Consider the following 72,089-nt stretch of genomic DNA (forward strand, 5'->3'; position numbering starts at 1 on the left):
TACACTGAGTTGGGAAGGGTTCAAGGATCTATTCAGTCATAAATACTATAATGTTTCCATCAGGGTAGCAAAGGTAAATGATTCGTGGGGCTGGTTCAGGGCAGCATGACAGTTACAAAATATGCCCTGAAGTTTGACAGACTTGCAAAGTTCGCACCAGATCTTTTGCCTACTGATGCAGCTAGGCAGGACAGATTTATCAAAGGGTTTAACGCTATGATAGCCCGAGATGTGAGGATTACAACAGTTCTTGGGGCGATAACTTTTGCCCAGGCTGTTGAGAAGGCTCTTACCGCTGAGGAAGCGAATAATAATATATGGAGGGAGAGTACAGTAAGGCGGGAGGGCCGCAGGGCGGTGCCTCCATATTCTGGTTCTGGTAGGGGCGGAGGCCCCAGTGATCTGAAGAGAAAGACCCCTGATGCTTCGACCGCTCCTGGTCCTGATAAGAGAGGTCGAGGTACTCAAGGTGGCCATCAGGGAGGCGATGATTCATGGAGGAGCTATCCTGAGTGCACGAGGTGCAGAAGATGCCATCCGGGCGAATGTCGGGCTAAGGCCTGTTATGTGTGCAGGGTAATGGGGCACCTCAAGAAAGACTGCCCAACAGTGAAGAAAGGAGATGCAGGGAAGGTGGACAGCTTCACTCCAGCTCGAGTGTTCACCCTAACGCAGGCGGAGGCCGAGGCTAGTCCCTCAGTAGTGACAGGTCAGCTTTCTAGCGTTGGCTCTCCTTTTACTGTATTGATTGACTCTGGCGCTACACATTCTTTTGTTTCTAGTAAGGTAATTGATAGACTGTGTAGACCTAGCGAGCATTTTACTTCGGGGTTTGGGACTATTTTTCCTACAGGAGAACTGGTAGTTTCTAGGAGGTGGATTATAGCACTGCCAGTGATGGTTGATGGTACGGAATTGTCAGTAGACTTGATTGAGTTAAGTATGGAGGACTTTGATATGATTTTAAGCATGGATTGGCTGGTTAGATATGGAGCTACTATTGACTGCAGGAAGAAGATGGTGACCTTTGAGTCGGAGGGTGAGGATCCCTTTGTTTTTGTGGGAGCGATGCATGGACCCCGTGCACCCATGATATCAGCGCTGAGAACCAAAGATCTGTTACAGGGAGGATGTATAGGTTTCCTAGCTAGTGTGGTAGATACCACTAAGGTTTTGCAAACAAGACCGGAGGAGACCAAATTGGTTTGCGAGTTCCTGGATGTGTTTCCTGAGGGCTTACCCAGATTGCCGCCACGTAGGGAGATTCATTTTGTTATTGAGTTGGCACCAGGAACAGTGCCAGTGTCGAGGGCACCATATAGAATGGCACTGGCAGAACTGAAGGAATTGAAGATACAGTTACAGGAGCTTATGGATTTGGGGTTCATTAGACCTAACTACTCGCCATGGGGTGCTCCAGTTTTGTTCGTGAAGATGAAGGACGGGACTCTGAGAATGTGTATAGACTACAAGGAATTGAACAAGTTAACTATCAAGAATAAGTATCCCCTACCAAGGATTGACGACTTGTTCGATCAGCTGCAGGGTAAGACGGTGTTCTCGAAGATTGATCTTCGATCTGGTTATCACATGCTAAGGATCAAGGACGAGTACATACCGAAGATGGCCTTTTGAACAATGTATGGGCATTATGAGTTTCTGGTCATGTCGTTTGGTTTGACCAATGCCCCAGCAACCTTTATGTATCTAATGAACAGGGTGTTCAAGGACATTCTGGATCAGTTCGTTATTTTCTTCATCGACGACATTTTAGTGTACTCCATTTCAGAGATGGAGCACGAGTTTCATCTTCGACAAGTTTTGCAGAGATTGAGGGATCATCAATTGTACACCAAGTTTAAGAAATGGGAATTTTGGAGAATAGAAGTGACATTCCTTGGACATATTGTTGGTGCGGATGGGATTAAGGTGGATCCATCTAAGGTGGAGGCAGTTAGGGATTGGTCGAGGCCAAGGAACGCCTCGGAGGTGCGGAGTTTTCTTGGTCTATCGGGTTACTACAAACGGTTTGTGGAAGGCTTCTCGAAGTTAGCGGCACCGATGACAGAATTGACACGAAAGAATTTGAAGTTTATCTGGTCAGACAAGTGTGAGGACAGTTTCCAAGAATTGAAGCGATGAATTATTACCGTTCCTGTGTTAAGTTTCCAAGGATTGTTGAGTGTATGATTACACTGTATGAATTATCTGATTATTTGATTGATGATTATGCTTTGTTATTGTGTTTTCTTGCTGGGCCTTGGCTCACGGGTGCTACTTGGTGCAGGTAAAGGCAAGGGTAAAGTGGACCAATCCTGAGTGGGAGAGCTTTGAGGTTGAATGTACATAGTCAGCTGATCGGCCGCCACGGCCGAGGAATGGTACAGGACGGGAAGAGCCTAATTGTCTGTTTTTCCCTTAGAGTGGCTAGTAACTGTACTTTTATCCTAAATTTTTGTAAACTGTCTTTTAACGTTACAACTTTTGGAATCTCATGTAAAAATGTTTGATTATAAGAAATGAAACTTTTGTGACTAAAATCTTTTAACCCTAGTTCAACTATAGTTTCAGTAACACATTTCTAACTAAATGACTTGATTAACAAGTCTTGCACATTTGTAAACCCACAGTGTAACAGTCTTGGCTATCCAGGGCGTGACATCGCTCCTCCTCCAAGCGTAAACCTAACCAGTTGTGGAGAGATTATCTCCTACACTTAATATCCAACATGCATTGGAATATCCTTCAAGTATCTTCAGGAACTTTGAATATTGGAGGCTTAGCTTCTTGGTCTTCTTAAGTTACCCTATAACTCTTTCAAATGCCTTCCCATATTCCGTACTTGGATTTCTAGTTAACCTACTTAGTTTACTAACCACATATGCAATATCTGCTCTTGTACAATGAGCGATGTACATTAGACTCCCTATGCATTTGCATACTCAAGTTTAGCCACTGCTCTAACATTATTATTTTCAAGCTTTATGCTTGAATCAAATTGTGTGTTTGCCTTTTTTATTTTGAGATGACTAAACTTGTCAATCACTTTCTCAACATAGTATTCTTGACTTAAGGCATAACCCCCACTATTTCTTCTAACTTTTATACCAAGATGGTATCAACCTCTCCAAGGTCCTTCATTTGAAAGTGGAAGATAGAAACCTCTTTGTTATATTATGCCTTTCATCTCATTACTCAAAATCAACATATCATCAACATATAGACACACCAAGATGGCATAGCCATCACAAGTCTTAGAGTATAAGCACTTGTTCGTATTATTGTTTCTAAACCCATCTAAAATTATGGATTTATCAAACTTCTCATGCCATTTTTTCAATGCTTGTTTAAAACCATACAATGATTTAACAAGCCTACACACTTTATGTTCATTTCCCATTAGAAAAAAAAAAACTTCTGGTTGTTCTATATAGATCTCCTCATCGAGATCTCCATTCAGGAATGTCGTTTTGACATCCATTTGATGAACATAAAGGTTATATATTGACGATAAGGCAAATAAACTCTTATTGTTGTTGTCCTTGCAACCAGTGCATACGTGTCAAAATAATTGATTCCTTCTTTTTTTTTTTAAACCCTTTGGCTACTAATCTAGCCTTGAGGGTTTGTAATGTGCCATCGGTGTGATATTTCCTCCATAATACCCACTTGCACTCAATTAGTTTTGAACCCTATGGAAGATATACCAATTCCCATGTGTGGTTTGACGTAATTGAATCCATCTCATCATTTATTACCTCCTTCCAAAAAGCGGAGTTTCTCGAAGATATTGCTTCTTGAAATATTTTGGGATCATCCTCAACTTGAAGAATCATAGGAAATTTCCATGCAACTTCTTCAAGGTTTCCCTCTACTGGGTAGAGTGTCTCAACTTGAGAATATTTCTCATTTGATCCCAACTCTTTATGCCTTTGACTTCTCCAAGGCAATATATGTTGCTCATCAACCTTTGGATCTTTCTCTTTGAGAGATTCTCCAACACTTGTGGGTTATTGAGAGTTTCTATCACAATATAACATATTCTCACAGAACTCCACTTCTCTTGATTCAATTATCATATTAGACTCCAAGTCTAATAGCCTATCGGCCCTGCTATTTGAGGCATAGCTTACAAATGCACACTAATGGCCCTTGGACCCAACTTGGTCCTTTTAGGCTCCGTGCTCTTGCAATAAGCAAGGCATTTTCAACTCTAATAACCCTTATTTATAGGGTAGGCACTGTCATTAAGTATAAACAATAGGATTAGAGCTTTTATACACATCATTTGAACCTAAGTCACACATCTATACGGTCCCTTACGGACAGGCCAGGTGATGCGTCGCCACATAGCAGGCGATGCATCGCCTGCTGGGGGTTTTCCTTCCTAGGAACCTTTTAGGCACCTCCCACAGGCGACACAACATTGATGCCTCTATTTTAACACCCCGAGCATGACCCCCAAACTGTTTCCAAATGCCTCCAAACTTTTTGGGAATGTTTAGATACCTCATTGTGTCACTTTAGACCTATAAAAGTCATTTTTAGATGCCCACTACACAATCTCATGTTTTCACTTCAACTTAAGTGAAAACCATTAAGTGTTTTGCACCTCATCCTGTAAACATCTTAACCATTATATTTAACCAATCTCAATACTATTGTTTCCATTCAATACTTGTTCTATTGGTTCTTCTTTCTGTTCAAAGAACCACTCTCTTCTTGGTGGCATGTGAAATGTACACCCCGAGACCATTACCCACTATCTTTAGGAATGGAAGGACTAGTTTCTTGCTTCTGATTATTATTTTTTCCTCTATGGACTAAACCTCCTGATGTGCCCTTCTTGATTACAAATCCAGTAGGTGTTTCTTGCCCTTGATTTTGATCTTGAGCGACCTTTACTCCCTCCATTCCTATTGTTAAGACTCACCTTTTGTTCAAGTAATCTGTGAAAAATAAGACCTTCATACTGAGACTTTGAAGCTTTAGAGTTTCCCTTCACATCTAATTCTTTTGAATAGGCTACACTAATAACTTCCTCCATATTTCAGACTATCTCCCAAGTTGTCATAAGCTTTCAAAAGAGAATTAAGAAAAAATCACTTGATCCTCTACTTTTATTTGAACTTCAATTGTTTCCAAATTATAAACCAGCTTAGTAAATTCATCTATGTTCTCACGATTGTCTTGGATTCATCCATCCTAAATCCATATGACCTTTTGTTGAGATATATTTGGTTGGATAGTGCATTAATGAATAATTGTTCCAGCTAGTTCCGCATTTCACATGCTAATTTTTCTTTAACCACTTTCCTCAACACCTGATTACTTATACTCAAAATGATTGTTGTTCTCTATTGTTTCTGATATCTTGGTTTCACCTTTTAGGGCTTCTTCCAGTCCTAGACTGCCCAAGTGAGCCATCATCTTTGCTCGCCTAAGGCTAAAGTCATTTTTCCCACCAAATTTTTCCACCTCGAACTTTGAAGTTGACATTTTGAAAAGAATTATTCTTTGCTAGGAAACAAATCCTCGGGTATAGATTAACTTCAAAATTCAAGAAATTTTAGTGAATAATAGAGATTGATCCAACAACTCGAACCTAACTCTGATACTAGTTGTTGAGAGTTTGAACCTGCAAAACTCAGCAATAGCAATAACAAACAAAATACTAAGAAACACTACAGAAGCAATACAAGAAACACTAAGTGATCAAAACAGAGAAAGACAAAGAAAACACCAGATTTACATGGTTCCGAATCAATCAATTATATTGATCCAACATCCAAGGTAAGGAAACAACCACTTCAGTCCAATACATTATCAAAGTATGAGGATTACACCTTCTTGAATCATACTCAAACCTAAAAAAGATCACACAATTATACTATTATCAATAAAGATTGACAAAGCTCTCACTCTAGTTCACTTTTTCAACCACATATAGAAAAGTAAATTTGGGTAACCTTAAAATGATCACATCTAAGGTTATTATATAGGAGAGGACATAAAAAAAAGAAAGTAATCTAACTAATTAATCTTGAAAGTTACACGCTCCAACAAACTATAGTCTTGATGGAGGAAGTAACACAAAATTTGTAGAAAACTAACTTAATGACATAAGCAATCCGGTTGAAGCAATATGATTGGCTAGAGGATTTAAGTCATAACATTGCACCCATATTTTGTGCCACTTCCATTTGTTAACTTCCTTTTTGAACTCAAATATAATTCATTTCTCCCCCCAATTAAATGTAAATATATCAGTAAGGACTATGTTCAACGAAATATCCCAATTTTAACTTGAGTTGGCCAAGTGATAATTTAAAAGAGCTGCTTATTGGTTAATATTGCTTGCTTTAGAAACTTCAACTAATTACATAACCAATCTATGAGTGCTATGCTAATGAAGAAAGGTGTAAGTGCTTCCACCATCAAAACATATTGCAATATATGATTATTATTCAATAAAGTTAGAAAAGCAAAAAAAAAAAAAAAGACTAAATGATATAAAATATCTCGAGATATTATTTTAAGTTTATTAATAATTTTAAAAAAATTCATTATTAGTGTAGAATTAGGATTTTTTTCAATTTCTTGTAACCTATATGTACGCTCTAATATTCAACCCGGGTCTTTTATGCAGCTCGAGTACAGCTGGCTAGCTAAGAACAGTACTAAGGGACCCACAAGTTGATATTTCCTCTACTCAGGCAGTGCAACTCCCCAGGTAATAACATGAGCTGAGGAATACGAAGCATTAAGGCACGAGTTGGAGATGGATATAAAATACAGCATCCTGGGCACGAGCTGGCGTTATATTTAGGTCGGAGTACTCTGACCACCTGCCATGTCCAAGAGTTTATTAAGTTGGATATGTTATATAACGTGTGTGATCAGACATCGCATGTCCATTTATCCTTGAATTCTCGAACACGTAATATAAACGTGCGTGATCAGACATCACGTGTCTGATTATGCCAGGCGACCCATGATCATTTTTACCTAATGATTAGACCTTACCTTAATATATATTGTAATATTCATCATTTGTACAAGACAGGTCACAAAAAGGATGTATATTCACGTGATGACCCCAACATCTATCCTGGGATGGTTCTTCTATAAATACCAAGACCTTAGATAGAAAAAAGGGTTGGGTTTTCTTTCTCTGTAATGCAAATACTCTGCCAAAATATAAAGAGATATACAGTAATAATATCGACTTGTGGACTAGGGGGATTTTAGCCTCCGAACCACGTAAAAAAGGAACGAGTGTTCTCACTATATCATTCTAAGCACCCATAAGAGTTATTATTCTTATTACGGTTTATCCTTAAGCACTAGTTTATTCTAGCTAATTACGTAATACACTGTTGGTGAAAAATCGCGTCAACACTATATATAAATGTGTGTGTGTGTATTTGTCAATATTCAATGACAAGGCAATGCCATTATTCTCTACTTTATTTCTTTCCTTTAAATTTATTATGGTATCGGAGCAAGTTTCATTCTTGTAAAACTCTTATATTTTTTTTTTCTATTATCTTCCTCTCCTACCAATTTTTTTTCTTATCATTCTTTGTTCATTTAACTAATTATGGCTATTAAAATCAATCAACTCATTATTCCTGATGTCCATTGTTGTCTGTACTTTCACCTCTGACGCGTGGCGACCCCCGATGACTGGCTCAAACGTTCATAGACATCTTCGGGGCATGTTACTGCCCAAGGCCTCTAGTCAAAGCAAGGGTCCTCCTAGGTGAGACTTTGCCTTTGACAGTGGGTCGTGGGTGCCTTAGTAGATTACTTCCCAAGGTTCATCCTCGGAGCTGGAGGTTCTCTAGGTCGGGCAATTAAGACGAAGGCTCTCGTCTTCCAGTCATCTCCCGGGTCCGAGGTTCTGGTTCTCGGACCTAAGATAGGGCGCAACATGTCAGTAAATGCGGGATTGCAGAGCCAGATGATCGTCTGGCAACCTTTATGGGCGATCTGTCAACAGTGTTTTCGAGTGTACAACTCGACAATTCGCACTCCCACTACGCCGTCTGACATGGAGGTACTTACAGCATGCCCTGGCAGTACCAGGAGGATGTTCCCCATAATGTAGGTACCTTTCTGCAGTGGGCCCCGCAAATCTCGCTTGGGTCGTGGTCTCTATTCAATGCAGCCCAATGCATTGAATAGGTATTAATCCCCCAATAATGGGACGAATGTGTATTAATTTCTGATGATTAGTATTAATTACCCCAGTCTCATTGTAAAGAGTTCGGTTTTTTAGAGAGAAAAAGACCTTGTACTCAGAGTAACCTAAACACTGCCTGAGAATACTCCATTGAAGCTTGCCCCCACAAGCTTCCGAAACTTTTAATACTAGAGACTCCTGGACTAGGGTTCTTTTATAACCTGAACCACATAAAATTCCTTATGTTCTTTTCGCTTATTTCTTTAATCTCTCTTCTTAGGGTTGATTGCAGAAAAGACAGTCAACATTTTGATGCTTTCATTGAGAGCTTGAAGAAATAATTTGAAACACTCACAGGCATGGTAACTACACAAAGAAATGTTACAGAAGATGTGCTCCCTCCTACATGAGTTGAAGGAGGAGAACTCAATCAGGAACCACCTACGGACGTGCCTGAGATGATAGAGGACTATGACGAATATGCCGAGTATGATGACGAAGATAATGGTGTCGACCAAGGGTATTATGAGGAAGAATACCCTCAGCCCATGGAAGCGAAAGAGACACCGAAGGTGGTGGTGCTCCATGAGCAAATGGCCACCCAGCAACAAAAGATCAATGCTCAAGAGGGTAATATCGCCACCCTACAGGAGATGGTACTTGCCATGAAGGCCACTTTGGCAGCCCAGGGGCTGCGAGTGGACCCTAATGGCAACGTGCCTGTTGGGCATCCTATTGGTGTGCCACCTGTGCACCCCGTTGGAGTGCCACCTATCAATGCCACTAGAGTGCCTCCCGAGCACCCAACTACGGAGGCTCGCGATCTGCCAGCTGGGGTGCCCACTGGGCACCCAGCAGGAGTTGGGACCCCAATGCCACCGCATGACCGTGGAAAGGGAAAGGTTGACAGTAATCCCATCCCAAAGTAGAAGAGGGCTCGTCAAGAACCCAAAGGCTACCAGGTTCCTCAGCAGGCTGGCAGAGGTCATGACATAGAGCCCCGAGGACACCGCCAGGCAGTCAGTGCCCGTGGAGCTCGGGGCATTCTACCCCGACGCGGCCATACGAATCGCGTGAGGCCTAGAGGTGGTGTCCCCTCAGGACCTAACCAGCCCCATAGGAGTCACAGTACGGGGATCAACCTAAAGAATGCCCCGCAAAACCGAAAATGTGGCATCTGTATCTTGGTAAATGAAAATGTTGAGTCCAATGGAGAGACCGAAGTGGCTCATCCAGAGGAGAATTGTGCGTTTCAAGGACAAGTCGACCTGCGAGACAACCTCAATGCCCAGAGATGTAATAAGGCGGGAGGACGCAAGCCTGTTGGGAGAGGCCCTTCAGATCTTTGAGATAATCTAAATGCTCGGAGAAGAGATAACCCAACTCAAAGAATCAACCAAGATCGCAACCCTCTCCGTTCAAAGTTAGAAAGTCTGAAGCGGATAATGCTCCAAATGGCTAGGCAGCAAGGCCATGAGTCTGACTCGGAGGATGAAGAGGTAGAACCATGTGCCCCTCACCTTGTTGAGGCCTTGCTACCACTAGGTTTCAAAATGCCATCCATACCACCCTATGATGGTGGTTAGGATCCCACAAACCACCTGTCTAAGTTCAACAGATTAATTTCGGTGCATCGTGTCTCTGACGATGCTAAGTGTCATGTGTTCCCGCTCACCCTGATGGGGCCAGTAGATGAATGGTTTAAAAAACTCCGACTAGAGTCCATTCAATCATGGCACCATTTATCATCCGCCTTTCGAAGAAAATTCATAGGAGTTTAGAAGGTAAGCTTTGAGGTCAATGCCTTGGCCAGCATAAAGTAAGGGCCCTTCAAGACCCTCAAGGCCTACATCAAGCGGTTTAAGGAGGAAGCGAAGAGAACCAAAAGGGTCGATGATGGCCAGTAGTTGATGACGTTACAAGCTAGCATCCGCACAGGGTCCCCGCTTTGGGATGATCTCCAACGAAGAGGATGTCGGGGTCTCAATGACTTCATTCGTCGAGCGCAAGAATACATCAGATAGGAGGATGCCCAAATTAGGGCATTCGGAGCATCTGCCATATTTCCTACATCGACTGCACCTGGACCCGTGGCCTCGAGGATCCAATATTCACTCTATGTTCCCATCCAACAGAGCTTAGGGGGAGTCCAACCCAGCCAGAGCGCCCCACCTTCTAGTTACAGCATCATGTCTGTCCCTGATTTGGTATGGCTCCAACAGGGTTTGAGGCAGTGCATACTAGATATAGCGCTTTTCAGCCTGCATTCAGTGCTAGAGTTGTTGCACCCTCCCAGCCTGTTGAATCCAGTAGAGCTCCCAATGGCACTAGGCGCGGAGGAAAGGGTAAGGGCCACAAAACCAGAGGAAGCGAAACCACACAGCCCGAGCAGGGAGTCACATCAGGCGAGAAGTACGTCTCGCAGTATTCCGAGTACACTGACTTGGTAGACTCTCGAGAGAACATCTTTGTGGCCACGACATAGCATGCTCATTACAAGAAGCCGCAGCCCATTCGAAGAGATAGGGGTAGGCGGGACCCTGGAAATTTCTGTCATTTCCACAACGACATAGGGCACCACACCAATGAGTGTCGTCAATCCAAGGACGATATTGAGAATCTCATCAAGTTGGGACATCTCCACCAATACACTAAGGGTGGAGCGCGTCCAGCACACCCTCTTGTGCCAGGAGCGATGGTACCACCTGTTACACCACAGGTCCCAGCAGCAGCTCCAGTAGGCCCCCAACATCCAGTGGCCCAAGGACCTCCTCCAATAAATAGGTGGGTAGGAACAATCTCAGGAGGGCCTCACTTTGTGGGGGGGGGGGAATTCATGAAGCTCGCAGAGAAGGTAGGCGTGTGCTTTGAATCACGAAGATGAGGTCATGGCTTTGTCCCAGCTACCTGCCCAAATGCCACGAATGACTGACCAAGTCATAACATTCTCCGAAGACGACGCTCAGAGAGTACATTTCTCACATCACCACCCATTGGTGATTGAGCGACAAATCTCCAACAAAATGGTGGCGCACGGATTCTAGTAGACAATGGGATTTTGGTGAACATCCTGTTTAAGTCAACCTTCGAGAAGATAGGGCTGACCACGACAGACTTGTCCCCGTGCACCTCAACACTCTATGGATTCCCAGGTGAAGCCATCATCCCAATGGGGCAGATAAAGCTCCATGTAATGCTTGGAGAGGCACCGCGCCAAGCATTCAAATACTACACCTTCGTGGTGGTGGACTGTTCCTCGGCATACAACATATCTTGGGACGACCTGCACCAGTGGAGTTTGGGGCCATCACCTCCATCCGTCATCTGTGCATGAAGTTCCCCACGGATGCAGGTATCGGCATAGTCTGTGGTGACCAGAAAAATGCAAGACAGTGTTACAATGTCTCCCTCAAGGCTCTAGTGATGATGGTGAGGGAGAAACATCCCGAGAAGTTTGAGGCCTCGAAGGTACAAGTTGTCCAGGAGTCGAGGCCCAACGATTTAGATCCAAGGGTTCAAGAGGAGAGGTCCATTGAACCAATAGAGGAGGTGGAGGAGGTAGTTCTTGATACCTCCACCCCCGACAAGAAAGTAAAAGTTGGGGGAAGCTTAAAAACAAAAATCTGAGAGGCATTGGTGAGCTTCCTCCGAGGAAACCAAGACATGTTCGTGTGGTCACATTCTGACATGACTGGTATTGATCCAAATATCATATGCCATGTTGTGAATGTCGATCCTAACTTTGCTCCCGTCCAGCAGAAGCAACGAACGTTTGATCAAACTCGGAAAGAGGCTCTCAAGGTCGAAGTGGACAAGCTCCTCTCCAATGGGTTTATCTGAGAAGCCTAATACCCCAAGTGGCTATCCAATCCTGTCCCCGTGCCAAAGCCGAATGGCACTTGGAGGACATGCATCGATTTCTTGGACCTTAACAAGGCATGTTTGAAGGACTGCTTTCTACTCCCTAAGATAAACCAGATGGTCGATGCCACCTCTGGTTACGAGTTGTTGTCATTCATGGATGCATACTCGGGATATAACTAGATCTCCATGCATGTCGCTGATCAGGAGCACACTAGCTTTCGAATTGACAAGGGTGTCTATTGTTACATTGTGATGCCTTTCGGGTTTAAAAATGATGGCGCCATCTACTAGAGGCTGGTTAACAAGATGTTCAAAAACCAATTAGGTTGGAACATGGAGGTCTATGCGGACGATATGTTGGTCAAGTCCATGACCGCCCCAGACCACGTGGGCAACCTGACTGAGGTCTTTCAAGTGCTCCACCGATTCGGGATGAAGCTCAACCCCCAAAAGTGCACATTTGGGGTTGCCTCCGAAAAGTTCCTAGGATTCATCGTTAGTGCTCGGGGGATTGAGGCGAACCCCGAGAAGATCAAGGCCCTAATCGAGATGTCATCTCCCCAAAACTATAAAGAAGTTAAAAGCCTAACAAGGAGGATCACAGCTTTGAGTCATTTTGTATCCAAGGACACGGACAAGTGCATCCCTTTCTTCAATGTTCTCCGAGGAAGTCAGAGGTTTGAATGGACAGAAGAGTCCAAACAGGCATTCCAACAGCTCAAGGTGCACATGGAATGTAACGCCCTGGATAGCCAAGACCGCTACAATGTGTACTTATAAAGGTTCAGGACTTGCTAATCAATTCATTTAGTTAAAAACACGTTGCTAAAGTCACTAATGTGCTAGGGTTAAAAGGTTTTGGTCTCAAAAGATACTATTCATATAACTAAACATTTTACACAAGGGATCCCAAAAGAAACAACGTTTAAAATGTTAGTTTACAAAATTTCCAGAGTTCAAACAACCACTAGCCACTCTAAGGCAAAATAGACATTTGTGGTTCTCCTGCTCCTGTCTCCCCTCAACCGTGGCGGTCGAGCAGCTGTTCATGTACATTCCGCCTTCAGAGCTCTCTGATTCAGGGCTGATCAAGTTTGCCCTTGCCTTTACCTGCACCACGTAGCACTCGTGAGCCAAGGCCCACCAAGAAAACATAACATTATAGTGCAAACAATAATAATAGTTGAATAATCATTAGAGCATGTTCATATACTTAGCGTACCACATTGGTCCTATAATCCACAGACATAACCAAAGAATCAACAAACCAACACTCAGCTAATCAACACAACAAGTTCATCAATCAAATGATAATTAAGGTCGACGCCCTTAGGTCTCATCCTCTGTTTAATCCCATTGACTTCGGTTCGCTTAAACTGAGCTCAGTGAATAATAAGCTGTCCTCCGCTACCAGTGGCTGAGCCGCACCCTGTGCGCCAATGTAAACTCTGGCACTCTTAGGTTGTTTGTTTACTATTCACATGGCATAATACCACCCTTTATAAAATCATACAAGATAGGGAACCCTTAGTCCCATTATAAATTTGCAACCGGGTGCAGTTTTCTTACATTTAATTTCCCAATGTATTGGTTACATAAGATGCCTCTTGAGCACGATCCGTTTCCCGAGCCCCTAGCTTAAACCTAGTCACAACCAAGATAAGGGATACCATTAATAATTTTAAAAGGGCTTCTAGATAAGGTTCTAGTCTCTGGAACATCGAATTCCACCAAACACGGTAGTAGATTCGACCCCGAGCACCCTAGGTTAAATTCCCATGCTTAAAATCCTGAATTCCCTTAAGGGTCGCGGTTCAAGTCTCCCATGTCGCGGCATGGCCCCCAAACAGATCCCATCCAAGCTCAGAACCAAACACGGGCCACGGCCCTACAAGCCCCATGCCGCGGCCCGCCCTCCTTCCTCAGCATTCATCAGCCTTAGAGGGCCGCGGCTCACCAAGAACTATGCCGCGACCTGACCCCTTCAAACCCAGAAAAACCTCCATTTTTAACTCTCAAACCTCACTCAAAACCATCCCAATTATATACCACAACTATCACAAACATTCATGCATGATTTCAGAAGCTTAAGCCAGCAGAAACCTAATCCAAAAACCCATCAAAACACCACTTTGGTTTCTGAAACCCACACACTCAAGAACTCTAAAATCAGTCAAGAAAACACTAGAATTCAAACATTGAATCATAAATTCAAGCTCACCTTCACTGCAAAACCTCTCCTCTAGGAAAATTCTGAGCTAATTCCCAAGCTTGTTGCCTTAACTTAACCTTGAAGTTAAGAACCTAAGAACTCTTAGAATTCAGCCCCAAAACTTCATAATCAACTTATTAAAAACTATAATTCAGTGCTTACCTTAGTTTCTAGTTAGGTTCCTTATCTTCCACTGTGTTAATCCTCCAAATCCTCAGCTCTAATCACTGGATTCCCAGCCAAATCTCCTTAGTTTTCAGTGATTTTCCTTGAGAGGGAAGAAGAGAGAATGAGAGAGAGAGAGAGAGAGAAGGGTCGGTTCTTGATGTTTCCACTGTTTTCTAAGTTTTATCCATCTATCCTTAAACAATTAAGTCAATCTCGAGGCTCGGGGTGCCGGAAACGTCCCCGAGGGCAAAATGGTAAAATTCCCCAGTATTCCCACCTAAGCTTCCTAACCTCAAATATATCTCCAATTATTTATTTCCATAACCTGATAAGCTAAATAACCATTCAATACCTGGAATACCCCTTAACTTACCCCAAGTCAAGTATTAAGCCCTGTTGTGACTTCCCCGCTAACTAGCTCCCTAGGATCGCCTCAAGTCGCATGCTGCAGATTTACCCACATAATAATGTGGTTCTCACAATAATAGCATATATTCACATTTACATTCACATAACCATACAAGCATGCTTATTATATAATCACACATTAAATTAATAAATTCACACATAAACCAATTATGCCCTCCCAGCACACTAATCAAGGCCCTTAAGCCGTATTAGTGATTTTGGGTGGTTACATGGAAAACCCTCCAATCCTATCCATCCAGTAGACGAAGAACCTCTCCTGCTCTACATGGTTGTTTCAAAAGACGCCAACAATGTCGCGTTGGTAAAGGAAGAAAGCCATGCTCAGCACCCCCTCTATTATGTCAGCCAAAGACTCCTCGGGGCAGAGTCTAGGTACCTACTGATGGAGAAGTTAATTTGTTGCTTAATGGTTGCCTCTCGAATGCTAAGACCCTACATCTAGGCTAATCTGATTAAGGTGCTCGCAAACCATCCCCTCAGACAAGTCCTTCAGAAGCCTGAGTCGTCGGGAAGGCTCTTGAAGTGGTCGGTGAAGCTGAGTTAGTTTGACATCACCTATCATCCGAGCACTGCCATAAAAGGTCAGGCACTCGTCGATTTCATTACTAAGTGCACTAGGAATCAGGAGAGGACTGAGTGCACCCCAGTGGTCGGACCAGCCTAGAAGTTTTCGTGGATGGGTCTTCGAACAAAAATGGCATCAGGGCAGGACTTATTTTTGTTTCCCCTGAGGGGCATAGGGTGCACAGTGCCCTCCACTTTGGGTTTAGCACCTCTAACAATGAAGCAGAGTACAAAGCCTTAATCGTTTTGCTTCGTGTGGCACTGGAGCTCAAGGTCGAAGGACTCGAGATCTTTAGCGATTCCCAACTCGTGGCGAACCAATATCTCAAAGAGTACCAAGCCCGTGGAACAAAAATGGCAGCATACTTGGTAAAGGTTCAAGAAATGCTGCATAACTTCCAAAGATTCACTATTCGGCAAGTACCGCAGGAGTGAAATTCCAATGCGGATGCCCTGGCTAAGCTGGCCACAACCAAAGATGCTAAGTTAATCAATGTGGTCCCCATTAACTACTTGGAGTCTCTGAGTATCTCGACTCTAAATGAGGTGGAATCAATACAACCCCAAGATGGGTGGATGGAGCCAATAGTTAAATACCTCGTCTCTAGGGAGTTTCCCCAAGATAAGAATGCAGCTCAGAAGTTGTTGTACCAAGTACCGAGGTACATAATCATGGATAGTAGGCTTTACAGGTGAGGTTATTCTTTGCCCTTGATTCGGTGCATATCCAAGCAAGAAGCTGGTTTAATACTACGAGAGGTACACGAAGGTTTCTGCGGAGATCACGCTGGGGGGCAGAGCCTCTCCAAGAAAATCTTAAGGCAAGGATATTTTTGGCCCACCATGAACGGAGACGCGATGGATTACGTCAAGAAATGCGACAAATGCTAGCGCTTCGCCAATATCCCCCGAGCACCTCCAAATGATCTTACGCAAATGACCATCCCATGGACTTTTGCCGTCTGGGGCATCGACCTTATCGGATCCCTGTAGGAAGGGAGGGGTGAAATATGCCATAGTGGTCGTCGACTACTTCACAAAGTGGGTTGAGGCCGAGCCGCTCGCTACAATCACCTCCAAAAAGGCATTGGATTTCTTCATTAAAAACATCATTTTTCAGTATGGGCTTCCGAGGAAGATAGTCTTCGGCAACGAATTGCAGTTCGGCAGTGAAGTGTTCACAGACTTTTGTCAACGGCATGGTGTCATCAAGATTTTCTCTTCCGTGGCCCATTCGCAAGCCAATGGCCAAGTGGAAGAAATTAACAAGACACTCAAGCCCACTTTGAAGAAAAGGCTAGAGCAGGCAAAAGGAGCTTGGCCCGAGGAGCTGCCCAGGGCATTGTTGAGCTACCGCACCATTGCCCGATCCTCCACCAGCCATTCACCCTTATCGATGTCCTACGGGTATGAGGCTATGCTCCCAGTTGAAGTAGCAATCTCCACACACCGAAGGGATACGTATGATCCAACCACAAACCATGCTTTACTTCGAGAGTCCCTGGACCTCATGGAGGAGCTACGCGAAGCTTCTCAGTTGTGAGTAGCGTCCTACCAGCAGAAGGTGGCCAGATATTTTAACTCCAAAATGAAAGATAGAAAATTTGGGGTCAGAGATCTGGTGTTGCGAAGAGTCTTCTTAGCCACCTGAGACCCCGGTGTAGGAGTGCTGGGACCCAACTGGGAGGGCCCATACCAAGTCGAGAGCGTTGTATGTCCGGGAACATACAAATTAGCCCGACTTAGTGGGGAGCTAATTCCTCATGCCTAGAATGGTAAACATCTTCGCCAGTATTACCAGTAATATGAGCAGCAAATATTGTCCATTTCTGTAAATCCCCCTATAGCCTTCGAGCACGTGTAATGGAAATCGTGTATACAAAACACAGTAAGAAATTTATTGTCTGCTTATGTTCTTTGGTTTCCTTTATATTCTAGTAATTCTATGTAAGAGCACCTGCTCACCTGGATAAGTGACCACAAACTAGTCTCCGATCACTTGGGGGCATGGAGTTAGGGCAGCACTACGCCTCAAAAGGAACTACCTAGGAAACTAAACTTGTCAAATGTCAAGAGTAAGCCTAGCGTTGCCATCCCGAGAGTAGAAAATCCTATGAAACTAGTTAAGTCTAGCCTAGAAGGCAGCTTATTCCAAGAGAACTAAGCTTAGCACCTAGGAGCTTGATAACCCAGTAGGTTATTGTCACCTCTCATGGACACTGAGCCCAAGGAGCTCTGACCAAGTCTCTTGGTCTCAAGATGCGAACAAAAGGCCGAGTACCCCATACTTGGCCACGGGAAATCCATGACATGGGAAGCTTGGTTAGTCAACAAGCGAACTAATGTCACTATATCCCATATCTAGAAAACCCAGTATAACGCAGACTTAAGAATTTAGGTTACCTCCCGAGGACAACGCGTGCTCGGAGAGTAATAACCAAATCCTAATCTGTGCAATACAGACGGATACCCAGGCAGCCTACGCCTGGGCACCTCGTTAACATCACCTCCCGATGAGGTGTGAGATGGTATAGAAATGATGATATATGCAATCGGAGAGCAGTGCTGAAACCCCCAGCCGACCTCCCAAGTAATGCATACTTGGGGGGGGGGGGGGGGGGCAGGTGGTTTCACATGCTAAGACCCCTGAAAGCCCGAATCTTTGGATTGCAGGGGTATAGGATGCCAAGTGAGGACCAACGGTATATTCCACATCAAATTTACTTCTAGGACTATGAGCTCTTTTTCTCGTGACATTCATGTTACGTTGAATTTACAGAACCAACTGTTCAAAACAGGTGAGTTCTTGTTCTCGTGACATTCGTGTTACATTGAATTTACAGAACCAACTCTTCAAAACAAGTGAGTTCTTGTTCTCGTGACATTCGTGTTACGTTGAATTTATAGAACCGAGTGTATAAAACGGTTTGAGTTATTGTTCTCATGACATTCGTGTTGCGTTGAATTTACAGAACCAACTGTTCAAAACAGGTGAGTTCTTGTTCTCGTGACATTCCTGTTACGTTGAATTTATAGAACCGCGTGTATAAAACAGATTGAGTTCTTGTTCTCGTGACATTCGTGTTACGTTGAATTTATAGAACCAATTGTTTAAAACGGTTAGTTCTTGTTCTCGTGACATTCGTGTTACGTTGAATTTATAGAACCAAATGTTTAAAATGGTTTGAGTTCTTGTGACATTTGTGTTACGTTGTTTGAAACGGTTTGAGTTCTTGTTCTCGTGACATTCGTGTTACGTTGAATTTATAAAACCATGTGTATAAAATGGTTTGAGTGCTTATTCTCCTGACAACTTAAGTTACAGTGAATTCATAGAACCAAACCAAATAAAAAACAAGGCAAGCTACATAATTCTTGAATGGGTAAATAATTACAACTATGCTCGGGGGCTCTAGCGATTGTTGGTCTATACCCCAATAAGTTTATGGCACGTAGGCCTAAGTGTAAAAATTATAACCAGTCTTCGGGAACCTCCACCACCAGTTCAATGATCATATCTCCACTCGAGGCACCCCCTACCCGGGCCGTTTCAGCAATTGGAGTCACCTCAATTGGTTGAGTGGCCTCGACAGATGGAGTCGCCTCGGCCGTTGGAGCCACTTGGGTCACCTCGGTAGCTTGGGTAGCTCGGAGGTGCTCAGTGAAGAGGAGTCTATACTTCTCGGGCTCCCCGGTGAAGTCCAAGCTCATGTCTTGGTTGTGATACCAGGCCACATAGAAGGCATCCTCAGCGATAGTCTCGTTTTCTCGTTCAAGCTTCTCCACCTGTAATCGAGCAGACTTGTTCAACTCCATGGCTTGGAGGGCCTTCCTCTCTGCTAGCTTAGCCTGATCGATAGCCTCCTTAGCCTGCTCATGAAGTTGGGAGTTCTCTAGGACCACTCAGGCGACCTTAGTTGTGGCCATCTTAGCCTCCTCCTAGGCTCACTGCATGCCCTCAATGGTTGCCTTCGTCTCCTCTTTGGCCTGCTGCATGTCCTCGGAGGCCTTTTGGACAACTTCCTCAAGCTCCAAAGAGCATTTTCGCTCATCCTCGAGGGCAGCCTTGGCCCGAGCAAGTTCTTCCCGAAGGCCTTTCATTTTTTCCTTAAGGGAGACAATTTTGTCCTGGGACTTCTGGAGTGTGTACAAATACTCCATCATAATGTCTCCCAGGTGCTGGCAGGCCAAGGCGGACTACAAAATGAAAAAAAATAAATGTGTTAGCCTGATAAAACCTTATTAAGTTGAATTCAAATACGAGAATGATTAGCTTACCTGGAAGAGGCGTACTGAGACGAGGCCAAAAGAGAAGCCTCGTTACTATCGCCGAGTTGGGAGAAGCTTTGGGCAGTCAACTCGCACATGGTGGAGCTGACCTCCTGGAGGAGCTCGGCGGCGAAAGGAGCAACGATCTCCCCTAGCTTGGCGGAGAACAAAGTCTCCAGCTCGGCCCGACCAATTTGAGGGATGATGGGCCTTTCTCAGGGTGGCTTAAGTTGATGAAGGACCTCGGTCATCTCGTGCAAGGCTTTGTTGCCGTCTTCCAGCCTAGCCTCAAAGTGTTGAAGCATCTTCTCGTACTGCTCCAGCAAGGCCCCCTCATACCTCTCGGGGTACACAAGGAGACGGATCTGGGGTGGCATTGCCTCCTGCTCTGAGTCTTGAATTGACCCTTGATCCGGTTTTGGGACCTCCCTCTGGCTTGGCTCTTGAACCATCTCGTCTGACCCGAGCGAGGAAGGGATCTCCACCACCGGGGGCAAGTCGACTGCAAGGATCTCCACAGGGAGAGTGGAGACTCTCTGCCTCTTGGTCGGAGGAGAGGGTTTGAGTTGCTCCTGAGGATGCGACGAACCCTCTCCTGCCGAAGAGCTGGGGGCGCTCCTAACATTAGTATGGATCAGGCAATGTCCACCAATCCCGTGTAAGCTATAGGAATAAATCAAATAGTTATCGTACATTCTACACAACTGGATAATGCAATAACATAAGCTACTCGGAGGCCCACCGTGAGTTGAGCCTCAGTGCAAACAGTGAGGGTGTATTATCCTATTCCTGACCTTACAACTAATGTTGCTACCATATTGGCAAAACTAGCTTGAGTTGAAGGATATCAATCGGTCTAGGGGTACGAAACCACGAGAAGTGGACTGCCTCCTCGAGCGGTGGAGATAAATGTCTATTAGATCTAGGTAATCCTGGAATTCTTCCCTAGTCCAACGCCAATGTGAGATTTGACCACAATGAAGGAGGGTTGGGGAAGGCAAAACATGCTCGGGACTTATCCTATCACCTACTCGGGAAGTATAACTCAGAACGAGAGGTGATTTACCTGAGTCAAGGTGGGAAGCTTCTATCTCTGCTTGAAGCTTTCCCTCGAGCTCCTGATCCTCTTGTGCCTCCTCTACAATGTGCGTGTTCACTAGCCTCTCCTCCGCCAACCATTTCTGTAACGCCCTCTTGGCCAGCCCGTCTATGTAACTGATATGACGGGACACCAACTCCTGGGAGTTTTTGGACTAGCAGTACTTGGTCAGCTCCAGGTTACCGATTCATTATTCTACACTGAGAAGCCCCGACCTAATGAGGTTTGATTCTATTACTAGGACGCTAAGGTCCAAATCCTGGTTGGGAGAGCCCTCATCGCCTGGAGATGATCCTCGAAGAGCTGGACACAGTGGGTCCGGCGGAAAGGACCTATTCAAAAGGAATTGACTAAGTATCGAATACAAAAAAGCCCTAGTAAGGTACATGATAGAACGTTCAAAAAGATACTCACCAACTCAGGTGAAGTCAAGAATCAGGGTCGGGTTGCTATGGGTCGGGAAGTCGTCCGTGAAGAAGAACGCATCCTTGTAGTCCCGAGAGTGATTCTCGTTATGATGAGGAGCCTTATAGTTGAGCAACGAGGCCGCATACTTCACCAGGGCATAATACCCATCTTGCTTTGAGCCTTTCTTCTAGGGAGTGGTTTTGAAGCTGTAAAAGTAACGGATCTCCGCTGGCGAGGGCTCGGGCCATTTCTGCTTCCAGTATAGAATGTACATCCCCATGAGCACTTTGTAGCCGTTGGGGAAAAGTTGGAAAGGGGTTATCCCCACAAACTTTAGGAAGTTCACGAAGTACTGCTTTAGGAGTAGGGTAGCCCCTGCCATCAGGTGGGCCTGGCTCCAGGCGCCCAGGCCGTTGATGCTACGATGCACCCTTTCAGACTCCCGACAGAGGCGAAGGAGGCACTTGTCTCCGACCAAGTAATATCTCATGATCACCTCGAGAGTATCGGGGTGGCGAAGCAGAGTGTGGTAATCCTCTACTTCAAACGCATCGCCTTCGTATTTTTGGGTAGGGTGTGGAAGAGGGGCCCTGTTAACCTCCTAAACAGTTAGGCCCCGATCTTCGAGCATTTCGGGCCTCAATGCCATTTGGATGTCGGGAAGAATGACTAGCTCCCCAGCCGGCTCTTAGATTCCCGTCCTTACATTGCCTTCGAAAACATCTCGTGCTTGGGCCATATCAGAGATCTACTAGTCAAAGAGATTAAACCAGTGTTCATGTAATTGTTGGAGTTCCTCGGACATATGAGACATAAAACCAAGCAGTTAGTATTCTGATTGAAGGAAAGATGGTCAAAACATGAATTACTCTAGGGATACTTCTCGGAAAGAAGAGAAAAGTTTTGGAAATGCGAGGTATCCCCGGCACTTAAGGAAAAGCTGGAGGAGATGAACCTACCGGAATCTGGGAAATCCCTATATTCCGGTCACAGGCACAGGAACACAAAGTTGACAAAGACTTCTGAGGGTCATTTCGAACAATCCTAATCTCAAAATGTGCCTAAAATGACTCGTGAAAACTAAAAACAGACTCCAAAATTCCATACCACTGGCATTCCTAAACATATATCGAAAAATCTCAAGCACCCACAAAAACAGAAAAGTGGGTCGAAGGTGCTTACCCGAGATGAAGCGAAGGTAGGTGCTGAGGCGAGTCCTAACCTTGAAGTATTGTTTTCCATCTGCCCAAAAGTACGATGATTCACGCTAGTAGTCCAAAGCTCATGGAAAGAAGGATTGAAGATGAGGTGCAAGCGAGAGAGAAGAGAGTGTTCTGGGAAGGTTTTTTATTTTCGTACGGTTATCGTGTGAGGCTGAAGATGGTTTTCTTGGGCTTTTATACCCAGTAAAACTTATGAGGTAAGCAACTTCCCCACGACCGTCAGATGGCTTGCCCTAGTAAGTTCATGAGGGTGATCCAATGGTTAGGGTTCAAAAGGCGCAGATTGCAATCATTTTTTCATTGGGAAAAGACGCCTCGGGTGCAGAGTAGACGTTTGGGATCTCGGAGTTGGCCCCTAATTAAATGCACGGACTGATGGGCCTAGCAACGGGGCGTTGACACGTGGGTTTGATTTTCAAAGTGATGTCAGAGGAAAGCCCAAACGTTTTTTCCCTCCATTTTTTCAAATCACCTTTAAGTCTCCACTGCCCAAGGGCGAGTATAGACTTGGGGGGCAAATGTTGTCTATATTTTCACCTCTGACACGTGGCAACCCCCAATGACTGGCTCGGACATTCATAGACATCATTGGGGCATGATACTGCTCGAGGCCTCTAGTCGGAGCAAGGGTCCTCCTAGGTGAGACTTTGCCTTTGACACTGGGCTGTGGGTGCCTTAGTAGATTACTTCCCGAGGTTCGTCCTCGAAGCTGGAGGTTCTCTAGCTCGAGAAATTAAGGCGAAGGCTCTCATCCCCCAGTCATCTCCTAAGCCCAAGGTTATGGTTCTCGAACCTAAGATAGGGCACAACGGGTTAGAAAATACGGGTTTGCAGAGCCAGATGATAGTCTGACAACCTTTATGGGCGATCCGTCAACAGTGTTGTCGAGTGTACGACTCGACAATTCGTACTCTCACTACGCCGCCTGCACATGGAAGTACTTACAGCATGCCCTGATAGTACCAGGGGGATGTTGCCCATAAAGTAGGTACCTTTCTACAGTGGGCCCCGCAAATCTTGCTTGGGTCGTGGTCTCTATTCAATGCATCCAAATGCATTGAATAGGTATTAATCCCCCAACAATGGTAAGAATGTGTATTAATTTTTTATGATTAATTTCCCAAAGAATCTCTAAAGTGCTTTAAGTGTGTTTTGTAGGTATATCTCTGTGCTACAAACCCTTTTGATTTGAGAGAGAGAGAGGGAGAGAGGAGAGGAGAGGGGAGAGACGGGAGTGGGTTTGGTGAGAATGAAAGATAAAGAACTTTAGAGTTTTCTAAATAGTTTTTATTATTATTATTGAGAAGTTCAATGTTCCATCAGAAACTTAGACTAAGACCAGGAGACAGAACTCGAAAGAAGAGTACTTTGAAATGTTTTGTCATGGTGTTTGAAGCTCTATAATGTCTTATCTCTTATTAGTTATTCTTGGAACTTATATATATATATACATGAATTGTTAAAAATAGAAAATGTGCTTTATTGACTCCCTAGAGGAAGAGTCCCACATTGCTTTGGAATACTTATTTGTAAGGGTATATATATAGTGGACTTGAGCTTTGGGGTTATGCCCCAAGGGGTACCCACTTTTGTGGAAGAGGGAGGAGTTACACAAAGGCTCACCTGAACACCACACACGCGCGCACGCGCCGTCACCGTCCGTCCGACCGAGCCGAGCTGAGCTGGTTGGTGTGGTGGGCACCTTATTTTTTGGAGAAAAAATTATTTACTAAATTATTATTTTATTTAATAAAAATGTGATTAATTTTTTTTATAAACAGAAGACTTTTTCTCTTCAGTTTTTCTAGGGATCCAACTTCCTCTCCCATGATTTAATTAACGTTTTTATTCATGTTATTGTCTGTCCACTTCTTCGACATAGTGTGATGGATTTCATGGGGTAAAATACATCTATGTTCACATCAGAAAAACAGCTGGTTTTATTTTTATTATCGATTCCGAGCAGTAGTTTTGAGGGTGTCTGTATTCGACGGTTCTCTACAGTGCAGTGAGGGTCTGATACAATGTTCGACTGGGCTGTTTTATCCTGGGGATGATGGGGCTTATAGTTTGCTTGCACAATTCTAGGCAGTGCCGCGAACGTCTTAAAGAGAGCGACCTAGTCCATGACTCAACCCAGATTATTAATTCGGTAATTTTGTTCCTGTTTTAAATTCTGCAGCAACTATTTCTAACAATTTTAAGACGTTTAGTTTCTTCCATGAATACCGATGATAACTCTGGTGTTGTTGGCATTAATAAACCATTTCATTTTGAGGGTAACCATTTTAAAAGATGGAAATAGAAGATGTTATTTTTCTGACAATGAAAAAGGTTAACACTACTCTGACTACTGATAAACCTACTGTTTCTGAAAATGTCGAGAACGATGAAAAAGAGAAACAAACTAAGGCATTAGAGGCTTGGGTCGAAAATGATTTTCTGTGAAAAAATTTCATTCTCAATGGTTTATCTGATGACATTTATGATTATTATAATTCTGACAAAAATGCTATGGAAATCTAGGACGCACTACAAAAGAAGTATGACACTGAGGAGGCTGGAACTAAGAAGTACGCTGTCAGTCGCTACCTCAAATTCCAGATGACCGATGACAAGTCAGTGGAAGCCAAATCTCATGAACTTCAGAAAATCGCTCCTGAAATCATTTCTGAAAGTATGTTTTTAGATGAACAATTTCAAGTTGCTGTGATTATTGACAAACTGCCCCCTGTGAGGAAAGATTTTAAAAAATTTCTCAGGCACAAAACCAAAGAATTTTCACTGGAAAGTCTGATCACTCGCCTTTGCATTGAGGAGGAAGTTCATAATCAAGACCAGAAAGAGGAAATGTTTGTTGTGTCCAGCAACAACAACGCTAACAAAAAGTCCACTGCTGTTCTAAAACCCAATGAGAAAAACTTTAAGACTCAGAATCGAAAGCAGAACTCAAACCGCAACAATCAACCTCAAAAAAAATAATCAGAATTGGAACAATCAAAGGAACCAAACTAGACAGCAGCAGCAACTCCCTAATAATAATAATGAACCTACACCATTTATGTGCTTTGTTTGCAATAGACCAGGTCATATGGCACGCAAGTGTAGAAACAGGCCAAGCTCTGCATTGCAAGCTAACCGGACAACTGAAGAGCCTTTCACGACTATGATATCTGAGATCAACCTTGTTGGTGGATCAGAAAGGTGGTGGGTAGACACTGGTCTCGCCATGTTTTCTATGATCAGACGATGTTTAAGACATATACTGCTGCTATTGAGGATAAGAAAGTGTTGTTGGGAGATTCACACACTACGATTGTTGCTGGTATTGGAGATGTGGAACTAAAGTTTACCTCTGGAAGAACTGTGATTCTTAAGGAAGTCATGCACACTCTAGAGATGAGAAAGAATTGGTCTCGGGCTACCTTCTCAACAAGGCGGGGTTTACATAGACTATAGGGGATGATTTGTTTGCTTTTACTAAGAATGGGATATTTGTAAGGAAAGGGTATGCTACTGAGGGAATGTTTAAATTGAATGCTAATGTTAATAAAGTGAATGCTTCTACTTATATGTTGTGTACTTTTAATACTTGGCATGCTAGACTCGGTCACGTTAACAAGCACATAATTAAGAATATGAGTAGTTTAGGCTTAATTCCTAAATTATCTTTAAATGACTTTGAAAAATGTGACTCTTGTAGCCAAGCTAAGATCACAAAAACACCACATAAATCTGTGACTAGAGAAACTGAGCCTCTAGATTTAATTCATTCTGATATTTGTGAACTTGATGGTACGTTGACCAGAAATGGAAAACGTTATTTTATCACTTTTATTGATGACTGTTCTGATTTTACATATGTGTACTTAATGAAAAATAAAAATGATGCTCTTGATATGTTTAAATCTTTTGTGACTGAAATTGAAAATCAATTTAATAGAAAGATAAAGAGATTTCGTAGTGATAGAGGCACTGAATATGATTCTAGCATGTTTATTGATTTTTATAACTCACATGGAATTATACATGAAAAAATTGCACCATATTCACCTGAAAGGAAGAATAGAACATTTACTGAATCTGTTGTTGCTATTATGCTTAATTCTGGTGCTGCCTCTTATTGGTGGGGAGAAATATTATTGATTGTTTGATATGTGCTTAATAGAGTTCCAAAATCTAAAAGCAAATTTTCTCCTTATAAAATCTTGAAAAATAAACAACCAAATATCTCTTATTTTAAAAATTGGTGTTGTTTGGCATATGTTAGAATTATTGATCCTAAAATGATAAAACTAGCTAGTAGAGCATATGAATGTGTGTTTATTGGCTATGTTGTTAACAGTAAAGCATATCGATTTTTTTATTTGAAAGACCATGTTATTTTGGAATCAAATGATGCTGATTTTTATGAACATAGATTTCCATTTAAATTGAGAAATAGTGGGGGTGCATCATTTAGTAACATGCCTGTGATTAGGGACATTGAGCATCACGAGGGTAATGAAACTGAACCTAGAAGAAGTAAAAGAGCTAGAGTCTTTAAAGACTTTGGTTTTGATTTCTGTGCATATACATTAGAAGAGGATCCTTCGAACCTCCAAGAAGCTTTGACCTCATTAGATGCTAAACTATGGCAAGAAGCTATTAATGATGAAATGGACTCTCTTGAGTCTAACGAAACCTAGCATTTAGTTGATCTGCCACCAGGTTGTAAGACAATAGGTTGTAAATGGATTCTAATAAAAGAAATTGAAACCTGATAGTACTGTTGATAAGTACAAGGCACGTCTTGTTGCCAAAGGTTTTAGACAAAGAGAAAATGTAGATTTATTTGACACATATTCACATGTCACGAGAATAACATTTATTCGTGTGCTTATTGCTTTAGCTTCATTACATGATCTTGTTATGCACCAAATGGATGTTAAAACTTCTTTTTTAAATGGTGAATTAGAATAAGACATTTACAGGGACCAACCTCAGGGATTTGTGATCCCTGGTCAAGAACATAAAGTGTGCAAATTAGATAAATCTTTGTTTGGTTTGAAACAGGCACCTAAACAATGGCATGAAAAGTTTGACAATCTAATTCTCTCACATGATTTTAAAGTGAATGAAAGTGACAAATGCATTTATTATAAATCTGAGAATGACATTAGCACTATCATATGTTTATATGTGGATGACTTGCTTATTTTTGGTTCAAACTTGCATGTCGTGAATGATGTGAAATATGTGCTATGTGAAAACTTTGACATGAAAGATCTAGGAGAAGCAATGTGATCCTTGGTATTAAGATCACTAGGTATGGAAAGGGAATTTCTTTGGATCAATCTCATTACATTGTTAAGATCTTAAACAAATACAATTACTTTAACTATAAACCTGCGTGTACACCTTATGATCCCAGTGTAAAACTTTTTAAGAACACTGGTGATGGTGTAAGACAAACTGAGTATGCAAGCATCATTGGCAGCCTTAGGTATGCCACTGATTGTACTAGACTTGACATTGCCTATGTTGTGGGATTACTGTGCAGGTTTACTAGTAGACCTAGTGTTGAGCATTGGCATGCTATATAAAGGGTCATGAGGTACCTTACGAGAATAATGAACCTTGGATTGCATTATCATAAGTTTCATGTTGTCCTTGAAGGATACATCGATGCTAACTGGAACACCTTGTCAAATGACTCCAAGGCAACCAGCGACTATATCTTTAGCATAGTTGGTGGAGCTGTTTCATGGAAGTCTATGAAACAGACTATTTTGGCTCAATCTACAATGGAGTCAGAAATGATAGCACTAGCTACTGCTAGTGAAGAAGCAGAATGGTTGAGAAGCCTGCTAGCTGAGATCCCTTTATGGGAAAAACCGATACCAGTTCTGTTGATCCATTGTGATAGTACTGCGGCTATTGCAAATTCAAAACCATTATTACAATGGTAAAAGATGTCAGATATGACGTAAGCACAGTACTGTTAGAGAGTTCCTCTCTACAGGAGCTATAAGAGTAGATCATGTACGCACTGATGAAAATTTAGCTGATCCTTTGACGAAATGATTGGCTAGAGAGAAAGTCCTTAAAACATCAAAAGGAATGGGACTATTGCCCTTAGAATGATGAGTCACACATGATTGTAACCCGACCTATAGACCGGAGATCCCAAGAAATAGGTTCAATGGGTAATAACAAGTTATGATGTGATTTGAGTTAGATCATGCTATTACTTAAAGTTAACTTGAAACATGAATTCCTAAAGTGATATAAGGTTGAGTTAATAGAAACTCTTAATGAGATCTATACTCTATGTGGAGTGGAGTACCGAGCTACAAGAGTACTCTTGATAGACTCACCAATGTGAATGTGGAAGTGGGGTCGCTTCCTATGAAATTTTGGGCAAATTTCTAGAGCGTTCACTATACTGGGATAGACGTGCATGACCATTAAAGCACGGACTTTTGGACTACACCCTAGAAAGATTGTGCATGGTGCAATGTTAGAGATAGAGTTCAAGATTACGTGTCACTCTAGTATACTCTAAATTGTATTCGCTACGCAAAAGTTCAAGTCGAGAGATACCATTGTTTATGCTCAATCTTATTGTTTAGGTTACTGCTCGATGAAAAATATTTTTAAAAGTTCAAGTGGGGGATAGTTGGAACTTTTATTTATATATATATATATGAATTGTTAAAAATAGAAAAGGTGTTTTATTGACTCCTTAAAGGAAGAGTCTCACATTGTTTTGGAATACTTATTTGTAAGGGTATATATACAATGGAGTTGAGCCTTGGGGTTGTGCCCCAAGGGGTACCCACTTTTGTGGAAGAGGGAGGAGTTACACAAAGACTCACTTGAACACCACACACGTGCGCGCGCGCTGCAGCCGCCGTCTGTCCGATCGAGCTGAGCTGGTGTGGTGTGCACCTTATTTTTTGGAGAAAAATTTATTTATTAAATTATTATTTTATTTAATAAAATTGTGATTAATTATTTTGGGTAAACAGATGACTTTTTCTCTTCTGTTTTTCTAGGGATCCAACTTCCTCTTGTTTGTTTGCTTCTTCGATACAGTGCGATGGATTTCATGGGGTAAAATACATCTCATTTTCACATCAGAAAAAAAATGCTGGTTTTAATTTTATGATCAATTCCAAGCAGTAGTTTTGAGGGTGCTTGTATTCAACGGTTCTCTACAGTGCAGTGGGAGTCAGATACAGTGTTCGACTGGGCTATTTTATCATGGGGACGACGGGGCTGATAGTCTGTTTGCACAATTCTGGGCAGTGTCGCGAACGTCTTAAAGAGAGCGACATAATCCGCGACTCAACCCAGATTACTAATTCGGTAATTTTGTTCCTGTTTTAATTTATGAAGCAGCTATTTCTGAAAGTTATGAATAGAGAAACTACTTGTTTCGTAATATATGTGATGCTACAAGAAAAAATATTATGGATAACTCTAAAAAAGTGCATAAAGAACAGTTTATAACACTTTACCCAATGCTAACAAAGCCCATGTTATTAAAAGTCTAGACCTTTTTATAACAATTTTCAAATGTTATCAATAGTGTTATACTTGACTATTCCATAACAATTTTTCTTTGTTACAAAATACATACAATATCTATTTATTAAGCTTATAAATATTTTGAAGAGTCAAACATTATTCTTATTTCATGACATTATTTAAGTGTTATATTTTAGATTCTTTTATAACATTATGTGCTTGTTATATTTTGACAAGAGTCAAACAATATGATTATCTCATGTCATTATTTAAGTGTTGAAAAAAAATGTTATTATAAATTCTTTTATAACATTTTGTGCTTGTTATTATTATATTAATGATAACTTTTGGTTATAGTTGTTATTTTTTTATTTATATTATATTTTAATAAAATTTATTTTTGTACCTTGATAACAATATAATGATAAAAAACATTAGATCTACAAAAATGTAAATATCATCATATTAGGTAACTCGATCCAAATACATATTTTACTTAAGAAGTGAATAACTTTCAAAAAGTAAAATTTAGAGAATCAAAGTCATCGTAATAAACTTATATCTTAAAGGTTTAGCTAAAATTTGAAAAAACTCTTCCATGTTTCACTTAAAAAGTGAACATCAAAATCTAAAGATATTATGATGCTTTATTATTTTCATTTGATTTGAAAGCCTATTGTCGAGCCCACAAAGTGAATCACGACATTTCACTTGATTCTCTCTATCTGTGTCTTGGTCAAAAATGAAACAACAACAATATTAAATCAGTACTAATAATAAAGGACATAAATATTATATTCATGCATGGTTTAAACTAATAATGCAAGCCAACAAGATCTTTTCCATTATGGAAAGTTGAAAGGCATAAATTGCATAACTTGAGCAGGGGAAGTAATTATACATGATCAACTAATACATCTAAGGCGTACAAAAATATAATCTTTGAACAACAACCAGGAGTGTCAAATCTCAAACATGGGAAAACATATCCATACTCCAAAATTTTCCGAACCATTTAAAACTATCTACCTTGTTTAGTATTACAAATCAAGGAAAATAACTAGCAGACAATATAATTTAAGCGTCAGATGTACAACTAATATTAGCATGAACATATTACTACAAGAGATCAATTTTGTCCAGCTTTAATTCTATGAACCCATATTCGAAGAATCAATGGTCCATGATAAATAGTTTATCAGTTCAAAAAATAGTTCGCAGTCACAAATTCTTTTTTTGTCAAACTTCAGGAAAACATAAGAGCAGTTGGTACACATAATAGGAGAACAAACAAACATTAAAAAAAAAGTGGAGAAAACTCTTACTTGTTCTCTGCCTTGAACTTTTCACTTTACCATGCCTTGATAAGAGATAACATTTTCTCTGTGGCAACCCTTGCAAGCACAACATCTTAAAAAAAAAGTAATAGTTGATATGAAAAAAGTTGTATTATTCTTAAGAAAGTTAAATACAGTTTCCTCGTGCTCCCGAACAAGAATTTGGCGATTCAATAGGGATCACTATAGACAATTAAAATAACAAAATAATATTAATTAAAGTCTTCCAACAGCCATTCACAATAAAACAATGAAAACAAATTCAATAAATCAAGAAAGATGCAAACTGGGATTTTCTATCTTTTAGAACACACAGGACAAATTAAATGGCCACATACAATGACAGCCAGTAAGGTCAATGAGTCCAGCTCTCTGTTTGTAACAGAACACACTCCATCCGAATCAAAATGGTGGAAGATCAAATCTCATCAACAACATGTTATATCATGCTATCCTCCACCTTTGTGTGATATCAAATGTCAACAAAAAGGAAAATTTGTCAAATATGTAGAATATTTGCAAACTGCTATAATTAAAATACGTACAAAGGATTGAAAATGACAACATAACATTCTTTTGGTTTATTCATAACATTCAGGGGTTTATTCCAGATAATAATGTCTTCTAAATAGCATAATGAAGCTTGGCATTCCTTTTTCAAATTGAAAGTAATCTTCCAGTATCTAGTTCTCTAGAAATTATAGTTTTCTATTGTGACCTTTCATGATTCTGAAATACAAATATAGCAGTTGAGGAAGTACTGAAATAGTTTGTGAAGAAAGCTACAGATGGATAAAATTCTATACATTACAGAATATCACTCTGTTTTAAAATTAAAACTAACACTATATAAATATATATATATATATATATATATATATTACATTTAGTTAAAATGGGGATGCCATCCAGTTAATGACTCTTATGCTAACCAAATGCAAATATCACTAACCAGATAAATTATGTTAAGGACATAGAACTAAGTTCTTGAGAAGCATACCCCACCATTGCCTCCACATACTAAAATGTCACAAGACAATTTGATCTTTTAAAGTCTATCCTCACACTCCAGATTATTAAAAAATATGCATAAATATATTTATGAAAAGAAATAGTTTTACAAAAAAGAAAGCAAAACACTAAAAGTTGTTTTTGATCCCATGTTTGCTCTATGCTATCTCTAAGACATACCGAGGAAAATTAGCCGTGTTAAGGTATTGAGGGTTCGTTAGAAAGCAAATAAATTATGACCATGTCTATATCATCTTATTCCTAATGTTGATTTTTTTTTTTTTTGCAATAACATAGTCTATTTGATTAAATGCAAAACTTTTCTCTAAACCAACCTACTGGTCAACATAGATTTGTGGAATTAATTTCTGGTTTATGAACCAATGACTGAAGTAAAACTAGAATTCATGTAAATAACAATGGTAAGGGCATATAATAAGAGCATATAACAGTGGTAAGTCCAATTTATAGATTTATTGGATTTGGACTATATATACAATGACAAGGGGAGAATTCAAATAAATAATCGGTACTTGAGATTGCGTAAGTGCTAGTCAATTTGATTCTTGATCTACCAAGCATGTCAATTTAATCAAGAAATAGAAAAATAAAGTAGGACAATAACTAGGTTAGGATTCTCATAGACATATTATGCCAGAAATTACAAGTATATATGCAGTAAAGAGAATAAAGGATAATTCTCTTTCAATATTCTCATCAAATCAATCACTGCCAAGACAAATGTCATTTATTATTAAAAAGCTTCAATTTGAAGTACTTGAAATAAATCTTTTTATTTTAGATTAGACAAAAAAAAAAAAAGATTATTACAACTTACAATGTTAGACCACCATTGACGTATGTCTATGCAGGAGGGGTAAGGGCAGAAAGAATGACAGGTCAGCAGAGAGTAGGAGTGAGGAGAGTTAGTTAGAAGGGGTTTTGTATCATGTAAGGGAACACGGTAGAATTGATATGCCTTAGTATAAATAGAGGAGAGAAGGAGAGCAAAGTGTGCATTCTTTTACTGAGAAATCAGATTGTATTTGGAGAGAACCCAGCTCTCGAATTCTGGGTATTTTCAATGAAAAGGCTGTTGAGGAGCATTATTGAGCTTGGTTATTAAATTCCTTACTGTTAATTCTAGCATTACCATATCAAGTGGTATCAGAGCCCAGACCCACTATGGGACCTAAGCCGAATTTTCCAATAGAAATGGTGGAGGAGAAGATCGAGGAAGTTCAGTCAGAGTTTCGGCAGGAGGTGTCGGAAATTCGAGCACAGGTGCAGCACTTTCCGCAAGAATTGGAAGCCTTACGCGCTGATACACAGAGGATCCCCGAACTGGAGAAGAAGGTAGAGTACTTGATTACCCATATCACTCAGCTGTTGCAATCTTCCAATCGTATGGGAGCTGTTGGTACGAGTGCGGCGGAGGATCGGCATGGGAAGGCAGTTGAAGGAGACAGTTCGTCATCGCATCAACCAATGGGTCCTCCGTCGGCGACGCCTCCACCACCGGCACCTTCATCGAGCTATCCGACACCGCCATTGGAGCCACACACAGCTCGGGATTTCAGGCCACCGCGGATGGAACTACCCTTGTTCTCGGGTGAGAACCCAGATGGCTGGGTATTTCGCGTGGAGCGTTACTTCCTGCTGAATCGTCTCACAGAAGCTCACATGTTGGAGGCGGCGATTATCGGGTTGGAAGGGGATGCACTCACGTGGTTCCAGTGGGAACACTCCAGGCGCCCAATCACTTCATGGGCTCTGTTGAAACATTTGCTGATGGTGCGATTCCGGTCGGTCCCAGTGGGGTCGGCGACGGAGGAGCTGTTATCCACCAAGCAGGAGACGACGGTGAGGGCTTACCGGATTCAATGGGAAGCACTGGCGTCGAGGGTGGTCGGAGTTCCAGAACACGTTCTAGAGGGCTGTTTCATCAAGGGATTGAAAGAGGAGATCAAGGGCCCTTTACACGTGCTGCAGCCATCGGGCCTGGCCCACATCATGGAAACAGCCCAAAGGATTGAAGAGGGTCATCATTTGATTGGATTGGGCTTTCACCAAAAAGGGGGTATGGCTAGGGCTGCCCCAAGCCCAATCGTGATACCAAGGTTCACACCCCAGCCCTCCTCGACGAGTTGTTCGCACACCATCTTCTCCGGCGGCTGTAACCGCCCGAAGGCGAGTACAGGGCATACGGCGGGAACCCAAACGAACCCCCCGATCATGCGACGATTGACGGAAGCCGAATATCTCGACAAGAAGAATCGTGGAGATTGTTTTCGTTGTGATAAGAAGTTTCACAGAGGGCATGTGTGCGAACAGAAGGCACTCCATGTCATGTTGGTTGCCAATGACTTAGAAGGGTCCGAAAGTCAAGAATCGGCCCCGTCCAGCCCAGAATCCGGTGACGAAACAATGCAAGAGGAGCAACTGGCGATGCTGTCCCTAAATTCGTTAGTGGGAATATCATCAGCCCATACAATGAAAATATCAGGCACCATAGCCAAGCATCCAGTAACGGTGCTCATTGATAGCGGAGCCACACATAATTTTGTGTCGAAGGAGTTGGCTCAAGCGGTTCATCTACCGATTACAGCAACAACCGCTTACGGAGTATTGCTGGGAACAGGAGGCCGAGTGCGTACAGAAGGCATTTGTACGAACGTGGAGCTGGAGTTAGGTTCGTTACGGGTGGTTACAGACTTCTTGCCTTTGGAATTGGGAGGTGCTGATGCAATTTTGGGCATTCAATGGCTGAGTACGTTGGGCAATATGCGGGTCAACTGGCGAACAATGGTGATGAAATTCGAAGTAGGGGGGTCGTGGGTAACATTACAGGGGGACCCCAGTTTGTGCAAATCACAAATCTCCCTGAAAGCCTTGATTCACTCGGTTCAACAAGAAGGACAAGGATACTGGATTCAGTTTGGGGCATTGGCAGCCAATACCGAGATCTTGTCTACAACTACGTTGCCCGAAGTTGAGGATATATTCCAGAAGCATGATTCGGTTTTCCACATGCCGAGAGGGTTGCCTCCTCCGCGTTGTCATGAGCACCATATCACGATGAAGGAGGGGTCGGGTCCAATATCGGTTAGACCGTACCGATACGCACAGATACAAAAGGATGAGATAGAGAAGTTGTAGACTGAAATGTTACAGGCAGGAATAGTACAGCCCAGCACGAGCCCTTTTTCGAGCCCGGTACTCCTCGTAAAAAAGACGGCAGCTGGAGATTTTGTGTTGATTATAGAGCCTTGAATCGCGAAACGGTCGCTGACAAATTCCCTATTCCAATGATAGACGAGTTATTAGATGAACTATATGGGGCAAAGGTCTTTTCGAAATTGGACCTTAAATCCGGATATCACCAAATAAGAGTGGCAGCAAGAGATGTAGAAAAGACGGCTTTCCGTACACGCGAGGGGCACTACGAATTTTTGGTAATGCCGTTCGGCCTAACCAATGCTCCAGCCACGTTTCAAGCCTTGATGAACGACGTCTTTCGTGAGTTTTTGAGAAAATTCGTGTTAGTTTTTTTTGGCGATATACTCATTTATAGCACATCACTGAAGCTTCACTTACAGCACCTGGATTTAGTCTTAAGTCGCCTCAGCCAGCATCGACTTTATGCCAACAAAAAGAAGTGTTTGTTTGCGCAGTCCAAATTGGAATATTTGGGCCACATTGTCTCGGCGGAAGGAGTTTCAGCGGACCCGCTGAAACTGGCAGCAATGTCACGGTGGCCAGCGCCGAAAAATCTGAAAGAATTAAGGGGTTTTCTCGGCCTTACCGGTTATTATAGGAAGTTTGTAAGAGGCTAGGGCCAGTTGGCAAGACCGTTAACGGACCAGCTAAAAAAAGATGCTTTTGGCTGGAGTAAGGAAGCACATGACGCGTTCCTAGCATTGAAGAGATCCATGTGTGAAGTCCCAGTTTTGGCTCTGCCAAATTTCGCAGCCCCGTTTGTGGTGGAAACGGACGCCTCGGGTACAGGCCTTGGGGCCGTATTGATGCAACAGCAGCGCCCTATAGCATATTTCAGCAAAGCACTTTCTCCTCGAGCTCGCTGTAAATCAGTATATGAGCGGGAGCTCATGGAAATGGTGTTAGCTATACAAAAATGGCGCCCTTACTTGTTGGGCCGCCAATTTATTGTTCGGACAGATCAACGGAGTTTACGCTACTTACTTGAGCAGCGAATGGTAGCAACGGAGCACCAAAAATGGCTGACGAAATTACTGGGTTATGATTTTCAGGTACAGTACAGACCGGGCCTTGAAAACAAGGCTGCCGATGCATTATCGAGGGTACCTCAGGTGGTGGAGTGCCAAGCATTGTCGATCCCCAACATGATTTCAATTTCGGATTTGAAGCACCATGTAGCCACTCATCCTAATCTGTCCAAAATTATTCAGAAACTTCAAGCAGGAAAAACTTGCGCAGGGTACTCTTTTGCTAAGGATTGTCTAAAGTTTAAAGGGCGGCTGGTTATTCCTTCCTCGTCACCATTTATACCATTATTACTACAGGAGTATCATTGCAGTAATGTGGGGGGTCACGCAGGGGCATTTCGTACATTTCAGCGAGTAGCCGCTGATTTATATTGGCACGAGATGCGGGGAGATATACAGAAATTCGTCGCTGAATGTCCCACATGCCAGCAGAGCAAGTATTTGCCCCAATCGCCAGCCGGATTGCTACAGCCACTCCCAATACCGGACCAAGTATGGGATGATATCTCAATGGATTTTATAGAGGGTCTTCCACAATCTAATGGTTTTGACTCGATTCTTGTGGTGGTGGATCGCTTATCAAAGTATGGGCATTTTGTTCCTCTTCGGCACCCTTACACAGCCACTACAGTCGCTACAGTTTTCGTCAAGGAGGTGGTCAAGTTACACGGTATTCCAAGATCCATTGTCTCGGATAGGGATAAAATTTTCCTTAGCCTTTTTTGGAAGGAACTATTCAAGTTACAAGGGACAATGCTCAAGCATAGCTCAGCCTACCATCCACAAACGGATGGCCAGACCGAGGTACTTAATAGGTGCTTGGAGACATACTTACGCTGCTTTGTAATCTCTAAGCCGTCGCAGTGGGTAAAATGGTTAGCTTGGGCAGAGTATTGGTACAATACGTCTTATCATTCGGCAGCAGGAATGACACCATTCAAGGCATTGTACCACAGAGATCCACCACCTTTAATTCGGTTAGAAGGTAACCAAACGATTGTGTCAGCTGTAGAACAAAATCTGCAAGCGCGTGATGAAGTTTTAGAGCTGTTGAAGATGAACTTGCACCGTGCCCAGCAAAAGATGAAGTTTCAGGCTAACAAGAAGAGAAGGGACATTGAATATGCAGTTGGTGATAAGGTCTATGTGAAGCTTAAACCATATAGACAGCAGACATTGGCCAAGCGTAAGAACCAGAAATTGGGACCTTTGTTTTTTGGCCCGTACCAGATTCTATCCAAGATAGGCATGACGGCTTACAAGCTGCAACTACCGGCTGAGGCAAAGATACATCCTGTTTTTCATGTGTCTATGCTCAGACCAGCTTTGGGTCCGCACCAAACAGCTACCACCCTCCCCAAGAAGCTGACAGAAGAACTGGAGTGGCTCCTCGAACCAGAAGCGCTGTTGGACATGAGACCGGGAACACATATGGAACAGCCGCAAGTGTTGATCAAATGGCTGCATCTACCTGAGTTCGAATCTACCTGGGAGGATTTAGCAACGGTTCAGCAGCAGTTTCCAGACTTCCACCTTGAGGACAAGGTGCGTCTTTGGGCCGGGGGTAATGTTAGACCACCATTGACGTATGTCTATGCTAGGAGGGGTAAGGGCAGAAAGAATGACAGATCAGCAGAGAGTAGGAGTGAGGAGAGTTAGTTAGAAGGGGTTTTGTATTATGTAAGGGGAACACGGTAGAATTGATAAGCCTCAGTATAAATAGAGGAGAGAAGGAGAGCAAAGTGTGCATTCTTTTACTGAGAAATCAGATTGTATTTGGAGAGAACCCAGCTCTCGAATTCTGGGTATTTTCAATGAAAAGGCTGTTGAGGAGCATTATTGAGCTTGGTTATTAAATTCCTTACTGTTAATTCTAGCATTACCATATCATACAACTTCTCCTGGGTCTTGACAAAAGGAGAAGGATAAGAAAATGCTTCTGTTATTGTTATTTACTAACACTGAAGTTGCCATGACTTAGTAGCTCCACAAATGACATCAACAAGAGGGTGTCTCGATACAAAAGCTTCATAATCACAAATAAAATCACATGAACATATTTATTAATCAAGATACTCCTGTAGATAGCAGTCAGGATATAACGATTAGATTCGTGCAATTACAAAACTAAATAATGATTGAGAAGTTAAAACAAACAGAGAAAGACAACCTCAGGGGACTATACAAACACTTGGTAAGCAAATAAAAGTATCTGAAAATATTTAATAATTATACTTATTAGATACCAACAACAATGCTTCCATAGTGTTCAATACTTGATAAATGACTTCATAAAGGAAAATGCAAAATAAATAATTCCATGATTTTTGTAACAAGTAACAGAGGAATCATATATTACTAACATAAATTCACCTATACATGACCACACATAGATATATAAGCATATGAGATTGATAGAAAAAGGAATTTACAGCTTCAAAGTTTGTGAAGCTTTAAATGCTCATTAAGTGCCTTTCGAATTCTTTAGGCTATACATCTCGTGTACTCTCAGCACAAGCAAAGATCATTGGCACACTAGAACATTGAAAAACCCTAACATTTTAATCCTAAAATTTGAATTTATAAAAAACATATATAAAAACCCTAACATTTAACTATTAGAATACATCAATAGAACAAATCAAAAGACAAAAATTCAACACTTACCTCTACAGAAGAGATTCTGAGAGAGAAAGACTCTAGAAGATTTGGCTGGAGCAAAAACAACGCTGGAGTAGATAATTTTATCGAAGCTTCTGATCAAGAGTTTATGAAAGTGAATGATCGATGAGAAAAAGAATGATGAGCGAGTCTTCATAGGGATCAGATCATGAGGGATATGAGAGGAAATCAAATAGAGAAATTGTATAATTTTTTCATACACTATAACGAATCCTCTAATATTTAAGCCAACATTGTAATGAAGAAATATGTTACTATGTAGGTATGAATATGGTACTTGATGTTTCAAATATGCTTGACTGATTGCAATTGCTTTGAGATCCACAAATTCATTTTATTAATTCTCACCAAAATTCAGCTTTTAATAGGGAATCAATCAATGTGAATTAATTTCTCCCTACTACTAAGTGTTTATGCTCAAACCCAGAACTATTTTACAAATCTTTATTAATATAATTAGGATAGCAGAGAGATTTGACAAGAGATGGAGACACATATATAGGGAGGCAAGCTTTGACCTCTCCCTAATATTTTTTTTTTTAAAAAAAAAAATTGTGCAATATTTGTCTTTTATAATTTTTCTTGGTTTTTGGCCCCCTACAATACTACTCTGTCTCCATCTTTGGAACTTACCCATGTTTTCTTGATAGGCATCTTGAGAATCCACTAGTATTAAGACCCAGCCTAGCATAATAAAAGATAATCTAGAGAGATTTTTTTATGTGTGTCTACAGAGATATTATTTGAGCCAGACAACTGTTAGTATAAATTGTTCCCTAAATAGCTGACGGAAAGCTATAATAGGTTATCCTCTTGACGTCATGCTTCCACTACTGGGGTAGTTCTAGTGTTTATGTTGGTTTGTACAACTTCTTGCATAGTTGCATGTATTGGCCAACTATTATGTTAGTGTTTCTTTTTTTTTTTTTAGATGTTTCAATTTACGTGTTTGATTATTTGAGTTGGGTTTGTGTAATTTGTTGTTGGTTTTTACAACTTGTTGGCCCGAGTTTTATGTTGATTTTTTATTTTTATTTTTACCTCTGATGGGCATATTTGATTGTTTAGGTTTAGTACTATGTTTTTTGAACATGAGTGTGCTGTTGTTTGAGCTTTTTTCTTTAAAATGTTTTTTTGTCTTATGGGTAAGTTTACATTTTTATGTATATCTTTTTTATATAATAAGTATGTAAATAACGGAAATTTTTTGTTTTAACGTTTTTTATTTTTTTAATGTTAACTTGAACGGAATTTTTTTTATATTCAACAGAATATTTTTATATTTAACGATAAATAAATAATTACAAAAATTAAAATATGATATTTTTTATATATTTATAATAATAATTATTTAAAAATAATAAATAATTAAACAAATTAAAATAAAATATTTTATAATGATAATTATTTAAAAATAATAAAATTATACATTTTATAACTTAAATAAAATATAATTAAACTTAAACTCACTTATTATAATAATATCATATTAAACATATAATATAATTAATCTACTGTCAATTAGCAACAAATTGCTTTTTTTTAAAAACTAGCAAGAAACTTAAATTTAAAATACACATATAATATTTAATATTACATTAAATGTATAATATATAATATATAATCTCTTGTTGTCACTCTCAAATTAAAAAACTAAAACAATCATAAACATAAACAAAAATAAATAAATTATTTAATTAAAATAAAATATTCATTTGAAATTTATATGACATTAATATAAATTTAATAAATTCTATAAATAAAACTAAGAAAAACAAGTAAACATGCATTGTACTTTATTTGTATCTAGTATACAGTAAAATCAACGAACAATGCACGTTTGCTTAGTTGTATTTGCAAAATGTATGTTGTTTGTTTTTTTAGTATATTTTAAAAGAATATGTTTAATAGAGTGTATGTCATGAACTCATTATAAATTTTTTGATGAAATTCATGATAAAAAATTGTCTATAGTTATAGGAGGTTAATTTTTGTTTCTAATTTAGGATGTTGATGCATCATGTTTCTTATCTTGTGTAGTTTCAATGAAAAGAATATTGAAACGTTTGTATTTTACATTTTTTATTTTTTCTAGGTCGGTAGATACTTTGATTATCCATTTTTTTGTTTTTAATTTATTTGCAACACTTTCAATATATTAGTGATTTTTATGTAAAAATAGTTTGGAGTAACTTCAAATGAATGATTGTTAATTTTTTATACTATATTAAACTTGTATTTAGACTTATAATGTTAAAATGATTATAATTGGTTTGTATTATTATCATCATGCACTTCACTACTCTAAGATTACGAGGCTAATATGGACTTATGTGCGACTAAATAAAAAGTCTATATATAATGAGGATTTTATTGATACCAAAAAATAAACACATATAAACATATAAGGCAGTCATCTATACTAAAACCAATAAAAACCCACGTCTGAAACACATAAATACAGATTGGTAGACTTTTGGGTTTGTACTTTTTTTTTATTTATTTTCATTTTTTTGTTTAGGGCCAACAATTGATATGCAAATTTACGGGATGGTTTATTCTTTTTTCATCATTTATAATATTACATGGCTGGCAGTTTATAATAATTTGAAATTACATTATATCTAATGTAGATGGATATTAAATGAAAGCTGACATTGTGTTTCCTTCAAATCTTAGAATTATTTGTTGTAATGTTTATAACACCACCTAATTTGAGATAAAAAGAACAATTAAAACATATATAGATTGACCTTGCAAATTATAACACTATTTCTACACACGTGATTTGAGAAAGAAAAAAAACATGTGAAACATGTTTAGATGGATTTTGTAAATGTTTCTTTAAAATTATAATAATGACTTATTTTGTTAATGTTTTCTTTTTGAACTCTAGGTCCACAAAGTTCCTTCCACACTTGATTCTGGTTTTGGAGTGAAAGTTAGTTAATTACTGCTACTCAACTACTCAATTAATTTCACAATCAATTTATCAAATTAAAATCAGATTTGAATCATAATCAAGTGCAAGAAAAGATAAAAATGATACAATCATTTTTATATGGTTCAGCCATGATTTCTCACGACCTACTCGATGGGACCTTGTCCACAGGTGAAGCAGATTCACTAAAATAATCAGAGTTATTACAATTACAAACAACAAAAAAAGTCGAATTAAAACTCCCTTCTAATTTGATTTATAATCAACAAACAACTCTCTATTTTGTGAAAGTCTTCAAGCAACCAGCCTCCCACTGGCTTTGAACGTGGCTGGACTCCCTCCAGCTATTACTCAAGCTCCCCTTGAGACTTGTCTTGAAATCCCTTCAAGGTTTACACCAAAAATCTTGAGATAAATGGTGAGGAATCACCAAAACACCATAGGCAATGAACAATGAAGCATCAAGAGCTTCAAATCTTTTACAGAGTATGTTTCTTGGAGAAGACACTTTTTGGCTGCACAAAATGGTCAGGGAAAAACGAAACAAACGAATATATATGCTAGTGCTAAAAATAGAAAACCAGCTAAGCAAGACATGTGCTGAAAATATAAATTACGTGCTACTGGGCTCTCAGTGTTATAACATGGAAACAATGTTTAAACATGAAAAACAATGCATGACAAAAATAACACTTACAAACTCCCCCTTTGGCATGCATATGAACAGTGAATTGATTTATACTTTTAGCACACAAAGCTGACAAGAAATGACAGCAGACAGATTTGATAACAGCAACTAACTTCTTTAGATAAATTGTCATATCAGGATACCAATAACAAAACCACCTGCTCAAAATACAATCAGATACCAACAAAGAGAATTCAAAAGCAACAAGTAGTAAAAATAGTTCAAACTCAGCTAAAAGGACAACAGACAATGTTAGATAACAAAAGAGAATCTAAAGAAACTCCCCCTCAATGTTCAGAGGGCATGCCAAAGCTAAACCACAACTACTAGGAGGAAGAAGGTGGCTTCTTCTTCTTGCGATGCTTGAGGGTGCCTAGCGGCACAACAAACTCCCCCTGAGGGGCAACAGCAGGAGGCACGGACTGGGTGACAACAGGGCGGGAACCAGTGGCAGTAGTACTAGGGACTTGCTCCCCCTGAGATGGTGGTGCTTCCTCAAAAGAGTCATCAATAGCGGAGGACGAAACTGAGAGAGGAGGTAGACCAAGGTGACTAAGAACTACAGATTGAAATGATTGATTATGAGCTTGGGCCAATCGGAACTCAGATTTGAAGGAACGAAACTCAGTGCTGAGAGAATGAATCCAGTCAACACAAGCGATACTTCCATGAGGATGGTTTAACACCCAAAGAAGAGGCAGCCATAGGATCCTTTAATGGAAGGGGAAGGGTACGGGCTTGGGTAAAGGGAAAGAAAAATTGATTTTATATTCAAATTTTTTATTTTGTCTATTTTTTTTTTGTTATAAATTATTATCATTTTTTTTTACTTTTTGATTTTTTTTTTTAATATTATATATAGATAAAAAATAAAACTGCTTGGACACTAGAGAACATACAGAAGTTGAAATATTTAAGAGAGAACAAATAGCACGAAACTAAACACAATATAAACAGAGATAAACATCAACTGAAAAGACACAAAACAAAATGAAAGACTTTTTACACATTGTTGACATAGACATATAGCATGTTGTAACATAAACCTAACAGATGCAAAAGTGAGTCTTAGCAAGACACAATGTCAATCTCCATTTGTGTGTGAAGTGTCCTCATGAGCTGCCTGCTATAGAAGTATTAGGCAAACTCTCCCTCAAAATGATTATTAATGTTTGTATATTTTCCTTTTCTTTGTTGTTTTTTTGTATTTGTTTTTTTTTTAAATCCCATCAACAATTACCAATTAGAGAGTCAAGCACGTAGGTAGCCCTCTCCACGGGCACACGGTCCTAAGTGAAGGAGCAAACTACATAGGGCAAAGTGACCCAATGGTAGCTTTCACACTAAAACATAAGGCATCTCTAATAGGGGAGACAATTCAATGTAATAACCAAGATTGAGAAGACAAGCATCAAGTAAGACTACTACTGAGCATAAGCAAGCCTACATCACTTCAAGGCATATGACTGTGAAAGGCAAGTTTAAGAAAGACTCACACATGCAGATAGTCAAGTTAGAAGATGAAATCTCAACCTATATTGATTATTTTCAAATGCCACATGTGATCACTCAAACATACAAACTCCTATTGACTTTCTCAAGTGAACAAAAGTTTGGGAACTCAAAGCCTTTGTAAACAAATCAGCAAGTTGACTTTCAGATGCAACATGAGATAAGACAATAAGTTTAGACTCAACTAACTCACGAAGAAAGTGGTGGCAGATATCAATGTGCTTGGTACAAGAATGTTGGACAGGGTTTTTGGAGAGATTGATGGCACTGGTATTGTCGCAATAGATGGTCAGGGTGTCAAGACAGAGGCCATAATCACACAACATTTGTTTCATCCAAAGAAGTTGAGTGCAACAACTTCCTGCCACTATGTACTCCGCTTCAGTAGTGGAAAGCGAGATGGAGTTTTGCTTTTTGCTGTGCCAAGAGACCAGGTTGTTCCCACATAAAAACAGCCACCTGAAGTGCTTTTCCGATCATCAAGGTTACCTGCCCAATCTGAGTCACTAAATCCAACCAAAGAAAGATTAGTATCACATGAGTACTAAAGACCAAAGTTAGTGGTACCAGGTAGATATTTTAGAATTATTTTTACAGCAGTAAGATGCAGTTCAGTGGGGGCAGATTGATATCTAGCACAAACCCCAACACTGAAACAAATATCAGGACGACTAGCAGTAATGTAGAGTAAACTGCCTATCATACTTCTATACAGTGTTGCATCAACCTTTTTACCTGTTTCATCTCTGATTAATTTGGCAGTGGTGCCCATAGGTGTGCGAGCATGTTTTGCATTTTCTAAACCAAACTTTTTGAGCATATTTTTGGCATATTTAGATTGAGACAAGAAAATGCCATTTTCTAGTTGTTTGATTTGTAAACCAAGAAAGTAATTTAGTTCACCAACCATGCTCATTTCAAATTCCTTTGTCATTAGTTGAACAAAGGAGTGAGTGTGTGCCTCACATGTAGATCCAAAAACTATGTCATCTACATAGATTTGGGCACAAACAATACCGGGATTTAGAGGTTTAATAAACAAAGTTTGATCAGCATTACCTCTAGTATACCCATTATCAAGCAAGTAAGATGTAAGATGATCATACCATGCCCGAGGGGCTTGCTTAAGCCCATACAATGCCTTGTTCAGTTTGTAGACATAATCACCATGATGAGGATCCTCAAATCCAGGAGGTTGCGACACATACGCCTCTTCCACAAGGATGCCATTCAAGAAAGCACTCTTGACATCCATTTGATACAACTTGAACTTCATGTAACATGCCACAACCAACAAGAGTCTTATGGATTCCAATCTAGCCACCGAAGTAAATGTTTCCTCAAAGTCTACTCCCTCAATCTGAGTATACCCTTGAGCGACTAATCTGGCCTTGTTGCGCACCACATTTCCCACTTCATCAATCTTATTTCTGAATATCCACTTAGTGCCAATGATGTTCGCACCCAAAGGACGAGGAACAAGAGTCCATACTTCATTTCTCTCAAATTGATGAAGTTCATCTTGCATGGCAGATATCCAGTTCTCATCTTTAAGGGCGTCCTTGACTGATTTAGGCTCCACTGAAGAAAGATAACAAGCATTAGCAATTTCGTTTGCTAGTTTCTTTCTAGTCACCATCACCTCATTTGGATTGCCTATAATGGAGGATAGAGGATGAAGTTTGGGTATCCATGTGGGTGGTCCCTTCTTCTGATGAATTTTTAAATCAGAGGAAGCAATCTTTTCTGGAATGGAAGACACATCGGAAGCCTTAGAAGTTTCAGTGGTAGCATCAATCTCCTCAATTTTAGATCCACTTGGTTCATTTGTAGTTCGTGATGCAACAGGCAGAATGGATGTGTCAACAATAGTGTGGATTTCTTCTTCTTCTAAGTAACTAGCAAAGTCTTCTAAGTCACTAAACACAACATTGATGGATTACATGACAGCTTGGGTTCTCATGTTGTATATTCTGTAGGCACGATTGTTTGTAGAGTACCCAAAAAACACTCCTTCATCACTCTTGGCATCAAACTTACCAAGATTTTCTCTATCATTGAGAATGAAGCACTTGCAACCAAACACATGAAGATAAGGCAAATTTGGCGTTCTGCCTTTCCACAACTCATAAGAGGTTTGTTTAGTACCAGGACGAAGATGCACTCTATTGCTAATGTAGCAAGCAGTATTCACTGCTTCAGCCCAAAGTCTCTTGGATAATTTCTTGGCATTTAACATAACCCGAGCCATCTCTTGAAGAGTCCAATTTTTCCTCTCCACAACCCCATTCTGCTGAGGAGTTTTCGGCACTGAGAACTCATGAGTTATCCCTTTTTGGTTGCAAAAATCAGCAAAGATGTTGTTCTCAAATTCCTTGCCATGGTCACTTTTAAGACAAATCACTTTCTTAACCTTTTCACCCTTGTCAGCTTGCAAAGAGAGGCACAACCCCTTGAAATTTTCAAAAGAGTCATATTTTTCTCTAAGAAATCTAACCCAAGAGAATCTAGTGTAATCATCCATGCATACCATAACATATCTTTTGCCACTCAGACTTTCTGTTTGCATAGGACCCATCAAATCAACATGAAGCAACTCTAAAGCTTGGGAAGTAACCAGAAATTTCAAGGGAGGATGACTACTTTTGACTTGTTTACCAAGTTGACAAGGACCACACACTTTGTCTTTCAAAGGATCCAAGTTTGGAACACCTTTAACCGCTTTTAATTTCACAAGTTTACTGAGATCTCTATAATTCAGATGACCTAACTTGTAGTGCCACAGTTCAGTTTCATCCGTCTTTGCCGCATTGCACACTAAGTTGGTGCTCAAGAGATAACAATTGTCATTAGATCTAATCCCTATTAATACATGGATTCCAGATGTTGAAACAACAATACAGTCAGTCTTGGAGAAAAGAACCGTGCACCCTTCGTCACAAATTTGACTAACACTTATCAAGTTAGCCTTCAAACCTTCAACATAGAGTACATTTTCCAGAGGAGGTAAACCATGTAGATGCAACTTCCCTCTTCCCATGATTCGACCTTTGCTCCCATCACCAAAGATGACATATCCCTCAACATAAGACAAAAGATTAGTGAGAAGATGCTTGTTTCCGGTCATGTGGCGAGAACACTCACTGTCAAAGTACCACTGGTCACTGTTACAAGCCAGTAGAGAAGTATGAACCACAAGAGCCTTAGTATGAGCATTTTTTTGGTCTCCACTGTTTTCTTCCAAGAAGAGAGACTTGAACCTTATCTTTAGAGATGTTTATAAGACGAGACAAGTAGAAATTCAACTTGTAACATCTTGGACGAATATGAACCTTTTTTTCACAGAAATGGCATATAGGAATAAATTTTGCTGTGGCTGGAGAATTTTTAGAAGTAGCAAGAAATGAAGGGCTAATGGGAGGCACTTTTTGATATGAACTTGGGAGATCTTTCTTTTTGATAGCCAATGGTTGATTGAAACCAACTCCATGTTTCTCTCTAGCAAACTGACCAATTCCCATCATGTTGTCAAATAAATCTTGACCAACAGTGTATGTCTCAATGGTTTTATTAGCATAGTCCAGCTTTTCTTGCATTTCTTCTAGAGCAACCCTCTTCTCTTCAATGCCCAAAGTAAGAAAATCAACTTTTCCTAACAAGTTTCTCCTTTCTTCTTCGAGTTCTCCCACTTTAATCTCAAGACTTTTAGCTTTCTTTATCACGCTAACCCATTGATTATACATTTGTTCATAGGCAGTTTGCTGGTCCAAGTCATCCTCATCGCTAGACACTCCATCTGAGTCAGTGTCTGAACATGGTGTTTCTGATGTCTTAACAATGAAAGCAACAAAGTTTTCTTCCAAATCTAAACTATCCTCTTCTGTAGCTTTTTGATCCTCTTCACTGTCACTCCAGGTTGCTGCCAGAGCTCTCCCCTTTTTCTTCAAAGTGTTTGCACACTCAGCCTGTATATGCCCGAATCCTTCACACTCACGACATTGAATACCCTTTGGATTTCTCTTTTCTCCCATATGAGTAGTCTTTCAAGGAAAATTAGGTGGTTTTCTTGAGTTTTTTCCTTTGAAATCATTGCTGCATTTTTTCATATTGTTCCTAAACAACTTAGCATAATTTTTTGTGAGTAGAGCAACCTTCTCCTTATCTAAATTCTCAAGAGAATCTCCCACAAAAATATTTTCGGCAACTTTGTGAGATAAAGCAACTCCACTAGAAACCCTTTTTTCTTTCTTTTCTTTGGACCACCTTTTCATAGTGAGTTCATAGTTCTGCAGAGATCCAACCTGCTCATCCAAATCAAGGGTATCAACATCATGGCATTCCTTAATGGAAGTAACTTTTGACTTGAACTTTCTAGGGAGAGCTCCGATGTAACGCCCTACCACCTTAGAGCCGTTACCAAGTGGGTTTAAAATGTGCAATTAACTCGCTAAACGAGGTTTTTAGAACAAAAGTGTGATTAAACAAAAAGTGAAGGCTGTAATCTTTAAAAGTACTCTATTTCATTAAAAGTTCAAGAGTTTAACATTAGGGATCCCAAAATGAGGTTTGTAAAATATTTACAATTCAAAATAGGTTTACAGATGATTAATTATCAAAACATAGTTTAATACAGCCATTTCTCAAAATGTCCCCAACCAAAGCAGTCGGGCAGGCCAAACATGTACGCGCCGCCCCCACGCTCTCCGTACTCATGGTTGGTTGGTTGACTTTCTCTTTGCCTTTACCTGCAACACAGAGCACCCGTGAGCCGAAGCCCAGCAAGAAAACTCAGACAACACATAACATATGCATATTATATAATCAACACATTAGACAATCCACAGACAAACACAGATAGTCCATCAGACTAAATAGGTACGGCCATGCCGTCCCGGAAGCGTTACCAAAGCCCGGGATCTCGGTCCTCACCGTAAGGATATCCCATGTATCCATTGGGGTCTCACCCTAACCATAAGCATTCCATGTGCTAAGTGATATTCCCGGCCCCACTGCCGTTCTCAGCCTTCGCCGTTCTCGGCACCTTGTCGTTCCCGGTTCCTCTACCGTTCATTCTACTATAACCACATATAGCATACTTAAACAGCATACAAACATATAATAACTCACTCAAGACTACATCCTAACAACAACACAACTTAGGGCCACGCCCTGCAACAATATTATGGGCCTGTGCCTTGCTCTACGGGTGCTACAGTTTTCTTACCTGTATCCCGAGCTTTCCGATGCACCAAGGTCACAAGCACGATCCTCTATCACGAGCCTCTCCAAAATCCTAGTCACAACACATATAAAACACTTTTAATACTAACCAATCCCAAAACCACTTCCCGGGACCAATCCCGTACTCTCGGGACCTCTAATTCCCTAAAACATTGTATTGGAACCATCCCCTGAGCCCCCGGGCAAAAGCCCTAAAAATGCAAAATTCCTTGTTCTGAGAATAGCCTAGTGTCGCGGCGTTGCCCTTGAGGGCCGCGACGCCCAGCAAGTCAGAGAGTATACCCCAGCCTAAAGCAACCTCGTGCCGCGGCGCCATAGAACAGGGCCGCGGCGCCCCTTCGCGAACCCAGAAATATGGGTTTTCCTCTGCGTTTTTCCCGAGCCAAAACACCTCCAACTCAACCCAATCACATACCTAAACCCCAAAACCAATTTAAAACCCCAAATGAACCCTTTAACAACCTATAAACATAAAAAAGCAAACTCATTTACACAATCACACTCAAAATCCACCCTTTGGTTTCAAATTTCAGAAACTCAAACCAAGACTTGAAAAACTTAACCCATGCTTCAATATTCTCAAACCACACCAGAAACGAAAATTCAAAGGTGATAAAAAATCTTACCTCAATCAATAACTCAGCTTGAGCTTCCTCCAATCCCAGCTTTAGAACAACTCCTCTTGATTATCAAGCAGAATACTCATAAAAACCAGCCATAACTATCCTTCAATTTCCATTCTTACTTTCTAAAATCAAGCTTAAAACTCAGTAAATCAGGGACAATTCTTACCTCATAACAAATCTTGATTCTTGTTTGGCTTCAATTACTTCAAACCACCTTAATTCCTCTCCTAAATCTCAGAATTCCCAACTCCCTCCCTTTCTTCCTTTTTGCCCTTAATTCTCCTCTTCTTTCAGCTAAAACTGAATTGCCCAAGTGAAATAACGTAAATGATCTTTCCCTTAGCTGAAGTAATCTAAATCCCTGCCAAAAGATCACTCTACCCTTCCATAAATATCCTTTCCTAACTAAACCTCAAGGGCACTTTTGTCATTTCTCCTTTCTTACAATTCTACCATTTTCCCATCACAACTGGTTACTCCCAGCAGTTACTAATGGTTACTCAGGTTACTCAATCACCAATAGCCATTAACCACTAATTCTTAACTCAACTTACGAAATTCCCAAAGTACCCCTAGGCTCCTCCCGAGCCGGGTATAAAATCTCGTTGTGACTTTTAAGTTAACTAGCTCCCTAGGACCGTCTCGGCACGTGCATCACATTAATATTACCACACTCACGTGGTACAAATCACATAATACAATTATCACATTTATGCCCTCAGCGGGCTAAAATTACCAATTTACCCCTATCATGCAAACGGGGTCCACATGCATATTTATACTACCTAAACATGCATTCTAATCATATACTCATTCAAATTCATATATTATCATGTTAGTTCACGCATTGCCCTCCAAGCACACTAATCCAGATCCTAAACCTTATTAGCAAATTGAGGCGTTACATCCGAGCACCTTTCTTACAAGCTTGGAGTTCGAATAAGTTTCACCTAGAGCAAAAGATTCATTAGTAATATCACATAATCTAGCATAAAATTCAGTGATAGACTCATCATCTCTCATAGTTAAATTTTCAAATTCAGTAGTGAGAAATCTCAATCTAGATTTTTTGACATTTTTTGTTCCTTCATTTTTAGTTTGCAGCTTATCCCATGCATCCTTGGCTATTTCACAATTTGTTATAGCCTTCATTTGACTCACAGAAACTGCATTAAATATAGCATGAACTCCTTTAGGGTTCCAATTAGCCTTTTCAATCTTAGCCGTAGTCCATTCTGACACGGGCTTTTGTTTAGTGTCCTCACCATCCTTGATGGTAGGTGGAGTCCAGCCGTCAACCACGACACTCCAAACATGCTCATCCATAGCTTTGAGGAAAGCTCTCATTCGAGCTTTCCAACAAGCATAGTTGGTTCCATCAAGCATGGGGCGTCTAGTAGTAGACCCGCCTTCTTTGAAGAAATCCATCAAAACAAACACAACAGCAAAAAAAAAGGGCCAAGAAAATGCAGAACACAGCAGCAAAAATAACACACTCACATAGCTCCTAAGGAACCAACTCACACGATAACTAGAGTAGAAGCAAATAAACTAACTAAAGACAAGCAAGGATCAATACACAAGCTCTGGTACCAAATGAAAGTTAGTTAACTACTGCTACTCAACTACTCAATCAATTTCACAATCAATTTATCAAATTAAAATCAGATTTGAATCATAATCAAGTGCAAGAAAAGATAAAAATGACACAATCATTTTTACATGGTTTCGCCATGATTTCTCACAACCTACTCCATGGGACCTTGTCCACAGGTGAAGCAAATTCACTAAAATAATCAGAGTTATTACAATTACAAACAACAAAAAAACTCAAATTAAAACTCCCTTCTAATTTGATTTATAATCAACAAACAAGTCCATATTTTGTGAAAGTCTTCAAGCAACCAACCTCCCACTGGTTTTGAACGTGGCTGGACTCCCTCCAGCTATTGCTCAAGCTCCTTTTGAGACTTGTCTTGAAATCCCTTCAAGGTTTACACCAAAAATCTTGAGATAAATGGTGAGGAATCACCAAAACGCCATAGGCAATGAACAATGAAGCATCAAGAGTTTCAGACCTTTTACAGAGTGTGTTTCTTGGAGAAGACACTTTTTGGCTGCACAAAAAGGTCAGGGAAAAACGAAACAAACGAATATATATGCTAGGGCAAAAAATAGAAAACCAGCTAAGCAAGACATGTGCTGAAAATAGAAATCACGTGTTACTGGGCTTTCAGTGTTATAACATGGAAACAATATTTAAACATGAAAAACAATGCATGACAAAAATAACACTTACAGAGAGAAATAGAGCAAAATTTATAAGATAGAACAAAATTAGAAAATCAATTTATAGTTTTCAGAATAATTCTTAAAATGAAAGAATAGTACCTTGTGTTTCCTTAGAATTTGCAAATAATAACATTGTTTCTACACACACCTGATTTGAGAAAGAAAAAAAAACATTAAAATATGTTTTAGATTGACCTTCTAAATATTTCCTTAAAATTATAATAATGACTTACCTTGATAATATTTTCTTAAATTGTTTACTTTAAACCACTTGCTGGACTATTTGTAAACTCGCCATTTGATCTGAGATAAAATAAAATTAATTAGGCATAATTCATAGAATTGATGTGATTTTAAAGAAATTGATTTCACTATATTTTTGGTTTAATGACTTACCTTGTCAATGTTTTCTTTTTGAACTCTAGGTCTACAATATTGCTTCCACAGGTGATGCTGAAGGGAGAGAATGTTTTCAAAGAAGCAGTGCTTAAAGTTTTAGAATTATAATCAATGTGATATTATAAAAAAAAAATTAAGAAAATTTAAATTCTTCTTTTATTTGAAAAATCTAATAGATTCTCATTTTAAATTAAGTTTTGTTGGGATGCTCATAAAAAATCTGATATACGAATGATTTTAATTTAAATTCTCATTTCAAAATAGAATATTTTTTTCATTTAATAAATTAAAGACTTCTTTTAAAAAAAATCTCTTATCACATGTGTTTAATTTTAGATTTTCGTTATTTTAAAGAAATATACTAATGATAATAGTGTAAAAAAACCATAATTATATCATATAGGTTTATTTTATTTTTTTTCGTTTTTTTTATAAATTATAATGGTAACTTCACAGAATTTATAAACAAACTATTAAAGCCAAATATTTCTGTTAAACACACACTTTTAATATAGAAGAGATGCTTAATTAAATTTTAATAAATAAATAAAAACACACTATTAAACGTATGGGTGTTTAATTATAAATAAATGTATAGTTTTATATAATTATATATAAATATACGCATGGGTATTTAATTATGTTTTTCTCTAAGTTTATAAAAAAATTTAGGTTATAAAACGTACGGTTTTATTATTTTTAAATAATTGTCATAGTAAAGTATCTTATTTTAATTTGTTTAATTATTTATTTATTTAATTTAGTTTAAGTTTAAATCATGTTTACAATCTACCATTAAATATAAGAATATTTTGTTAAAGTTAATGAAAAAAATAAAATATTGTTAAAACCAAGAATTTTATTTATCTACACAATTATTATATATAAGATATATATATATATATTTATATCTCTTTTATATAATAAGTGTGTAGATAACGGAAATACTTGGTTTTAACGGTTTTTACTTTTTTTAATGTTAACTTTAACGGAATATTCTTATATTTAACATAATATTATTATATTTAATGGTAGTTTATAAACACTTAAACTTAAATAAAATAAAATAAATAATTAAAATAAGATATTTTTGAGATATTTTACAATGATAATTATTTAAAAATAATAAATAATTAAACAAATTAAAATAAGATATTTTTTAGATATTTTACAATGATAATTATTTTAAAATAATAAATAATTAAGCAAATTAAAATATGATATTTTAAAGATATTTTACAATGATAATTATTTAAAAATAATAAAATCATACGTTTTATAACTTAAATAAAATTTAATTAAATTTAAACTCACTTATTAGAATAATATGGTATTAAATATATAATATAATCTATTGTGAATTAGTAACACATTTTTATTTAAAAAAACTAGCAAGAAACTTAAATTTAAAATACACGTATAATATTTAATATTACATTAAATATATAATATATAATCTTTTGTTGTCACTTCCAAATTCAAAAATTAGAACAAACATAAACTTAAATAAAAATAAATAAATTATTTAATTGAAATAAGATATTTATTTCAAAATTTATATGACATTAATATAAATTTAATAAATTTTATAAATAAAACTAAATAAACGTAAATATTGTAAGTTGCTTGTATCTAGTATATATATATATATATATATACTAGATACAAACAACATACGTTTGCTTAGTTTTATTTATAAAATTTATTAATTATTTATATTAAATTTATATTAATGTCATATAAATTTCAAATAAATATCTTATTTTAATTAAATAATTTTTTATTTTTGTTTATGTTTGTTCTAGTTTTTAAATTTGGGAGTGACAAAGATTATATATTATATGTTTAATGTAATATTAAATATTATACCTGGATTTTACATTTAAGTTTCTTCCTATTTTTTTTTAAAAACAATTTGTTGTTAATTCATAGTAGATTATATTATATATTTAATATGATATTATTCTAATAAGTGATTTTAAGTTTAATTGAATTTTATTTAAGTTATAAAACGTATGATTTTATTATTTTTAAATATTATTATTGTAAAATATCTCAAAAATATCATATTTTAATTTATTATTTTATTTTATTTTTAAATAATTATCATTGTAAAATATCTCAAAAATATCATATTTTAATTTTTTATTTTATTTAAGTCTAAGTATTTACCAACTACCATTGAATATAAGAATATTCCGTTAAAGTTAATATTAAAAAAAATAAAAACCATTAAAATTAAAAATTCCAGTAATCTACAAACTTATTACATAGAAGAGATATATATGCAAATTCCTGTTCAACAAATTTTCTTGTGGAAAATGTATGTACCCACCTGATGCATACAGAAGGTTTAATTTTTTTTCTACCGAAATATATTGCGACATATGGAGACACAAAAGAATATATTAGAACTTGTTTTGCAGGATGAAACTGTGTGGTGATTACCCGATTCTTTTCAGAAAGTGCACTGAATAAATTGTTGATTTTAATATTTATGGGTAAGAAAAAGGAATAGTTACCAGAAAAAAAAACAGTACTTCTACATTCTTCTATAATAAAATTACATTGACTAGACTATCATGCTTCTCGTTAGTAACTAAAACAGAAACTGCGCCAGAGAGCCTTTCACAGCATGGTCAGCTATAATACCATTGGTTTTCTCTGTTGGGTGGAAAGAATCCCAAAATACATATTTATTTGCATCTAAACATGTAAAGTGGTTCATCATATCACACAAATATCCCATTTCAAATAATCCTGTGCCACAACATGCTACTGCTACATCTTCAAATCCTGCAAAATTGCACACTATATCAGCTAAATTCACAGCTAACTAGAAAATAATCATTTTTCTTGTAAAGAAAAATTAAACATTTCTCAACAAAAACACTGTTATTTTTATGGGGTAGAGTTTGAAACATTATCGCCAATTTTATTTGTAAGTATTAAAAGGACTAACCATAAGTAGATGGATTCTGAATCATGTCATAGAGAAGACCATATGGATCTGAATACACCAGAGAACTTCCAACAAGCTTCATATTGAGCTCTTCAACCATACCAATTAACTTCTGATTAAATTGTATAGCTACATCATTATACTTTTCTATACATTCACCACCAGACAAGATATTTGTAGCTCTCTCCAATGGTAAACAACCCATTGGAGGGAGCCCACCAATAGATATCTTCCTAGCTCCAAGGATATAAAGCTTTGTGACAAAATCTCTAGCAATCCCAACTAGAAACTCTTGGTACTCTTCAATGGAAAATTGAGAGGATCTTCCATTTGGGATTAAGAAGTAATTCTCTAAAAAATCATTAGTCCCTATGCTTAGCAAGTAAAGTGCATCTCTTATAACCTCATTAGCTTTCTCCTTGCCTAGATAGCTTCTCAGGTCTTTCTGGTATTGCTTATAGTACTCCAACTCCTTCCAAAAGGGTATCACAGACTGCAAGTTACAATGAAAATCAGCAACAAAAATAATCATTTATAATAATATTTCATTATACACAATATGTAATACTAATGGTTATTAAGTTATAATTTTACTCACTAGGACATTTGAAGTGGCATTGTCATAACCAGTACCAGCTGAAGCAAAGCAGACCCCAGTAGCAAAATCCTCAATGCTATAACTTGGATCCAAGTAAGCAGGTATAATTAGTTTGATCCCAAAAGCCTCAGAGATGAAGTCTGTTGGAATCCTGCCATTAGAAAACCTTCCTGTAGCCTTGCCACCAAAGAAGTCCCTGCCATATGGCTCGAAATTGCTCTTTAAGATGGTCGAAATCGCGTTATTGTTACCTGAATCAACAGAAGAGTCTCCAAACACAATAATAGCTGGAACTTTTGCATGTATCTTAAGAATTTGGAGTAAAATATGTATTAAGAAGAACCACTTAATTGCCTTCTCTGCCATCATTGCTTTTCTTTTTTTTTTTAGTGCTAAATTCTATTGTTTAAACCAAACGGTTGGTGGTTTTGGTTGGTTGAGCTGGCAAGAAGGATTTGATATAAATAGAGGTTGATAAAGTTGGTTGGGAATTAAATTTCTCAAGAACAATAATGGTTTTTCATTTGTCCTTCTCTTTGAGAGTAAAAATGGATTAAAAGTTCAGTCAGGCTGGTTAGTGGTTGGCTCACCCTTTCAAGTATATCCCTGATAGACTAACATAAACTTGGCTTAATCAGTCTACAAATCTTCATTAACATCTTTAAATATTAAAAAGAAAAAGAAAATGATAAATAATATATGTTTCTTGTTTTGAGAAACTTCTCCTTTTTTCACTGTCCTTTCTTTTGTCATTTTTCTCTACGGTTGAGCTGTAGTCATTTTTCTCTGGGCTTGTTCGATCCTAAAATTTAGAAAAGTCCAATGAAAAAAAGTAGAATTCTGAAAAGGGTACCTTTTATATATGGATCTGTATAAATATATATAGTGTCTGTAACGGTCGAGGAGGAGTTAGTGTTAAGAAGTGTGACATTTTGAGTGAGAGCAGGCAATTTAGATGATCTACCGGAGTACTGTGACTGCACGTAATCGTGTCCAAAAAAGTCTATATAGAGATAAAGAAAGGTCTAGAATAAGTTATAAGATTAAATGGATGATTTGAACCTTTATTAATACAATGATAGAGAAAGATATATATAAAGAGGTACATAATAATAATAATTAATGACGTTGAGAAAATTAGGTAATTTTAGATTTTGCTCTTTGAAGGAATCAACCTATAACTGCTATGCATTTCAGAAGCACTGGAAAAGAAAATGATAGAAGCAAGCAACCGTTTTTAATAAATGTTTACAATGAAATTATTATTTTTCTTTAGGAAGTTATATTTATGCTTCCAATAAATATATAAGTAGAGCTGTAAATACGAGCCAGACTTTTTAACACGGCACGAAACCGGTACTAGCCCGGGAGGCACGAGCAGACATGGCATGAAAAAATATGGGCTTGGGCCATGCACGACACGAATTGAAAATTGGCACGACACGACACGGCATGACATGAGCCTGAGCACGGCACGACAAGCCCGAAGGCACGACACGAAAGCACGAACAAACTAGCTCGAAAGCACGACATGATAAAAAACCAAATATTTTGACATTAATAATGATAATAAATTTTTATTTGTCAATTATCTATAAATTATAATTATAATAAAAATCTATTATTTTTCTCAATTTTATATTTTTATAATTATATTAATTTATTTTAAGATTTGTGAGTTAAAATTTTTAGTATTTATTATTAGGTATTCAAATTCTAATAATTATCTTTGATATAATTTTGTGCAAAATATTGTTAAAAAGTATATAAAAATATCTAAAACTATAATTTTAATAAAGTAATATTTTTGGATTGGTGGTGAGTTCATTGATTGTTAAAGAGGAGGTGAAGGGTTCAATTCTCCATCCTCACATTTTTTGACAATAATAAAATGGGCCAAAATAAGGAAAGTGGGCCGGGCTCATGAGTCGTGCTGGGCTTACTCTTTCAAATATGGGCCGGCCCGGCCCGGCACGAATTGAAATATGGATCCGGCCCCACCCGGCCTGAATTATTCGGAAGCACGAAAAATGTGGGTTGGGTCGCCCACATTTACAGCTCTATATGTAAGTATACACTCATTTTTTTTTCTTCTATCCGCACTCTTTCTTAATTACACTCCTTATATTTTATTTTTATAAAAAATTCACACCCCTTTCTAATTTTAGTTTGATACAAAATTATCCTTTTATTAAAAAAAATAAAATAAAATAAAACAAAACAACACAAAATCTTTCAACACTCATACTTTGTTAAAACAATAATAAAAGAAAAAATCATACAATCTCCATGTTAAAAAAAATCAATTGAAAATTTAAGTTTTATTCCCTTAGACACAAAATAAGGACAAATAATATTTAAATTAATAAAAAAACAACCTCATAAAAAATTAGTAAATTATAATATATTTCACTTTCATATTTATAAATATATATAAAAAATAATTTTAATATTTATATTTTATTTTATACTTTTGGTACTCTATGTTTACAATAATATTCATTTGATATCCTGTATTTTGAAATCGTACATATTTAGTACCTGTATTTTGAAATTATGCATATTTGATACCTTCAACTCAAATTTAGTTAATAAAATTTTACCAATTTAATTAAACTGGTTTCAATTATATGAGTTCTAAATTCAAATTTAATTACTTAATTATATAATTTACGGTAGTTTGGTCATACTCATAAGTTTTATTTATCAAATCAGAGCTTAACATACAAATTACTATATAAGAATTATTTTTAAAAAAATGGCAATACTTGCCAAAATCATAGAATTTTTTGGAGCGTCCGCCCGTCTATTGTGCTCTGTGGCGGTTACCCTGTTTTCCTAATCTTTGTCTCAGCATTAGCCATGACTACACCTCCTTCTCATATCTATGCTCTTCCCAATTGATACCAACATCCTTCGCCACTCCATCCTTCACTTTGCATAGTTTCTTCTCTGACTATTCCTTCTGCCATTTATCTCTCATGGTTTCTTATAAATTTTTCAACGTACAAAAGTTGTACTCACGCTGGTTTCTCTGCTTTCCACATCTGCTTCCCTGACTTGCTCTGTTCTCTTCCATGAATTTCACGTTTTTTCTCGCAAATCAAACATCTTCTGCACTTTTTTTAGTACCTTGTGGCTTTACTCTGAAGCCCTTCAATGAAGATGTGTTCCAACAAACTATGGCTGCCCGTTGGAAAGTATGCTTTGCAATACAAATTTAAGATCTGCATGAGTTCCTTTTACAAATTTGTCTTTGTTGTCGTGGTGACAAACAAAGGGTGCTCTTGGTTTAACTTTGACATTTTACATTCACCATGTTTGTTAGCTGTTGGTTCACATAACTACAAACTAGGCTTTTTATTCTTTCAAGTTAGTTATTTTTCTGTTACTACTGTTCAGTCAAATAGTTAGGATAGCTAGATATATAAAAGACCTCTCGGTCTCAGGCTTAGATTAACAAATTGTATTTTTCTTTAGTTTTCACTTGAGCTGTAACTCTGTACTAAGAGAGAGCATAGTGAGTTTCTGTAACTAAGATTGATACAAGATCAATAAAGTGACTATTCAAGAACCACTTCTGGTTTTGGTGTGTATCTTCTGTGTGTTCTGTTTTCTTCTTGCTAAACTATTGAGATTTGTTTCTAGTTCTTGCAACTGTGTTCTGTTTTTTTACTTTGCACTACAAACTGGTGCAGTGAGAGTGGAACGACATCCATGGCGTCTGCAAAGTATGAAGTGGAGAAGTTCACCGGATTGAACGATTTCGGTCTTTGGCAATTGAAGATGAGGGCTCTCCTTGTTCATCAAGGACTCGATGATGCACTGAATGAAGAATCCAGTCTTGACAAGAAGATGGATGAAAAGGAGAAGAAGACTCTGCTTGATAAGGCTCATAGTGCCATTATCTTGAGTCTTGGAGACAAAGTGCTCAGACAAGTCACGAAGGAGAAGACTGTTGCTGGAATTTGGTTGAAGCTTGAAGGAATGTACATGACCAAATCTCTGGTAAATCGCCTATACCTTAAACAAGCTCTATATTCTTTCAAAATGCAAGAACATAAATCTGTACTAGGACAATTGGATGTTTTTAACAAATTGATTCTTGATCTTGAAAATATTGATGTTACTATTGATGATGAGGATCAAGTTTTACTACTGTTGTGTGCCCTACCAAAGTCTTTCTCTCACTTCAAAGATACATTTCTTTATGGAAGAGAGTCTCTATCTCTAGATGAAATGCAATCTGCCCTGAACTCAAAAGAATTGAATGAAAGAAATGAACCAAAGTCAACTGATCATGGTGAGGGCCTTATAGCTCGTGAAAGACATACCAAGAAGGAAGATAAGTCAGAAAGAAAACGTTCGAAGTCACAATCAAAGAGTGGTAGCAATGTGACCAACATTAGATGCTATCACTGTAGAAAGGAAGGCCATACTCGGAAGTTTTGCTTTGATAGATAGAAGGGAAACAATCAAGATCGGTTTAAAGATTCTGGGAATGCTGCAATAGTTGAAGATGGATATGAGTCAGCTGAAGCTTTGATGGTGTCTTATGAAATGTCAGAGACAGAGTGGATCTTGGATTCCGAGTGTTCATTCCATATGACCCTAAACAAGTCTTGTTTTGAGAAACTTGAAGATCAAGATGGTGGTTCTATGCTACTTGGGAACAACAAACCATGCAAGATCACTGGTATAGGATCTGTGAGGTTCAGATTGCATGATGGAACTGAGAGAGTCATCAAGAATGTCAGATTTGTACCCAATCTAAGGAGAAATCTGATTTCTCTCAGTGAATTTGACAAGCAAGGGTATGTGTTCAAAGGAGAGAATGGGATCTTGAAAGTGCTTAAAGGCTCAATGATGGTCATGAAAGGAATTCAGAAAAATGGTTTGTATTCATTAGTTGGGGATGTGATAATTGGTTCAGCTGCTACAGCTATTGTTAAAGGGCTATCTAAAACTGAGCTATGGCATAGGAGATTGGGACATGTGAGTGAACGAGGCCTAATCGAGTTGGGAAAACAAAATCTACTTTGTGGTGACAAGGTGGAGAAGCTTGATTTCTGTGAACATTGTGTTTATGGCAAGGCTTGTGTTGATGCCGTTTTTCGTCAACTTAAAATGTAGAGCAATTAAACAATAGGAACTATGGCGCAGATAAATAAGATGGTAGAACAACAAGAATTTTACGTGGTTCAGCAGTTAACTCTGCCTAGTCCACGAGTCTATTTTATTAAGACTTGGAGTTTTTTGGAAATCCTTCAGGGATGAATTCTCCAGAATTTCTCTCAGTATATCAAAAGATCTGTCCTTTACATATGTTCATGAACAATCTATTTATAGAGAGTTTTCAGAGTTCATTCCCACATATTTCGGGAAGATACTTCTGCTTATTAATTAAAGTAATGACATTAAATATTGTAACTCCTATATACAAGGAAACGTCCCCTGAAGACCAGGGGGCGAATAACAGATTTGTTAATATCCCTTTAATGTTGGGATGTTACAACAATAAATATCCTTAAACGCATGGAACGCGTTACATCAGATGACCCATTAAATCTTTTGAGGTCGGCAATCAACATCATGTTGGTCTAGATCTATAGATAAGTTACGAACTAGCTGCCTTACTCCAAGACTAGCTCGGAGCGGGTAGATACCACCGAGGCTGTTACATTCCGAGCTTATACTCTTAAAGTATCGAGCTACTTGATCCGAAGACACCCGACAACGGATATACCCCGATGCTATGTCTTTCGAGCTTAGAAAGAACTTCGAGGTTAAATGTCTTCGAGGTTTCCATCTTGATTCGAGGGTTTAACATCTGGACCACGAACATGTGTTTTAGACATCTCGAGCTCACACTTGACGAGTCCAGCTTTCGAGGTCACAATCTATGGTCTCAAAATCTGGGTGTAACATTTTGCCCCCTCAAAAGTATTAGTTCGAATCCTATGAGAAGGAAACTTTTGAACTACTTCCTTTGGGAACCGTTCCGTCACACACTCGAGTATGGAAACGTGTCAGTTGGGTATTGCTCATTCAAGGTACTTGAGTTCCTTGAAACTCTGCCCATGTCTATCCACCTACCCTCCTTTTGTGTACTATCATTTCACTTGTCCCTGGCCGTCAGATCTGATACGGAATTTGGCCAATGGCCCAAATTAGTTCAACTTTTAACATCTTCATGGGCCTATAAATAAGCCTCCGGTCATCTTCTTCATTTTTCTTTCACGTTCAAATTCTCAGAGAGAAAAAACCAGGAGCTTTTTTTCCCAGTTCTTGCATGTTCTCCAAGCCGAGAAGACAAAGCAACGTTGGAATTTTTGGCTCAGTGAGATCGCACTTGCAACCGTCGTACAATCGCCCATTTCTCTGTTTCCACCGATCACATTGTGTAAGTTTTCGGTTCATAGCTTCTTTGCGTTATATATACATTTTTTTTTCTTCATGTATGCTTATGCTTCTGTTACACCATGGGCACTAGGATTTATTTTCGACCCATTTATTAGTTTAATGCACTAGGATTAGGGTGCTTCGACTGATAGACATTAGATTCAAACCCAGTTTTTGCGAAAAAGGGTCCAAATATGGTTCCTTTTTTGGGTTTTCAAATTTCAGAGACCATATCTTGCACACCAAGATATCGGGTACAAAATCCGGGTTTTTTAAGGAATGCACGATTCTAAAAAATATCACCTTTTTAATAACCGCCACCTTTTTTCCCTAATATTTGGGATTTCCCATAATTTATCCACCTTCCCTCCTTTCGGTGGAATACACGCTCTAAGATTGGCCTCATCCTTTGGATTGAGCTTGCCTTGTAGTCTCGACCATTCAAGCTTAGGTACTATTTTTCTCTTTATTTCTTGTTCGCTTGGCCCTCACCCTTTTGCTTTCTTGTTAGATGCCGCAGAATTCAGGAAAGTGGTGGGGGTCAAAGGTCGCGATTCCTTACTCACCAGTAGCTTCGAGCCCGAAATCTCCTTTTACTCGGAACCAACGCTTAATTCGGAAGCACGAACTGAGGTATGAGCAAGAGGACACTCAAGACCACTTTCGACGTCAGATAAACGAGGTCGAAGAAGGGAAGAAGAAAAGACTAAGGGTTGCCCTTTATCCGGATCCAGACACCGAGCTTAGACTGATTCCTCTAGACCCTAAGCTCAAAGTGACAATTGCCTTTAAGCCGTGTGATCTTCAATTTTCACTGATGGGGGAACCCTCTACCTCGCAGCCGAGGAGAGAATTCTTCGAGGCCGAGCATTACTGGAGTTCGGTTATGCTGTTAGGTCAGATAGCTGATATTCTGGCCTTTCACGGCATAGGACAATCGGGCTTGCTGAGGTGTCGAGCTCCGACCTCCCACGAGCGGAGTTGCCGCGCTCCAGGAGATGGAAATCCTGACAGCAAGCTGAGATATGCAGCTTGGAGCCAGGAGCATATGAAGGCAGGGGCGGTACTGCCCTTGAAGTCTTTTTTCAAGGACTTCACAGACTTTGTTGGGTTGGCTCCCTTCTAGCTCAACACCAATTCTTACAGGGTTCTGTCTACCCTGAGGTCGCTGTACCACGAGCTGAAGTGGAAAGGACCTTCGCCTGAAGAGATCTTATATCTCTTTTGCCTGAAAAGCAATCCCTCTCGAGTTCGGGGAGGAGATGGCTTCTACTATCTCTCGAGCTATCCCAAGGAGAAGAAGATGTTTGAAGATCTTCCCAACCACCCTCCTGATTTCAAGAAGGCCTTCTTCTGGACAGATGGCCTAGCCCCGTCTCTATTTTATTCATTCAGATGGATTCGTAAGTATCTTAACTTCCCTCTATTTTGTGCTCGAACTTTGTTTTAGGCTCGTACTTAGTTGAAATGTGTTTTATCTCGCCAGCCAATTACCATCGCCCTACCCCCACCACGGAGATGAGGGAGCACAGAGAAACTCAGCTCTAACTTCCTTACGGCAGGAGATCCCTCTCCTATCTCCTACATGAAGGCAAGCTCCGGGAATGTGGGCTCTTAGGGGAGGATCAGTCTACATCTGACTGGTCCAACAAGAAGTACAACTGGTGGGAGCTCGTGCCTCAGCCGACCGGCAACCTCCCCCCAAGGAGAGATGCGAGGCCTCCATCTCCGGCTCAACGTCAAAGGAGTCCACAATCGGGGAATGAGGCCAACGACGAGGCCTTGAGCTCAGGCTCGGATGAACAAGGTACAATCATCCTTAGCTCGGATTTGTGGTCTCCCTCACTACTAAAACATAAACCCGATAGATTAATATTGTGTGAGGACGATAGGAACCATTTTTATGTATGGTCTTGGGTAGATGAGAGGGTCCATAGGTTCAATAGTTGGCTCGGGAAATACGACACCATGTATAGCCTGAACGAGGTATGGAACGGAATAGCCGTCCAATACGGGACTAACGACTATAGGGACCTTTCGAGGTTGGCATCCACCTATAGGGAAGGTACTCCCCCCGCCTCTTCTCAAGATGGGGGAATTTCGTGGTCGCCGAGCACAAGCTCAGGGGAGAGTTCTAGTTAGGTTTCTCTCCACTTGTATTTTTATCCCTTGTATGTTAAATTATTTGTTTTACGATAACTCATAATGTGGTGTAAATGTGCAAGCGAGATGGACTCTAACCTTGACAACATCCTGGTGAGTGGCGGAGCCAAGAAAAGTAAGCGCCCGAGGGGCTCGCGGAAGTCTGACCGACCCGCGAAGGTCCTCAAGAGGACTGAGAAGACACCTCCTCCACCAGCTCCAGCTGCTATGAGCCCGACTGTGGAGTCGACTCCTCAAGTCGAAGCGTCCACTACGGTCGAGCTCCAACCTCCTCTAATCATGGTTCACTCAACACTTGGCCCACCTCCGAAAAAACCCTCAGCTTCCACAACACGCAGGTTGTCGGTTTCTACTCACGTCGATGAGTATGTAATTGACAATGCTGCCGAACCCCATGGGGCTACACTTGGTTCAGACATTTTGTCTCGAGTGGGCTAGAGCTTTAGTGGCTTTGACGCCCCTCATTGGAAGTTTTTGAACAATGCTCGAGACTGCAATACACTTTATGAGAAGAGTATCGAGATCACTGCTGCGGTAACTTCCCTCATCTTGTTATTAATTGTACTTGTACTTAGTTCATATTCTAATTTGATTTCTTTGTGTGTCAGACTCTTGCTATCTCTGCTCAACTTTATTATAAGTTGAATAATGAGGTCCATTCAAGCAAGTCTTATGCCCAGGAGGCAAAGGATCTTCAGCTCAAACTGAGTGACGAGCTCAAGGCAACAAAAGCAAAAGTGGAGGCAGGAGCTGAGGAGTTAAAGGCCAAGACTTCCGAGCTTGAAAAGCTGAATGCCCGGCTCGCGGAGCTTGAGAAGGAAAATACTCGAGTCAAGGAGACCAATGCCAAGATTGAAGAAGAGAAGGCCGTCACTTTTGATATCATGGAGGGTGAAAAGACTCGTCTTCTCGAAGAGTTTAAGGAGAAGAAGGACTGGGCAGTCGACATGGCCATATACAGAATCTGGGCCAACAATGTCAACCTCGACACCAGCTTCTTAGGCCCTCTTGAATCGGAGCTCGTAGCCAAATGGCAGGTTCGGCTTGATGATGAGGAGACTGCTCGGGATGAGGCGGAGGGAGCCGGGGAGGATGCTGACGCTGAGAAGGCGAAGGAGAATGCTCCTCCTTCTTAATTCTTGCCTCGGGGCTGTGTCCCTCTGAATCTTTTGTAATAGTCTTTTATTTATTTCTTTATTATTTATGCCCATGGGGCCAAGACGATTCTACAGCTCGTAAAGGAGCTGCTTTTTTATGATATTTGAGATACCATTTTTTGTCTTCACTTTAATATATATGCTTTACATTTCTTGGGCTGAAATATTTTGCACAATTTATATTCAAGTGTCATATATGCCTGTTTATTCATACAAACATAGTTTGGATTTAAGCTCGAGGTTCAGTGCATTCATGCACAGTTTGCCCGAATTATCGGCTTCCGATCTCGTTATTTGTCAAGGTCGGATATTACTTTTACCATGCACCCGAAAGTGCTTATATGGCGTGTAATGAAAATGGTTTAGTTATATCTTACTTTTTTAGTTACTTTTTCTCGTCCTCGGTTAGCTCTCCGAGGTTATGAGGTTGAAACTATTGTTTTGCAAGGTACTCCAGCCTCGATCTCGACTTAACACGAAGTGGGTTATGCTCCAAATTACTGTCGATTAGTTTTAGCTGGTTTGGTCCAAACCTATTAAGGTCGTGTTAGGTTTATAATCCATACACTTATATATATATTTTTTCTTGATAATTTGGTTATGTTCAAACTTTCTTATCTCGCGCATTTGGTTTCGTCCAAACACTTGTATGTTTATGATAGTTTGGTTATATCCAAACTATCTTAACTCGCGCATTTGATTATATCCAAACACTTGTATGTTTTTGATAGTTTGGTTATATCCAAACTATCTTAACTCGCGCATTTGGTTAGCTCCAAACACTTGTATGTTTTTCGTATATGCTTTTTTATTTTTTCAAGCTGATGGTATATGTACCACTAATGCCCCCTTAATATCCTATGAATGCGACCATAGGTTATTAAATTAAGAGAGATTGCAAAAAATACAGCATATTAAAACGAAATCAAACTTTATTTGATAAATCCAAAAATAGAAAAACAGTACAGACAAACAAGCATTGTTATAGGCGACATCCTTCCTACACTATTAATAGTAAGGTCGTAGGTGCTCACCATTCCATGCTCGTGGCACCAGACTTCCATCTAATCTTGCCAACTTGTACACGCCAGGTCGGATGATTGATTCTATTTGATAGGGTCCCTCCCAATTTGGCCCAAGCACGCCAACTGCTGGATCCCGTGTTGCCAAGAATACATGCCTCAGCACCAAATCTCCTACGCCGAATTTTCTATCTCGAACTCTTTTGTTGAAGTACCAGGTAGCTCGTTGTTGGTATGCAACATTCTTTAATTGAGCTTCGTTCCTTCTTTCTTCGATCAGGTCCAGAGTTTCTTCGAGCTGAGAGTGGTTCGAGGTTTGATCGTAAGCGAGGGCTCGAATTGTGGGAATTTCGACCTCGATTGGCAACATAGCATCGCAACCGTATGCTAGAGAGAATGGGGTATGTCCTGTTGATTTACGGGCCGTGGTCCTATATGCCCATAGGACTTGGGGCAATCCTTCGGGCCATCTTCCTTTAGCTTCTTCCAACTTTTTCTTTAGTGAACTCTTTAGGGTCTTGTTTACAGCTTCGACCTGGCCATTCGCCTAGGGATGGGCCACTGATGAGAAGCTCATTATTATCCCATTTTTATTGCAAAAGTTGGTAAACAGATCGTTGTTGAACTGGGTACCATTATCGGATACAATCTTCCTTGGCATCCCATATTGGCATATGATATTCTTCACCACGAAGTCAAGGACTTTCTTCGAGGTTATTGTTGCCAAAGGTTCGGCTTCAGTCCACTTCATGAAGTAATCTACGGCGACCACTACATAATTTACTCCGCCCTTGCCAGTCGGAAGGGAGCCTATGAGGTCGATTCCCCAGACTGCAAATGGCCACAGGGAGGTCATCATAGTTAGCTCGGATGGTGGAGCTCGAGGAATTGTGGCGAACCGTTGGCACTTATTACACCTCTTGACGTAGTCAAACGAGTCTGATTTGATGGTAGGCCAGAAGTATCCCTAATGTAGGATTTTCTTGGATAGGCTATGCCCCTCAGTATGGTCTCCACAGAACCCTTCATGAATTTCTTCCATGATTTTCTTAGCTTCGGGTGGGGTCACGCATCGGAGTAACGGCATGGAATATCCTCTTCTATACAGATTTCCATCTACAATGGTATACCTAGGGATTTGGTACATCAACTTTCGAGCCTTGGCCCGTTCTTCCGGGAGAACGCCTGTCTCAAGGTATTCAATTATCAGAGTCATCCAGGTTGGCTTGAAGTTGATCACACACACACCCTCCTGTTCTGGCTCGTCAATACTGGGTGCCGTGAGATGTTCGATTGGCACAACATTCAGTTCGTCATTCTCGGTAGAGGTAGCAAGCCTGGCTAAGGCGTCTGCGTTCGAGTTCTGTTCTCGGGGGACCTGTTCTATCGCATAGAACTTGAAATGCTCCAATGCCGATTTTGCCTTTTCTAAATATGTCGCCATCCTCGTACCGCGAGCCTGGTACTCTCCCAAAATTTGGTTAACCACCAATTGGGAGTCGCTGTAGCAATGTATTGCTTTGGCTTTGAGCTCCTTGGCTATGCGAAGTCCTGCCAGTAGAGCCTCGTACTCGGCTTCGTTATTCGACGCGTCGAAGTCAAATCTTAAGGAAGAGTGAAATCGGCTTCCTGCAGGGGTGATCAAAATTACTCCTGCTCCTGATCCATTTTCATTAGAGGACCCGTCAACATAAAGTTTCCACAGCTCGCGGGCCGGGGTTATAACTTCATCGTTGGCCATGCCCATACACTCCACTATGAAGTCTGCCAAGGCTTGTCCCCTAATGGTCGTCCTTGGATGATAAGTGATCTTGAATTGTCTGAGTTCAACAGCCCATTTGAGTAGCTGACTGGAAGCTTCTGGCTTGGACAAGACTTATCTTAGTGGTTGATCAGTAAGTACACGGATGGGGTGCGCCTGAAAATAGGGTCGGAGCTTTCGAGATGAGTGTATTAGACTGAGAGCTAACTTCTCCATCAAGGGATATCTTGATTCTACCCCCAGTAATATTTTACTAACGTAATACACGGGCCTTTACACTTTTTCTTCTTCCCCCACAAGTACCACGCTTATGGCGTGCTCAGTCGTAGCAAGGTACAGGTACATAACTTCTCCCGTAATGGGTTTTGACAAGATGGGGGGTTCTACGAGGTGCTTCTTGAGCTCTTGAAAGGCCAACTCGCACTCCTTCGTCCATTCGAATTTCTTTCCTCCCCTCAAAAGGTTGAAAAATGGAAGACAACGGTCTGTAGATTTTGAGATAAACCTACTTAATGCCACCATCCTGCTAGTCAAACTTTGGACATCCTTATGTTTCCGAGGTGAAGGCATATCGATCAGAGCCTGGATTTTGTCTAGATTAGCTTCTATTCCCCGAGCATTTACAATGAAGCCCATGAATTTTCTTGAAGATACTCCGAAAGAGCACTTCTGAGGGTTAAGTTTCATGTTATATCTCCGTAACACGACGAAGCATTCTTCGAGGTCATCCACACGGTTATTGTTAAGTTGAGATTTAACTAACATATCGTCAGCATAAACTTCCATGTTATTCCCTATTTGTTCAGAGAACATCATGTTCACGAGCCGTTGGTAAGTGGCTCCAGCATTTTTGAGCCCGAATGGCATGACGTTATAACAATACAACCCTTTATCAGTTATGAAGCTCGTATGCTCTTGGTCGGGGGCATGCATGGCAATCTGGTTATATCCAGAATAGGCATCCATGAACGACATGAGTCCATGCCCTGCCGTGGAATCCACGAGCTGATCGATCCATAGTAAAGGGAAGCAGTCCTTAGGACAAGCCTTATTGAGGTCCGAGTAGTCAATGCAGGTTCGCCACATCCCGTTAGGCTTCGGGACCAGTACCGGGTTGGCTACCCAATCGGGGTAAAAAGCATCCTTGATGAATCGATTTGCTTTTAACCTATCGACTTCCTCTTTAAGGGCCTTCTTCCTATCGTCATCCAATAGTCTTCGCTTTTGCTGCTTCAGCGAGAAGCTTTTGTCAATATTTAACGTGTGGCTCACTACATTTGGACTTATCCCTATCATGTCCGAATGTGACCATGCGAAGACATACTGGTTCTTCATCAAAAAGAAAATTAATTGCTATTTGGTTTCTTCGTGGAGGTTTTTCCCGACCTTTACCGTTTTCGGGGGGTCTGATTCTTCGAGCTCTTCCAATGGTTCAAGATCAGCTCTTTCCTCCACTCTTGGATCAATCTCTTCATTTATCTCCAAGACTGCCCTATCCTTAGTTTGAATAACGACGAACACTTGTGCGCTCGCCTGCTTCTTTCCTCTTATGGAAATGCTATAGCATTCCCTTCAGGCTAACTAGTCTCCCTTCAGCGTCCCGATGCCACTAGAAGTCAGGAACTTGATGGCCAAATGCCTTACAGACGAGACTGCCCCCAGCCCTACTAGGGCGGGTCTCCCAAGCAGCACGTTGTAGGCCGATGGCAGGTCCACTACCATAAACTTGATCATCTTGGTTGTTGAGATTGGGTAGTCTCCCAAGGTCACAGGGAGTTCAATGGATCCCATACAGGCAATCCCTTCTCCTGAAAAACCGTACAACGTCGTTGCACAAGCTTTTAGGTCATGAAGCGTGAGTCCCATGTTTTCTAAGGTGGCCTTATAGAGAATGTTCACTGAGCTCCCATTATCAATGAGAACTCGGTGAACCCTCTTGTTTGCGAGCTGGAGAGTGATGACCAGTGGGTCGTTGTGAGGAAACTGAACATGGGACGCATCGTCCTCAGTAAAGGTTATAGGCTAAGGTTCAACCTTTTGGTACTTTGGAGCTCTGGGTTCAGGTTCATAAGGGGACCTGTCCCCAGTTTTTAGCTCGTTCACGTATCGCTTCTGGGCATTCTTGCCCAATCCTGCGAGGTGAGGCCTGCCCGAGATGGTTACCACATCTTCTCCATCAACAGGAGGGGGTCTCTCTTCTTCCCTAGCCCGGGAATTGTTGTTTTGAGCAGGCGGCAGCGCAGCTGTCCTCTGGCTGGTAGAAGCCTGATTATTTTTCTGGTTCTTGACATACTGCCTGAAGTATCCTCTTGAGATCCGTCCTTCGATCTCGTCCTTCAGTTGCCTGCATTCATCAGTAGTGTGCCCAGTACCTCTGTGAAATTGACAGTATTTACTGGAGTCTCTCTTGGACTTTTGATTTCTCATGGGGTCTGGATGCTTGAAAGGGACCTGATTTTCACTAGCCAGGTAAATATTCTCCCGAGACTCGTTGAGCTTGGTGTACACCTTGTACATGAAGAAATACCTTTCCCCTTTCTTCTTCTTTCCCCCTTTTTCCTCAAGGTTACTTCCTTCATTCTTCTTTCTTTTGGAAGGGATTTCGGTAGAGGGTTTTGAGGCTGACGGGTCTGCCGAGGTCGAAGCAGAGTTTACGTTTATCGTTGTAGTTATGGGCTGAGAGGTCATATTCAGCGTTGACCTCACCTCTTCTACATTGACAAACCTCTGAGCTTGTCGATTAAACTTGGTTATGGACCTCACAGGATTCCTCTGCATATCTTCCCAGAGGGGACTTCTCGGCATTACCCCAGCTTGGACAACCATTAAATGACCGCTGTCGTCTACATCCCAAGCTCGGGCGACTTCCAGATTGAATCTTGTAAGGTAGCTCTTTAACGTTTCATTTGGTTGTTGCCGAACGTTGGTCAGGGTCGATGCCTCGGGTCTTACCCCAATCATGGCTCTAAACTGCTTCTTGAAATCTTTCGTTAACTGATCCCAAGAAGTGATTGAATGTCTCTTATATTTTTCGAACCAGTTTTTCGCTGGTCCTGTAAGCGATGTTGGAAATAACATGCATATGAGCTCGTAACCCACATTACTTGC

At 39.7% G+C, this 72,089-nt stretch overlaps 1 protein-coding gene and 1 long non-coding RNA gene across 5 annotated transcripts; both read right to left on the minus strand.

Moving 5' to 3' along the window:
* Window positions 1–12,937: 12,937 nt before the first annotated feature.
* Window positions 12,938–39,918, minus strand: LOC133782359 (uncharacterized). Of its 4 annotated transcripts, none has more exons than XR_009870469.1 (4): window positions 39,202–39,777; window positions 38,428–38,560; window positions 31,265–31,736; window positions 12,938–13,162 (listed from the first exon to the last, which is right to left on the minus strand). It is a non-coding gene; the product is annotated as an uncharacterized LOC133782359 (long non-coding RNA). The 4 variants fall into 4 exon arrangements; XR_009870468.1 differs by lacking the exon at window positions 12,938–13,162 and adding an exon at window positions 30,417–30,664 and having other exon boundaries at window positions 39,202–39,776; XR_009870467.1 differs by lacking the exon at window positions 12,938–13,162 and adding an exon at window positions 30,417–30,670 and having other exon boundaries at window positions 39,202–39,775.
* A 15,449-nt stretch (window positions 39,919–55,367) lies between these two features.
* On the minus strand, window positions 55,368–57,078 carry LOC133784109 (GDSL esterase/lipase At4g26790-like). The gene is made up of 3 exons (XM_062223611.1): window positions 56,476–57,078; window positions 55,878–56,370; window positions 55,368–55,711 (listed from the first exon to the last, which is right to left on the minus strand). Exons 1-3 carry the CDS (start codon window positions 56,842–56,844, stop codon window positions 55,515–55,517), a joined length of 1,059 nt encoding a protein of 352 aa, XP_062079595.1. The 5' UTR covers window positions 56,845–57,078; the 3' UTR covers window positions 55,368–55,514.
* Between the last annotated feature and the right edge of the window lie 15,011 nt (window positions 57,079–72,089).

The sequence above is a fragment of the Humulus lupulus genome, chromosome 6 (assembly GCF_963169125.1).
Source record: "Humulus lupulus chromosome 6, drHumLupu1.1, whole genome shotgun sequence".
Taxonomy (NCBI): Eukaryota; Viridiplantae; Streptophyta; class Magnoliopsida; order Rosales; family Cannabaceae; genus Humulus; species Humulus lupulus.

Bases quoted from the DNA above. Each gene is read 5' to 3' on its own strand.
- LOC133784109 (XM_062223611.1), bottom strand. From the start codon at position 56,844: ATGATGGCAGAGAAGGCAATTAAGTGGTTCTTCTTAATACATATTTTA. The intron at 56,371-56,475 runs GTGAGTAAAATT...TGTAACTTGCAG, and splicing joins ATGCCACTTCAAATGTCCTA to TCTGTGATACCCTTTTGGAA. The intron at 55,712-55,877 runs GTTAGTCCTTTT...GCAATTTTGCAG, and splicing joins TCAGAATCCATCTACTTATG to GATTTGAAGATGTAGCAGTA.